The sequence below is a fragment of the Peromyscus maniculatus genome, chromosome 6 (genome assembly GCF_049852395.1).
Source record: "Peromyscus maniculatus bairdii isolate BWxNUB_F1_BW_parent chromosome 6, HU_Pman_BW_mat_3.1, whole genome shotgun sequence".
NCBI lineage: Eukaryota > Metazoa > Chordata > Mammalia > Rodentia > Cricetidae > Peromyscus > Peromyscus maniculatus.
In genome coordinates, this window is record NC_134857.1 from 102,694,825 (window position 1) to 102,766,913 (window position 72,089).

At 40.1% G+C, this 72,089-nt stretch overlaps 1 protein-coding gene across 1 annotated transcript; it reads right to left on the reverse strand.

Annotated features, from left to right (window-relative positions):
- Positions 1 to 3,275: 3,275 nt before the first annotated feature.
- On the reverse strand, positions 3,276 to 32,630 carry Myoz2 (myozenin 2). The gene is made up of 6 exons (XM_006991876.4): positions 32,453 to 32,630; positions 31,831 to 31,920; positions 23,801 to 23,970; positions 15,537 to 15,666; positions 12,963 to 13,146; positions 3,276 to 3,686 (listed from the first exon to the last, which is right to left on the reverse strand). Exons 2-6 carry the CDS (start codon positions 31,904 to 31,906, stop codon positions 3,452 to 3,454), a joined length of 795 nt encoding a protein of 264 aa, XP_006991938.1. The 5' UTR covers positions 31,907 to 31,920; positions 32,453 to 32,630; the 3' UTR covers positions 3,276 to 3,451.
- Between the last annotated feature and the right edge of the window lie 39,459 nt (positions 32,631 to 72,089).

The following is a 72,089-nucleotide window of genomic DNA, read 5'->3' on the forward strand; positions in this document are numbered from 1 at the left end:
TCTAAACATTGTCTTTTGAAAGACTAACTCTGGTGCATTGCTACAATAGATGACTTCTTCTAGCCTATTTCGCATTTCTTTCCTCATTCATTCTTCTTTCCCTCAGAGTAGAATGAAAGGGAGAACGTGCAGATCCAAAGGGAGTAAAGTACACTGGACAGAGATGAGCAGGTCTGTCCTGGGAAACCTTTGTGGGTTTTCTATTTCAAACTTAATAAGCATGCTGCTTGTTTTACCAGTTCACCTTTCAGCAGGGTCTGGAAGTTCAGCTGCTTATAGTATGTCTTTGGACACATCCTACCAGCATAATAGACCAAAATAAGATAATGGAGGTTTTAAAAAATACTTATCTAAATGAAGTAATATAAAATTATTTGAACATCCTATTTGTCTAAATACAATGAAACAATAAAGATGAAATATTATTTCCTTAACTCCAACAAAACATAATTGTTTATCTAGATATAAAATAGTTTGTGTTTTTCTCTGAAAGATGTGACAACCATGTGTTCTTAGTCTATGTTTTAGGGCTGGAGGCACCCAATTCTATCCCTTATGTGTAAGGCTCATTAAGAGATCATATTAGCTACCCAAGGATGTTTCTTTCAGAAAGGTGAGGTCATTTATAATACCTGCCACACAGGATAGTTACTAAAACACATAATTACCTTTATGAAGCAATATATACAGCCTGACATTCAGTAGTTCTTCAATAAAAATTATTTTTATCCTTTTGCTTTATCTTCTGATTTTTTTTTAATTTTCTCCATCTTTCATGTTTACAAATTTTGTGGAAAAATACCAGAGTTTTTCTGCTTTTCTAAAGAGACCATTATTTTTCTCTGGACTCTGAAAGATTTAGCTGTTTTTCAGGTCAATGAGAACCCCATTCAAAATTCCTTTTGAATTTTAAACTGCATAGCAACCAGAGTGAGATTTTGGCATATCTGATGGTGTCAGCTGAGCATGAATTCATAGACATTTCCAGGAAAGGACGAAGCATAATAGTGAATAGAGGATTATTTCTTCATTTTCTACATAATCTTAAAAAATTATCCAATATTCTCCAGTTTCAAAGACTTTATGATATTAGGGAATACTGTTTTATAACTGACACATTTAATTGCTGTACTTCCATGGGTGGACAGGGAAATGTCTATGATCATATAAATTAGAAATTTAGACATAATTAGAGTAATGTGATAAAGTTTCATTGTCATTAAAATATTGATTTAATATGGTAATAAAACACAAAATATGTAAGAGAATATGACTCAATTTTTTAGATTAAGCTGAACAATTTATGGTATGGTGAAGCCTGGTGATGTATCACAGATGCCAATGTTATTATTTCAAAATGAGTGAATATCAAAACTTATAAATAAATAAATATAAAATATAACTTCTTAAGATATATTTAAATTATTCATAATCTCTACAGTGATTATATGTATAAACACAATACTTTGACATTACTTCTAGGGAGTGCATTTTTTATCCACATTTAAATTCTTTTCTCACTGGGTATGTTGGTGCACACCTTAATCACAGCACTTGGGAGGCAGAGGCAGGTAGGTCTCTTGAGTTTGAGGCCATCTCTAAGTAGTGAAACAAATTTTTTTTCTTTTTCTCTGTATGGGCAGAAGATGATTAAATCACCAATTTGTACACTATCCACACATGGGGACTTCTATAAATATGTATAATAATTTTGATGCTTGATGTTTTCATTATTATTTCTCTATCTTCCCATCTAAATTTTATATGGTAGAATTTTCTACTGGTGAGCTGTTTTTTATTTGCTGTAAACACCACATAACTTTGCTCTATTCTTTCTTTCTTTTTTTATGAGGTATTTTACTATACTTTCTCAGCCTGGAATTACAGATGTGAGCACCCATACCCAGCAATGTTCCCAAAATTAGTGAATATTATTATTATATGTGAATTATTATTGTTACTATTTTTCAGTGGTTGGGCTTAAACTCAGCGCCTCACGCATGTGAGTCAAGTGTTCTATATCCCCATCACTCATAGACATCTTAAATGAATTAAAATGGGAAGAAATTGGTGTTGCCAAGTTCCATGTTGAACACTTTCCCATGCATATTTTAAGACATATATTTTAACTTATATTAGTTTTTTGACTACTGTATTCAGATAGCTTATGGTCGATGTGTGCTACATTGCTTTGAGAAACTTTGTACTCTTTATCTTCATTTTATTGTCTGTAATTCACTGCTACTTGATTTGGATTTGACTAGAAGTTGAATATTTGGCCAATTCAAAAGAAAGTTGCCAATTCAAATTTTATACAATTGCTCATATATTTATTGTCTGTTATTACTCTTCTAAAATTTATATGTAAATATACATCTAATCAATACATTGTGTTGGGTTGTGGGATAATCTTTTTGCACACTGTGAAGATGTGTCTCTGATAAAGCACCTTCTGATTGGTTTAATACAGAGTTGAACAGCCAATAATTAGGCAGCAGAGGATAGGCAGGACTTCCAGGAAGAGATAGGAACTCTGGGAAAAAGAGAGGCAGAATTAACCAGCCAGACACGGAGGAAGTGGGATGCACAGTACTGAGCAGAGGTAACAAGCCACATGGCAGAACATAGATTAATATAAATGAGTTAATTTAAGTTATAAGAGCTAGGTGGGAACAAGCCTAAGCTAAGGCCAAGCTTTCATAATTAATAAGAAGTCTTCGCATCATTATTTGGGAGCTGGGAGTCCAAAGACAGTCAAACAGTAGTATTGAGATTTGGGGAACTTGAACTCTAAGAACACATTTGTCATCAAAACTGCAGTAGTATATTAGGTTCTCTTCCCTGAACCACCACCTCCTAGTCTTCTTAACAATACTAGATGAATTCAAAAGCCCATTCTCACTCAAGAATGTTAATAATCTAAAACAATTTAAAAAAATACATAGGCATTTATAATTCCAACAGTTAAAGAGAAGACATATCCAGGTGTGCTATGCTGCCATGGCACCAGACAGGAAGTACCTAACCTATTTAGCAAAAACATCTGTAGATCATCTCACATAACTCTCACCCCTCAAATAAAATTCGGAATGACCCCACATATCTTACTATATGCTTTGACGCTAGAGTTGACATAAGTTTTCTAGAAAAACTCATTGAGACTAAGAAAACTTCTTTCAGCTACTTTTCCATCTGAACCTTCACAGTGTAAAGGCTAGATTATTTAAAACAGAAAGTTAAGTTTGGTAATAAAGTTATGAATGAATACAAATGACTTACATTTTTTAAATAAGAATTTAATTGTTGAATTCAAATTAAATGCCTTGAAATGAAATGCACTTAACTGCTATTAAAGGATTATCATAATGAAGAACTTAAATAGCTTAGGCAGCGTGTAGGACGACAGCAGCTTTTATTTGCAGAGATTTCTGTGGCATGCTCAGCCTCCTTGTCACAGGTCATCTGATTCTGGCATAGTGGTGTCTTCTGTAGGCTCGGTAGTTATCACTACAGGAATATTCTCCGATATCCACCCCTTTGGAGTCCTGTTAAAGGACCGTCTGCCTGAAAGAGGGTTGGCAAAGGCCATGAACCTGGGATCTGTTAGCAGTAGTAGTTCAAAATCTGGAACTTTGAATTTAACCATTTTTGATGCTTTCTCAAAACCTCCAAATGGAGTGGCAACTCTGTGGGAATCAAAGGAAAAGCAAATGATAATTAATATTCAATTTTGTTATAAAATACAAACAATCTCATAATTTTATGGACCTATTATTATGGTCTTCGACTGATATTTTTCAGTTTGGGGCCTTGGGATCAAGCGATTTCATTGAAGATCCATGCATTCATAGTAAAACAGATTAATAACAAATTATCATGGAGCCCCTTTGGAAGTACTCTTGGTTTTGGATAAATCTGTTCCCTGAATTCTTGCCTCTGCTTTTGCTGTCTGTTGTATTTGATACCTGTGGCATTCACCTTAAAATCTTTGAAATTTGCTAAAAGAGGCCCTGAATTTGAAGGAGAGCAGGGAGGGGTGTACGGGAGAGTTTGGAGGGAGGGAAGGAGGGAGAAATGCTGTAATTAAAACATAATCCCAAAATAAACAAAATTTCAAAATTCCCCCACTTAATTCTGAATCGAAATCTAACCTCTACCATTGCATACAGGATCTCACATAAATTTCTGACTTGTTTTATGTTAGACATTGTTTGCTCAGTCATTGCCAGGCACAGTTCTACACGAACAATGCAGATGATACAGCTTCAGAATGCATGGAGTGAAGGAGACGTAACATACAAACCCACACAAGCAAACATCCGACAGGGTGAGCTGTGCAGCAAATTTAAGTAGGATGATGCTGTGAAAAGCTGAGTGTTGAGTTTCTTTAGATTGAATCATCACACACATTTCTCAGGGTGGGGGTGACATTTACACTACCTTCTGAAGAGGAGGGCTTAGCCAGTAGAATTTGGCTGATGAGCAACAGCCAGTCCACTACAGAGAAGAGTCAAAGGCGAAGTTCAGGGAAAGGGCGAAGACTTATCTGTCTAGATTAGCAGAGGGAGGCAAGAGAGGCACACAGGCTGATCTGTGGGATTTTGTCTAAGGAGGAAATATGGGAGCTGAAGAGATGGCTCAGTGGTTAAGAGAGCTTTCTCTTCCTTCAGACCAGAGTTTGGTTCCAAGCACCAGTATCCTGTAGTGTGCACAACCACTTGTAACACCTGCTCCAAGAGATAGGATGCCCTCTTCTGGCTTCTGTGCACACACACACACACACACACACACACACACACACACACACACACACACCTAAATCTTTTTTTAAAAGCGCATTTCCTGTGAGTATGAAGGGAAATCACTGGAGGGGAGCAATATGACCTGGTTAAACTTTGTAATGGGGATTCTAATTGCCAGGTGAATAGATTATCAGAGGTCAAGAGCAGCAACCTGTGAGAAGTTCTGGTTTGTATTCCAGGTGCTATCGGTGAAGATGGAAGACCAAGTGTTTCAAGGTCTGTTTTGGAGGCAGATTGACAGCATTTTCTCATAAATCAGATAAAAATATAGGAGGAATGGGAACATCAAGGACAACTCACAGGTTCGGAGTTTTAGCAACTAGAAGGTGCAAGGTTGAGAGTTTTTGACTGATGTGCAGGTGGGAACGTGACTTGAGAAGACAGTCACACTGTGTTGGCCCTGTTCACTTTCATGTACACTTTGTTTTTGCCAGGTAGGAAGCTGATTTCCCTTCCTGCTTATGCTAACCATCATGTTGCCTCTACTCACCTCCTTTTTCCCCCTTTCTCTGTTTGGAATTCTCTTGTTCTAATACATTCTAAACACTCCTTAAGTTTAAACTCATAACTTCTTGAAGATTTCCTTGCCTTGAAGCCATGTTTTCACAGACTCTGCCTTCTACCTTTTCATTTTTTTTTTGGTATTGGTTTATCTGTTGTTTATTACCTTACTGAACTCCAGAAGGGTTGGAATTCTCTCTGCTGTGCATTGTAACTTATTACAATATGCTTGCATAGTGCATTCTACCAGAAGATTCTGCACAGACATCCGGACAATAGGAGTGGGCAAAACTTATGTTTTCCAGTATAATGAGGAACACTTTAGAAAGACATGGACAGGATCTAATTTTCTTTACATCTCTATCACTTTGCTCTCTTTCTTGAATATCTTAAGTACAGTCTGTTTGCCTTCTATTAAAGAAATGCTAGAGCATTATGGGCACTACCAACTTTTGAATCATCAGTTTTGAGTTGTTTAATTGTTTTAGTCTGCTGGAAGGAAAGTTCTATTCAGTGTCCTTCCCATCTTCTCAATCCATGCACGGTAGTGTCCATAAAGCTTCTCCGTCAGGAGCTGCTGTTGGCCGTTCGTTATTCTTTTAACTTCACAGGATCTCTTTTTCCACCAAGTCAGCCATTTAGATTTGCATTCAATTTGTTAGAAAAACCGTGCAAAGGGCACTCAACTTCAGGAAGTGTCGTGCAACCAACAGCATTTCAAGCTTCAGTCACGACAGCTTTAACTAATTTGGTGGTTAGTGTTAATACAGCCTCAGCAATCTGGAGTTGAAAGAGTTTAATGCCTGCATTTTGGTTCAAAATATCTTTAGTGGTATGAGGAAATTTTTATTTTGTTGATTTTTTGGAGGGGGGATTGGATTTGAGTCCAAGGTCACACACAAATGCTTCACAAATATACAGCTACTCAGACATACGCCAGACTCAGAAATAGTTTATGTTGCTTTTAACTTCCCATATGATTTGCCATAGTCTTTTAAAAATGATTATACAGAGTAGAGAAAATAATTCTAAAAAATTTTAAAACTGTGTTAGTTCAGAAACACTTGAAATTTTATAGACTGACTTGAAAATTTTGTCAAACTTCAAAAACAAAATCTTGTTCTAAAACATTCACTAGACACTGTATTCATCATGGATTTTTTTTTAACTCTGCAATATTTGTTGTTTTGTAATTATATAATAACAGTAAGTTCTTAAAATTGAGCCTGTATCAATTAAGTTGGACCCGAATTTATTAATCTTTATTCACTTATGTGACACGGATTTCTCCTTATGTGTTGGATTCAAGGGTTTCTGTTTCTTTATTTTGTTGTACTCAGGGTCAAACTCAGGGCGTTGTGCAATCTGGCAAGCACCTTACCCCTGAACTACATTCCCATCACTGGGTTCTTGTTTGCCAAGTATTTAATATATGTATATTCCTAGAAATAGCCTCAGCGTTCCACCTTGTTAGTACTCTGCTATATTTTTTCTAGAAAGACCACATGCCTCCATTACCACATTTTATCCTAAGCCATCTAAGAATACCAAACAGCAATTGTGAAAGTGCATTGTTCCTCAGCATGTGCTAGAAGAATGTGAGGAGAAACCAAAGGCATCATCATTATTGTCAAAGAAATTGTAATCCCTTTAGAACTTAGTCATCTCGTTTTCCTGTGATAAAGGCATACTATACTGAATTGTGTTGGAAAAGTCTCCCAGAATGTACAGGAATCAGACAATACAACAAATAAAGCAAGTGAGAGTTGATATTGAGGATAATCAAGCTTCCAGCAGAATAAAAGAGTGCACTGAGATCATGATCAGAGCCAGTGATTGACAGATTATGACTTTCCTGAAAAAAGGGAGAAGAGGCTATAATCCAAAAAGAGTCATTGAAGAGGGTTGTGGATGAATCAGCTTGCCTAGGGGAGGAACAGGGAGGGGTTTGTGACCCACATGTTGGGAACCAATATTCTAAGATAAATTGCTTAACATTCAGGGATTCCCAAACATTATATAAGACCAATTCATTATTCAACATAGATGTTTAATGAATGCCTATTAGGTTCCAGGTACCATTATAAATGCTAAAGTTATGGTAAAAATAGGACATAGTGGTACAACTTTTCACTGGTGTCTGTATTATAGAGAAGGAGACTCATGGAAAAAGAATGGATTAACCATATAGGAGGTAACAAGAAGTGCCATGAAGAAAAATAAAACATGGTACTTATAGCATTGTGGATTTAAGTCCAGGAGGAAGAACACCACTTAAATTCACTCATCAGGAAGTCTTGGTAAGATAACACAGAGTCCTCTGTACCAATTTATTAATTATTTTAGACTGGAGATAGAGCTGAGCAGTAGAGTCCATGCCTAGCATTTGGCAATGTCCTGGGGTCAATTTCCCACAGTAAGAACACAGAGAGGAAAAAGGGGAAGGGGAGGGGGAGAGGGGGAGAAAGAGGAGGAGGGGAGAGAGAGGGGGGAGGGGAGAGAGATAGGGAGGGAGGGAGGGAGAGAGAGATGGGGGAGAGATAGGGAAGGAAGGAGAGAGAAAGGGGGAGAGGGAGGGAGGGAGGGAGGGAGAGAGACAGAGACAGAGACAGAGACAGAGAGTTTCAAGATAGGGACAACAGAGCCACTGAATCAAGCATGGCTGTTTTACATGGTCTCTCACAGAACACTCATTACTGGGTTTATGAATGGTTACACACATTAGATAAGAGGCTGGAGTCGAACATTTCTGAAGTAAGCAGAATTTGGTCAAGTGATTTTATAGTTATTCCAGAAATAAAATGTACTTGTTTTAAAATGCATTTTCTGAATTAAATCTCAAAGGGAGAGCTCGCCACCTCTCAACCCACTGCTTAGGTTTGGCATGCAGTGTACTGTCTTCCTGGTTTTTAGCCAATGCAGGCTATTTTTTCCGAAGAAACTATGAGTAGTTTTCTTGACTTGTAAAGGACAATATTCCTTCTGTTCCGTCATCCATCTCTTAGCTCCCACTGCAGGTCCAGTGGAGGTTGCTGTTAGGAAAACAGTTTTCTTTTCTTTTCTTTGGCACCTCTGAGACAACATCCTGTTGATTTGGGCTCCATTACCCTTTCCACAGACATGAAGGAGAATCCAGCATCCAGAGTGGGAGACTGTAAGGTGTTTCAGGTCCATGGAAATACTTTCAAGCTTCATTCCAAGTTAGTGGAGCACAAATTTCCGGTGGAAAGACTCCAAGTCTTCGCTTAAAATGGAATCGTATCTCTATAATTTCCATAATACTAACTTTTCAGAAATAGATCTGAGTTAAAATGGTTTTCATATTATGTCATCTATGTAGTGAATAGCAAGCCTGCATCTCTCAGATTCACAGATTGATGCTTTCTTATTCACTCTGATGTCCATTTGTAAAATTAAACAGCACTGGATGTATAATATATTCATGATAATTGTTAATTTTTTCTGCAAGGTAAAACAATTCCATAGAAATTTAAAAAATAAATTATTCTACCAAATAGCAAATAAGTGTGCTATATTTAAAAGCACTTTCATCATAAAATATATTCTAAGGATGAGAAAATTAAGTTAAACGTTGCACCTAAGATCATACAGCAGTCTGAAACAAAGCCAGGAACTTCCTCTCTCTCAGCTTATTTCTCTTGTGCTCCATGGGCTTGAGTGTAGCATGAAGTTTGAACACATACAAAAGGCATATAAGAACAAAAAGTTGTATTCAGATCCTGGTCATTTTGAGATTGTAATTATCCTTGGGAGTCAGTTTTCTTTCAGTCATTATCACCACTGAGTGTTTTCAGCCTGTGCCTTGCCCTTTGTTAATATCCAATGATTATGCCTAAGGACATGGGGACACTAAACTGTAGTGGTTTACTTCTTGCAAGGATGTTAGGATACGTGGAACCTCTCTCTCTCTCTCTCTCTCTCTCTCTCTCTCTCTCTCTCTCTCTCTGTGTGTGTGTGTGTGTGTGTGTGTGTGTGTCTTTACCATTTGTTTTACAAAAATGAAAACATTACATCAGAATAAAGTCTCAGTGTAGTAACACATTGAATAATTTAGTAAATATAGGGAGAGAAACAATACTATTGCATTTTACTTTTGAAATGTATGCATAATAGTTGAGGAACTAAATTCTTGGTCAAATTATATTCTCAAAATCATTAGTAGTTTGAGAAAATAAAATTGTGTTGACATACAATGTGAAAAAAAACCATTTTATACCTGGAAATTATTTGAATTCTCTTTTTGAATGACTGGACTATATTCTGACAAATTAAAATGAAGGGCCTTTGTCACATTGAATTTATACAGGTTAGAGATCATTACTGGAGTTATTTTGTCTATACGAGAGCTTTAAAATAAAATTTTTATTGAAGTACAAGATACACAAAGAAGCACTCACACATCATAGGCTACAGGCCATGAGCATAGTGAAAATTGTTTGTTTTCTAGCTGTTGGCTCCTGGAGTGTTTTATGCTGACTGTGTGCTCCGTGCTCCTGCCGCGTTACTTTCTCATCCTGGTGACTGTCTGTGGCTCCTTTTGGATGTTCGCTGCGTTACGTTCTCATCCTGGTGACTGTCTGTGGCTCCTTTTGGATGTTCGTCACGTTATTTTCTCATTCTGGTGACTGTGGCTCCTTTTGGATGTTCGTCGAGTTACTTTCTCATTCTGGTGACTGTGGCTCCTTTTGGATGTTCGCCGCGTTACGTTCTCATCCTGGTGACTGTCTGTGGCTCCTTTTGGATGTTCGTCGCGTTACTTTCTCATTCTGGTGACTGTGGCTCCTTTCTCATTCTGGTGACTGTCCGTGGCTCCTTTCTCATTCTGGTGACTGTGGCTCCTTTTGGATGTTCGTCGCGTTACTTTCTCATTCTGGTGACTGTGGCTCCTTTTGGATGTTCGTCGTGTTACTTTCTCATTCTGGTGACTGTCTGTGGCTCCTTTTGGATGTTCGTCGCGTTATTTTCTCATTCTGGTGACTGTCCGTGGCTCCTTTTGGATGTTCACCGTGTTATGTTCTCATTCTGGTGACTGTGGCTCCTTTTGGATGTTCGCCGCGTTACGTTCTCATCCTGGTGACTGTCTGTGGCTCCTTTTGGATGTTCGCTGCGTTACGTTCTCATCCTGGTGACTGTCTGTGGCTCCTTTTGGATGTTCGTCACGTTATTTTCTCATTCTGGTGACTGTGGCTCCTTTTGGATGTTCGTCGAGTTACTTTCTCATTCTGGTGACTGTCTGTGGCTCCTTTTGGATGTTCGTCGCGTTATTTTCTCATTCTGGTGACTGTCCGTGGCTCCTTTTGGATGTTCACCGTGTTATGTTCTCATTCTGGTGACTGTGGCTCCTTTTGGATGTTCGCCGCGTTACGTTCTCATCCTGGTGACTGTCTGTGGCTCCTTTTGGATGTTCGTCGCGTTACTTTCTCATTCTGGTGACTGTCCATGGCTCCTTTTGGATGTTCGTGGGCATAACCATGCCATCTGTGAACACTGGCAACTCTGCTTGTTACTCTTGTCTTACTGTCTAATAGGGATCAACAACTGTCTGTGTCTGAAGATGTGTGTGTAGATTTAGCTTTGACTGTTAAGGAATACTTTGTAAATTGGTAGTTATGTTATGATTTTAGGTATTATTTCCTGACTTCCATCATTTTAGTTAGGAAACCAACTTGCTTTTAATTCTTTGTTTTTTTTGGTTGGTGTTTTTGTTTGTTTGAGACAGGGTTTCTCTGTGTAGCTTTGCGCCTTTCCTGGAACTCGCTTTGGAGACCAGGCTGGTCTCGAACTCACAGAGATCCGCCTGCCTCTGCCTCCCGAGTGCTGGGATTAAAGGTGTGTGCCATTTGAAGAGATACTTTAATCCTGGGCCTTGGACCCTCCTTCCTGCTTCACTCACACTTCTCAGCTTGCGTGGTGTTTCTTGAAGCTTCATGTCTTCTAGCAGGTTTGAAGAAGTCTTGGCCATCAGTCCTTCCCATGTTGCTTTAACTCCTCCACAGGGTCCTGTCCCCACAGATTGGCATGGCTGCTGCACATGTGTCCTCTGCTTCCCTTGCTCTGTAAATTCATTTCTCTTTCCCCTGCGTTCACCGGGAACATTGTCCCATGACATGTATACATCTAGCCATCTTGGAATTGCCATACATATTAGGAACTACTGTAGAGCATTATATGCACCCTTGCTCAGTCATAAACCCTGCTGCCCTTAGAAGCAGTCAATATTTTGAATTTTATAGTAATATAAACACCAAATAAATTTTAAACTGGAGGACATTATACTAAGCCAATCTAAAAAGACAAATATATATGATGTCACTTATAAGAAATATTTAGAGCAGGAAAAATCATAACAGAAAGTAGAATGGTGGCTGTCTGAGACTAAGAATGTGCATAAAAATCATTGTCTAACAGATGTGGGAGTTGGAGTCTTACAAGAAAATGTGTCTTGGGGACGGTGGTAATAGTTACATATATTGTGAGTGTAGTCATCATATGATTAAAAGTGAGGGATTGGAAAGATGGCTCAGCAGTTAAGAGCATGCCCTGCTCTTGCAGGTTTCTAGATTCCCAGCATTTAAATGGTGGCACACAACCATCTGTAACTCCAGTTCCAGGGGACCTTGTGCCCTTTCCTGACCTCCATGGACACCATGAACACACGTGGTCTTTTCAAAAGTGGTTAAAGTTGTCCAATTTATACTATGTGTTTTATCATAATAAAAAGTTGACAGAAACTTTACAGTCATGAAGATGATTTGAGTCTAAAGTTGTATCATCCAAAAGGACTGACTTTTGACTCTGCAGCTGCGTGACTGAGAGGAAGTAGTATTTGCCCATCTTGACACTGCTGAATGAAGCCACATGGAGTGTGCTGAAGGCTGGTCTACAGCTTGCCTTGACTCCAAAGGGGTGTGTTAATGATTTCTACCAGAAAGCCTGGAGTAGACAGCAGGACTTTTCTGTGAAAGATCCTAATCTCTTCCTGCTCGTCACATGCTCCAAACTGCTCAGTTTTGCTTACCCTCTCGGCCTTTTATGTTTTACCCGTGAACACCTCCCTGAGAAAAGTGACATCAAATATTGCGTTTAGATTCTAAATTTTCCTTTTTTCCCCCTGAGATTTTGTTCTTCAAGATAATTGACTGTCTTCATAGCTTTTAAATAACTTAAAAAAAAAAAAAAAAGATGATTGTGCCTAAAAGGCAGTTCGTCCGATGAAGGCCCTTGAAGTTCTGCCTGAGTTCAATCCCTGGGTCTTACTTGGTAGAAAACAAGAACAGACCGCTGCAGGTCTCCTCTGACCTCTGCCTGTGCACTATGGCACATGCACTGACCTCCCACCACACAAACAAAATGGAGAAATATAAATAAATAAATAATAAATAAATAAATGGAAAAATTTAAAAATTTCATTATTTTTATGAAGTTTTTCATGTAGACTCCAGTGAATTAACCAGTTAAAACTTTTAGAGTATCAGTGCAAAAAATGAGTGTCCACTCAGACTTAGACACCTGTGTTTGTATTTAGATGATTTTCTCAAGATCAAAGCTGGTTTTCTACAGAGGATTCGACTCCCCCTACGGCAGTGAGATTGTCTGGGTCTCCCACATCCACCGGGTCACGCTGGATAACTGAGTTACCTGTTAAAGCTCCTGTAATCAGGCAGTTCTGCCTTTCCTTCCGGCTTGAAAAGTTTCGGGTACAAAGCCTCCAGGAGCTCGGGGTCGCTGCCGATGGCCTGCTCCCAGGGTGACTGGTAGTACTTGGGAACGGCCGTCGTGTTAAATCTTTCAGGAGGAATTTCCTTCAGTGGTCCAGAATATCCTTTGGAAACAGCAAAAGTGAGTAAACAGAGTGCTCTTCATTTACTAAACGCCACCTAACATCTTGCTGCATTTAGTGTTTCTTGCTGAGGTAAGTTCAGGACAAACCCTTTCTATGAGTCTCCAGAAAGCAGCAAACTGAAGTGAAGATGTTTAAAAACTCTTTTAAATTTAAGGACCTTAGAAAAGAAGACACTTATTATTATTGTTATTATTATCATTGTTAAATTTATTAACACTTTTAATGATTTGCTTTTCCAAATCATGTTATTTTCCCTTGACTCTAATTTAAATTTATTTAAGCAAAACTATTATTTTTAAATGTGCTCTTTTGTTATTTTACATTAGACTCAAAAAAAATCATTTTAAAAGAAGAGTTAAGTACCCACTGTAGCCTTATTGTTATGAAGTTCTTCATACACACACAGCTAGGCTGTGATGGGACACACCTTTAATTTCAGCACTCAGGGAGAAGAGGCAGGTGGATCTCTGAGTTCGAGTCCAGCCTGGTCTACACAGTAAGTCCAGGACAGCTAGGGCTATTACACAGAGAAATCCTGTCTCAAAACAAACAAACAAACAAACAAAACCAAAATCAACGAAGAAAAGAGAAAGAGAAAAGGAAAGAAAAATATTTAAGTATTAGTAGTCAGCCCTGAAACCATATACACACAAACAACAAAAACAGACTCAACAGATTGTATTTATGTATATATGTAATGATAATATACATACATATAAATAATATATGTAATAATAATAATAATAATGAAGAGGCTATCAATTTGAGAGTGGAGAGGGATTGGAGGAAGGGGACATGGAGGGGACTGGAGTGAGGAAAGGAAAATAGAAAGTGATAATTATATTTTAATTGAAAATGTAAAATTAAATAAATAAATTAAAAAATTAACCAAGTACTCATCATATCTAAAAGACTATACTCATCACACTTAGTTCTCACCTTAACTTGTTTTCCTTATTTTAAAGATTTAAAAAAGTCAAACCAAAATAAATTAATTTTTTAACAGTGCAACAGTAAAATGAAAAGGAGCGTGTGGACAGATCATGGCGTTGAACTTGGCCACTGTGGGCTGGAAGCTTACTTTCTGCTGCAGCTTCTGTTTGGAATGACTGAAGAACTTTGTTACCATATTAACCTTACAATACTGTGCAGTTGAATTGTGCTTACTTGTTCTTCTGCAATGTTATTTTAATATGTCTATGGTTTTTCTCAACGTGACCAATCAGAATGCTTCTAAATGATCTAACTTCAGCAGTGGCTGATGCTCAACTTACTTTTCTTTAAATATGAAATGTTAGTGAGTTGTTTCACCTATATTCAAAATCATTCATTATCACTCTTTGAGGAAATCTCTTAAAATGGTTTTCCTAAATTGTTTATTCATTTTCTAGAACCCAAGAGATATTACTCATTTCACAGCTTAGTTCCATAAATTAAAAAAATTACTTTGTATATTATTCTTAAGGCAATATTTGAATTTTTAAAGACAAAATTTTGCTATAGTTTATTTTGAAAAGTTACTAGTTAATTAATATAATTTTTCCTAAAGGTATCTCTCAGCATGTAATAACATTTCTAAATGTAATATTAATGTAATAGGGTTTGTTTTTAAAACAAGCTAAAAGATCATGGTCTTTTTTCGTTTGTGGGTTTTGTTGTTATTGTTGATATTGTTTGTTTCTTTTGAGACAGAGTTTAAGTAGCCCAGACTGGCCTGAAAGTCATAAACCTCCTGCCTTAGCTTCCAGAGTGCTAGGATTAAAGGAATGAGCCACCTACACCTAATGAAATCTGTGCTTTACAGACTGCATATAAATCCTTTCAGAGAACATAAACCAATGAAAAAACTGACTCCTGAGAGCTGTCTTCTGACCTCCACATGCACTCAGCAGAAGTCACACACACACACACACACACACACACACACACACACACACACACACACTCATGCACACACGCTCTCTCTTACATACATTCATACACATATACTCCCTCTCACACACACACACACTCATGCACACATTCTCTTACACACATTCATACACATACTCTCTCTCTCTCTCTCTCTCTCACACACACACACACACACACACACACACACACACACACACTCTCAAACACACACAAACCCCAAATAAATAAAAATTTAAAAAAGGAACACCATGGACTGTCTGAAAGAATATATAACTATTATAAATATTTTTATGTGATTCTTTCAAACTTAAATTTTACTCTTGTCTTAAACTTATGAACAAAATATATTTAATGAGAAAAGTTACATCATTTAAATGCCACGTAATGAAATGTCAACGAGTAGTATTTTTAAATACATAGAAGTTTTACTGTTCCATTTGAGGGTGCTTAGGTACCTGGTGCGATGTTCTCTGGATTTGGAGGGCTTCGTGGATCTGGGGTGTTGGGAGGAGTCGAGGGGGCTTGCTGTGAACCACTTTCCAGGTTGCTTCCATCAATTTTCCCATTCTGCATAGCAATATTGTGCTGTATTGGTTTAAAAGTCAAATGAAACTATTAGGCACAGTATTGGCATATGCAAGCCTCCATCGGTATATCAAGAAATTAAATATAATGAACCATATTGTTCCTCAGGACAGCAGTAATTTACATTGTAATAAAGTTGAGCAGCTCAATGAAAACTTTTGTGTATGTCAGGCTATAATTCACTGGACAAAAATGAAAACCAAAATGCATTGAGCATTGCTATGTGTGTGACCCTGCAGTGCTCTCCTTCAGTTTATTTGGTTTCTGTTCATAACATCACTCTGAGAAATGTGTCTAATTGTAGAATCTTTACCAATCTAATAAAAGACAGCATATGGCCCAACATTTGACCTAGATATTCTTCTATAAAATAATGTTTTTCTTAATTCTTTGAGAATTCTATATAATGTATTTTGCTCTTATTCATCTCCCTTCTCAAATTCCTCCAAGATCCTCCCCCATTTACCCAAACTTCATGTCTCTCCTTCCCCATCAAGTCCAGTGTGTATTGGCCAACTACTCGTGAGTGTGGGGCCTGCCGAGGTTGTCCAGGTGTCACACTCTTAAAGAAAACTGACTTTTCCTTTCTTAGCAGCAATTAAACAGCAAGAGCTCTTCAGCTAGGGTTGGGACCTCATGCCCACTCCCCTCCTCCCTCCCCGCTCTTGGGCTGGGGTTCTGTCTGGCTTGAGCTTGCTGTCACACTGTCACATGGTCACATTGCTCTGAGTTTATAGGTGCTTCTGTCCCTGTGTCTGGCAAATGCCATCCACTACCTCTGGCTGTTACAATCTTCCCACCCTCTTGTCCACTAGATTCCTGAGCCTGAGAAGAGGGTTGTGATACCGATGTACCATTTAGGACTGAGCACTCTGAAGTCTGTTATTCTCTGCATGTTAACCAATTGGAGTCTTTATGGTAATTGCTATCTGCTTCGAGAAGACGCTTCTCTGATGAAGGCTGAATGGAGCACTGATCTGTGGCTTTCGCAATATGTTATTAGGAATCATTTTAATGCTATGTCTTTTAGCAGAATATGCTAGTAGATTTTCCCCTTGAGCCCATGACCTTTGTAGCCACAAGTTCTTGGCTCTATTGATATTGTCATACTTAAGTCCAATGAAAAAGTGCTTGATTACTCCTGTAAAATTTGTGCTCCTGTTGTACCAGTGGGCGTGTCTTGCTAGGCCAGTCATTCATATAATTTGCAAGGTTCACAACTGGCTGTGATTGGCTTGCTTTTCTCTTGTAGCATTCACAGCACCATTCAGCACCATGAAAGCAGCCAGTAGGGATGAAGCTTCTTCCAGCTGACTACCGGCTAGATTTCCCCACATTCACTGTGACTCAAGTATGTGATGTCTTCAGCAATGAGATCTCACCGTCAAGCATGAAATAGCAAAGTATTGTATATTTGCATTTCCCTGATTTCTAGCAATGTTGAATGCTTTTAAAGATACTTCTTAGCAGTTTTGATTTGTTCTTTAGCGAACTCTCTGTTCAAATCCATAGGCATTTAAAACTGGGCCATTTGATTTCTTGGCTCTGTTTTGAATTCTTTATATATTCTTGGCAAAGATTCTCTTCCACTCTGTGGGTTTCCTCCCCATTCAATTGATCAATGTCTTCCAATTGATGAATGGATGTTGAAAATATGGCACATAGAGACAATGGAATATTATTTAGTTGTAAAGAAAATGAAATCATGAAATTTACAAGTAACAAAATATTATGCTAAGTGAGGTAACTCTTAGTTTGTCCAGAAAGACAAACACGCTGTTGGTGTCCCTTATTGGTGGATCCTAGATGTGAATTTTTAGATGTGAGTGTATAACCGGGAGTAACCTCAGAAGCCAGGAAAGTAAAAAGGGGAGTTGGGGGGTACTCTAGAAAGAAGAATAGTCATACACAGGTGTTATGAAGGGGTACATGGGAAGAAGAGGGCAGGAACTTTAGCTGGGGAGAAGGAAGGGCAATAGAGAGGAAGAGGGAGAGGGGAGGAACAAATAACACCAAGAATGTTTGGAAAGCCATAGGGAATAATATTATTTTATGTTTACCTAAAATTTTATATATAACACACATTTTTACATATATTACATATAGTTTAAATGAAATTATTCCACCTGGGATGACAAAGCTTCTCCCAAAAATCGCAAGTTATTTATCAAAGCCTCCAGTGCCAGGCATGTGAAATGTCATTTCGAGTTGTCTGTCAGGATAGTCCAAGAGCACCCCAAAACAATACAGGCCATCGATGTCACCCAAGATCACCCCCCAAACAACACAGGCCATCGATGTCACCCAAGAGCACCCCCGAACAATACAGGCCATCGATGTCACCCAAGAGCACCCCCAAACAATACAGGCCATCGATGTCACTCTTGGTTGTCTCTCTGAAATTCAAGGGAAGGCACTAGCAGTGGTGAAACCACCACACACTTCGGACACAAGACTTGGAGGTGAAGAGCTGGATCTGACCTGGAAGTCTCCTCCCTGAGGACTAGCTCTGAAAGTTCCAGAAGGTGCTTTAGTCACAAACAGCGCTCTAGGTCCCTATGCTGCCATCTTCATGCGCACAAGTGTCTGCTTTGAATTTAATTGAATGCTTGTTTTTTGTTTTGTTTTTTAACCAAGTCTTATATCATGAAAGTATTCTATGAGTATTTGCTGAATTTTTAGTGACTATATCATCAAATCGAGCTGGTTTCTTTTTGTCATAGCCTTCTTAAACATTGTCTTTCTTTTCCACTTTAGTCTGCATGTGTATAACTTCCTTGGTTTTTTTTCTTTCAAAAATTATTTTGTGTTTAGTTACATGCACGTGTGTCTGTGCATGGGTAGTGTATGTGAATGCAGTTGACTCAGAGGTCATGGGTTTTGAATCTTCTGGAGCTGGAGTTACAGACAGTTTGTGAGCTACCACGTGGGCTATGGGAATTAAATGTAGGTCCTCAGCAAGAGCAGCAAGTGCTCTTGACTGCTGAATCCACTCACCTTCCTCATTCTTTATCATACAGATGTTACCTTCTGCTCACTTCCCATCATGCATTTCTCCTTTAGTCAGTTGGAACACTAATGCTTCTTATGTATAACATGACTCCAACCTTTAGACATTCTTTCTTATTTCATGTTGAATATCATTCAAACTCATGTCCAGCCACTAAGATCTTGGACTTACCTCTTACACATACCAGCACATTTCCAAGATAATCTCCCATATTCCCTGCTCTTTCCTGCTCATCAATTTATTATTGGTGCTTCGTCTGCTTGGAATGACCTCCCTCTGCTCATTGTCAAGCCAGATCCCAAGTTCTCTGTGTCTATCTCCAATCTCCCTCTTCTTTCTAATGTAGCCGACCAGAAATACCACCACATCTGTTTATCTCAACACTTCAACTACATCTGTACATTCTCTTATGACCTCTCTTACTTGTTCTGGTCAAACAGATTTTTGTTAGCACATTCATGGCACTGGGAGTTAGCCGCTAGTTTAGAGATGTTTTAAATCTAGTTAGGCAACATTCTTCTTCTTCTATAGTTACACATAAGACTGCTTTTATCCAGGTGTGCTGGCGCACACTTTTAATCTCAGCACTCACGAAGCAGATGCAGGTGGATCTCTGTGACTTTGAAACCAGTAAGCACAGTGCCAGGACTGCACAATGAAACTGTCTCAAAGACGTTTTAAAGGCTATTTTTAATAATCACTAAATAGAAAACAGTCTACATACACATACAATTCAATGTCTAATAGTTTGACTTTAACATCTACCTCAAGTGTTTTACTTAATTTACTATATTAGTATTTTACCAACTTCAATTGTAAATTAGAAGACCATTGAGATGTATGTGGTAAGGTACAAAGCATAATGGATAAAGAATCACCTTTTGTTAAGTTTCTAAAAGGTGTCTATGAAATGAATTTCACCTATGGGGACAGGTAATTCTACCCACATTCATTTTAGGGATCATGATTCCAGCCCGCTGGAAGCTTCTCCTGAGGCTTACAATGAACAGGAACATCAACTCTGGTTAGTCATTAGCAGGAAGGGCCCAAGACTTCTATTATCACAGGTTAGTGTACAAACAAAGCCCCATGACGCTCAGCTGATGACTGATTGTGACATAAGCCTTAAATTATTATGTCCATCATCTGTACTTCCTGTCAGAAAAGTTGAAAAGACAAATGAAAAATGTGATCTTTAGTTTACGAGGCTAATCCTAAAGAAAATGAAACCAGAATAGAGCCTTGTAGGCTAAAAGTATGCAAGTTAAAAACAAATATGCAATACACATTACACGATTTCTGCAGAAATAACAAGAAAAATAGGGTTTGTTATAAGCTTTACATCAAATATAAAGAAATTGTTTTTAAAGAAAAAATAATAAAGATGTATTAAGTCTCTCGATATAGCTTGGTTAGTCTTAGTTAAGAATTGTTTTTTTAATCAGAAGTTTTTATTTTGATATATTAATGAATATATTTTGGAGAAAAATGGAATGCAGCAGTCTAAAATCATGACAAACTGAACTATTTGTGAGGGATTAGAGTGTCTCAGCACACTTGCAAATGTGTACTGTTTTCTTTTAGTTTTTAAATTGTACCTTTCATTTCTGAGATTATAATATAATTACATCATTTCTCCTTCCCTTTCCTCCCTCCAAATTCATATATCCCTCATTGTTCTCTTTCAAACTCATGTTTCCTTTTTTATTAATTGTTGTTACATGTATCATCTTTGTAGACATATGTATTCTTAAACACATAAATACAACTTGCTCAGTCTATATAATGTTGCTTGTATATATGTTTTCAGGGCTGACCATTTGACATTAGGTAGCCAATTGACATGTTCTTCCCTGGCAGAATTGCCTTTTACAGTACACTTTCCTTTGGAGATTTTAGAGATTGCAAAATGTTCAATATCCATTTTCAGTGACTTATAGAAGAGGATTATAATTATCATTAATACATCTTACATTTTTATTTCATCTTGAATACTGTGTATTTCACCAATTCCTTTCTTTCTTTTCTTTTCTTTCTTTCTTTCTTTCTTTCTTTCTTTCTTTCTTTCTTTCTTTCTTTCTTTCTTTCTTTCTTTTTTTTGCCTTTTATCTAAGAAATAAATGATTTTATCAACCAGGACTCTAAAATTGGTTCATATAGAAGCAATGATTACTTGAATAACGCATCCATTTGTTGTTGTTATTGTTTATTTCACACAAAATATGTGAAACTTGAATTTGCCAGTGCCCCTTAGGAGTAGATTAAACTCAAAACTGCATTTATATTTTTATTTTAGTGGTGCACACCTATAATCCTAGTTCTCAGGGATGGAGGCAAGAAAATCAGGAGTTCAAGGCCAGCCTTGAGTGCATAGTCGGCTGAGGATCAGTCTGGGATACATGAGAGTATCTCAAAACAAAAACAACAAACAAAAAACCGAAGAAAATAAATAATGATATTTAATAGTAGAGCTGATGGCATTGGTTATTGGGGATTTGATTTGTGTTATATTTATATGAGATACTAAACATTATAATAAAATAGGAACTATATAGATAAGTAGTTATTTTTAGGGTGTCTGTAGCTCAATGGATAGGGAAAAGTAAAAGCACTCTCCAGAAAATGTAACCAATAATTAGGCTAATGGCTCATGATGCATTAAAAGGAAACTCTGGCCTGGGAACCAGGCACTAAGGGCTTGGTCTTGATGCTCCTGTCAACAACATGATTAGTTAATTTACAAGTTTCTTTGCCTTTCTTAATATTTTCTTATCTATAAAATTTAGGGACTCAAATCCTCTCTAAGATGCCATCTGACTGTATAACCTCTTTGTGACGTGATTTTTAATTCTAAAATATGCCCGAGGAGTATGAGGAAGATAGTATACATGATGCCATACTTACTCTGTCAGGGAATGATGACATCATCACTACAGTTTGGAACATTGCTAACATGACAGGAATTTTTAAAAGAATGCCTATTCCTGTCAATTAATTTATACCTTTGGCAAGTATTTATGGCATGCTTATTGTGTTTTAGACACTATGTTGGAAATTCAAAGGTTAATAAATGCATCCTTTGTGTAGAGATGATAAAAGCATGCAACATTAAAAGATAGAGTAATTACTGCCTTTACAACCATTATTAGTATTTACTGCTCTGAGTTATTTATTCTCATTAAATTGCTTTAGTATGGCTGTTTAGGATTCTATTAATCATTTAGTGCCCAATTTTCTTGGAATAGTAAAAAATTCTCAAGTCATATCTTCATACATTTATTATAACTGAAAACAGATATGTAAGATTTTTGTCAACAACTTAGGATAGCCATGATGAGATAATATGTTGTGTTCATAAGGACAGTTTTAATCCCATATACCAGTGGTTCTCAATCTGTAGGTCGCAGCCCTTTTGGGGGTCAAACAAACCTTTCACACGGGTCCCTTAAGGTCATTGGAAAACACCGATATTTACACTACAATTCATAACAGTAGCAAAATTGCAGCTGTGAAGTAGCAATGAAAGTAATTAATGGTTGGGGGTCACCACAACATGTGGAACTGTGCTAAAGGGTCAGAGGACTAGCAAGGCTGAGAAGCACTGCTGTACACCTTCTTCAGAGTGGTAGTTACACTGTTAGTGTTTGCAGCGTAAGTGGGAGTCAGGAAAACAGACATTCATTTACTGAGATGTCTGAACTTGCAGGTGATTTTGCAAGGCTTTCCTTAATCCACCTAGTTCACATTACTTCATAAATGGTCTGCTTTGTTGTTATTCCGTGATGAATGCAGTTACACAATAAACCATCAGATAAGTGCAAATTATTTTCAGCTCATACTGTATTAGCCACAGATACTTTCTGAGAAGAGGGTATAGTGTGTAATAATAGGCTAAAATAACATATATTTACCCATGATTTCAATCAAAAAACTATTCTTCACAAAATGTAAATACTATAGTTTTTTATATGTCTATATGATTTTATATGTCTAACTGAATTCACAATTAAAACTAGAATTAAGCTATGGTCATTGATTGATTGATTGTAGCTCTGGGGATTGAACTTGGGGCCTTGAACAAGTCTGGCAAGGATTCAACCTTTGCATTAAATCCTCAGCTCTCAAAATCTTAATTTAAGCCTGGCATGGTGGCATAGGCCTTTAATTACAGTCCTTGGGTAGAAGAGGTAGGCAGACCTTTGTGACTTCAAGTTCAGCTTGTTCTACACAGAAAATTTCAGGCCAGCCAGGGCTGCATAGTGAGACTCTATTTTAATTTTTCTTTTATCCAACTATTAGTAAGTGTAATAAGGAAATAAGTAATAAAAATAAATAAAGTCATACCTTAACTGGTTATTTGTCTCTTATGAACTAACTTCTCTACAATTTCTCTCAAAGACTGTTTAAACGAATATGATTCTAACACATGTAAAATCTAATTTTTGTACATTTGAGATAAGGTCTCACTATGTAGGCTTGGCTGGCTTGGAACTCACTATATAGCCCAGGCTGGCCTCGGACTTGTGAGTGATCCTTCTACTCTGCCTTCAGAATGCTGGGATTACAGGTGTGCAACACCACACCCAGCTGTAAAATAGAATTAAAATGTTAAGGCTTTGGCCCAAAGCATTAGGTCCTTGCTGGCTTTGTCATGACCATGTAGAATAACTACTTTGAGACAAGACGGATGGAATTTGCTGTTCTCAGCATTTGCAGGGCCAGGATGTACTCAGCGAAAACAACACTCATCCTTGCTTTGTGCTCCTCTGTGTGCTTTGGGAGTGTTTCCACCACAAACATTTAACTGTTTGTAGGTGATAAGACTTGGAAACAGCTGGTACCACTTCTCTCCACTCACTCTCTATCCTCCTAGCAGAACAGGCCAATTCCTCAGTGCCAAATCTACAGCTCACAATGTCCCTAGTGAACAAAAAAGCATTCTCATATCATACATAATGCTTGCTTTATTTAACCACCTAAGCTATTCATCATCCTGAATAAAAGGGTCTCATAGAATCAACTGAAAGAAGATATGTAGAGCAACTAGTTTGGAAGCCTGGTTACACATAGCCCCTTAGGCATGCTGTTAATTCATCTAGATACTCACGGTCCAGTTGTACCTACATTTATCTGTGCTTTCGATTCATACTGGAAATTTTCAAAGGTATATTTGTCAGATCTTCTTTGACGCATCTTAAAGAGTCTGGCACCACGATTACTGAAATGGGACAGTTCTTCTATCATGATGTCTCTGGGGATACTGACTTTTTTGCCCAGGTTCATGCCATCTACATCTGTAAAACGATATTTACATTCATGAAAATCCAAAAGGAAGCATTTCAAAACACTTTGCCAAGTTCTATAATTTGTTTCCTGCCCTACATTATAGTAAGTGATTGAGATGTGTTTCAGTAGCCTGGCCTTGGGGTACATCCTGGACTCACCACTTTGGCACTGCGGGATCACAGATGTTGCTTATTTTGTCTAAACCTCCATGTCCTCATCTCTAATGTTCAGCTAATCATAATAAGAATAATAATTATTGAACAGCATTGGTATTAAATGTAATTAAATTATATTTAATTAGTTAAAATATTTAATATAAACTAGCATGTTATCAGGCACAAAGAAAGAGTGGATAAAAGTTAGCTGTCATACTCTTAGTACAATTTAGGCTTTCCATTTAGTGACTTTCCAAACAGAACTGCTTTGTATTTATATTAATAAGCTTTGCTTTTCTCCCCACATTCCCATTCATCAGCTTGAGTTCTGCCAATCACGGAAGTGCACGCATGCTCCCTCCAACCCCACCGTCTAGTCTGTACCTGGCACCAGGCAACCTGCATAAAGGGAGGGGGCAGGTAAGAAAAACGGAGTGGACATCTTTCCCAACCAGCTCAAATGCCACGTCTGTGGATCTCTGCACTAAAACCTATGTATAATTACTAATGCTTCTGTTGTATCCAAAGCACTGGATCACAATTCTTTTATGGTTTGAATTTTCTTTCGGTTTTAATTTTTTATGTACCTTATATTGTAAATATAGCAGAAATTTTGTAATGAGTGTTATTTTTAGCTGAGAGTGTGGGTGCATGCCTGTAATCCCAGAGGCCAGAAGTGGATGGAGGACAATTGTGAGTTCATGATCAGCTTGAGTTACATAGCGAGTTCAATGTCAGACTGGGTTACACACTGATGGTCTGTCTCAAAACAAACAAATGAACAAAAATCAAGACAGAAGATTGTTATTTTCTATCCCTAATACTAAAGAGCTTTCTCACAAGTCAAGAGAGATGAAATTATTCTACTTTCTTCTCTTGCTTTGATTTTATTTTGAGACAGATTTGCAGCCCAGGCTAGCCTCCAACTCACGACACTCCTATGCCAGCCTTCTCAAGCTCTGAGCTTGTAGGTGTATTTAACCATGTCCAGCACCTCCAAGTGCTTTTAGAATTAGGAATATATTTCTGTATAATGCACAGAGCCTCTTTGCCACTGAGAGGTTTTGTTATGTACACAGGGAGAGAAACTGGAGTATTAGGCAAGTAACTATTTATTTTGACTAACAAGACAGAAGCTGCTGCTGATGTGACAAATTAACTAGGATAATTAAGCTTTGAGGAGTGTGTACTGGAACATAGCAATCCTCAGTAGGATGACTGGCAAAATGAGACAAAGCCAAGGGAGCTGATGCAGGAATTGTGTCCTGGGTTTGTGTAGAAGTCTCTGGACGAGGTCTCAGAGGCCATCTCTGATCTTTTCAGATATGTAAACCACTAAATTCCCTTTATTGTTTACCTAGCTGCTTTCTGTTATAGTCAATTAAACATGTGCTAATTCGTATAGCTGTTTTCTCCACACATTCTTGCTAATATAAGAACAAAGTTTGTGTTAAACCGAAAATCATAGCCAAGGATGAGAGAAGCTGACCTAGAAGACCCATGGTGAGGTCCTTGATAAGTAAGGCATAGGGGAGGTATTAGGAAAAAGAAAGTTTTTGCCCCTAGCTTGTAGGCTCATTGGGTTCACAGGAAGTAGTTACTCCTTTTTAGCAACTCACTACAAGCTGACACAAGGAATAAATGTGCACGCACAGCTACCAGAACTTACCGGCCCTCACTGGCAGAGCATACAAAGAAATTATCAGCAGACACAATCCAGTGTTGCCTTTAAATTTATACCACGAGAACACAGACACAATCAACAAAAGAGAACATACTTTACCAACTCCCAAGTTGTTCATTACTTTCCGATCTGTATTGTCTCAATCCTAATTTTCCCCTTCCCACTCCACAGTGGCTTTGAGTGACTGACATCTGCTGGGTGTTTAAGTTCAGAAGCATTGCCCACAAGACAAAGTGTGTGCTGGAACTCACACTAGTTCACAGACCGGACTAATACATCTTCAGAAACTCTACAAGCCAGCAGTCACACAGTGGACACATTAGTGTTCAAATGAAGTTATTAGTGAGGTGTGGTGATACAGGCCTGGAATCCCAGCACTCTGGGAGTGGAGGCCAAGGATCAGGGATTCAAGGTCAACTTAAGTTCAAGACCAGTTTGAACCACCTAAAACCTTGTGCATGCACACATGCTTGTGTGCTTGAACACACACACACACACACACACACACACACACACACACACAAGGTATATAGGGTTATGGATGTAGCTCAGTGGCAGAGCACTTCCCTAACCTATGTGAGGCCCTGTTCCATTCCCAGCAATGAATAAAAAGAACTTCTGGCTGTGCATAGTGGCAGATCCCTGTTATCCTATATTAAGCAGACAGAGGCAGGAGGATCTAAAATAGAAGGCCAGCCTAAGTTGCAACAGTGAGACCATGGGTGTGTGTGGGGGGGAGTTCCATAAGTGTAATACTTGGACATATCACAGTAAAACAGCAATAACTATTCAAAAGGTATCACTTTATAAGTTGCTGGATACTTTTGCTATTATCTATATGGTCTTGAGGTTATTTGTATGTATTGTGCTACATAAGGAAAATCTGAATACTATAGTGCCTGTTATACCATTGCTTTGTAAGTTCCTGTGTGTCATTGTACTGTCGCACACTTCTTCCCACACTCCATCTGGTGCCTCTATGATGGAAGCCTAAAGTTGGTCATAGTGAGAGTATTTCCGAAAGAAAACGTGGGAAGCGACCAACCAAAGCATCACATCCTTCAGAGTCAGGAATACACTAGACAACATCCTTTGTATAAACAAACAGCAAAAGACAAGCTGAAGTCTCAAGGTTCCTTCCCCTCCCTTTTAAAGTTGCTTCTGATGTCACAGAAGCAAAGGTTTCAGAATCATCGATGAGCTGAGGATCTGAGTTCAGATGTCCCGACCCTTTAGTGTACCCCAGCACAAGGTTTTCAAGGTGTTTTTGATCTCAGTGCCCGAGAAACGATACATACGCATCCTTACCCTCATGACTTAGAAGCTTGTCTTTGAGGCATTAGATCATCCATTGAAAATAAAATCGCTAGGCATACTTTCCTACCACAGTCATTTATAGTGATATAGAACCATAGTCAGATCCAAGAACCTAACCCACTTACAAACAACTGTAGTAAGACTGAAGATCTTTTAAAAGTTCTTCCTCATGACTGTCAGGCAAACGCAATCTTAAGAGAATGTATAAACCATGGGAGGAATGTAGCGGATGCTTATTTTACTTAGGGGGTCTTACTAATACACAAAGACTCTTTTCTGCACTTGCAAAGGACTCCATCTACAAGTAATAGTTCATAAACTCTATCTTCTTATATACTGTAAGCCATATATCAGCCTGTGATCTTGAATAATGCTTGAAAATTTTCCAATTAATAAAATTTTACTGATAATTTTTTCCTAAATGAAGATGAATTTGAAAACTATATAAGACTCTTTGTGTTCCTATTTCAGAATCTCTGTATCATTTTGAGGGTATATTGTTGTTGTTTTGTTGTTGTTTGGGTTTGTTGTTTGTTTGCTTTTGAGACAGGATCACACTATATAGATCCGGCTAGCCTAGAACTTATTAGGTAGACCAGGCTGCCCTTGAACTCACAGATTCACCTGCCTCCTCCTCCTCAGTTTAATACTGCTTATAAATCTTTCCATTAATGTCTGATTAGCCGTGAATACCTGTAAATATTTAGGCAATTATATTACCAGTGTTCTGAGTTCACAACAAATCATTCAGTGCTTCCTGTAGACTGCAGGAGAAGACAGAGCCTGTCACAGAGAAAGGCATTGTTGAAATCCAGGGCTGTGACCAGCGTGAAATAGGATTCAGCTTTCTGAAGGACCTTGGTAAGGTCAGGTGCTCTATTTTTTCTTAAGATTATGATAGTGTTAATGTGAAAAGATAAAGAAATATCACAAACTCCTACACTGAATTGTTCCCCCCACCTCAATTTTGAACTACATTAGGCCTTTCTGGTGTTATCATTTTGATATTGAAATTTTGATTGACAGGGAAATTAAAAATCGATCCTCACATAATCCTTCATCTGAAATTCTAGACCTTGTGCTCTATAATTTTTCAAAGTCCTTGCAATTTCTGTCAATACTATTATTCCTTCTGTTACTGATAGAGAAACAGACACGGCCATTCCTGCCTTCGGGCAGATCAATGGATGGAAACATGGAATTTCTGAATTAGATGCACATGTGAAGTCATATCCACCCAGCTCTCCGTTCAGAATTGGGGCTTTCTGATTTCAGACCACAAAGCTCAACTCTTTCCCTGAAATTGCACAAAGTAATCAGCCTGCTTCTCTTCAGTGTGCCTGGGAAAGCTGTTCACCAGTTACAAAGAGAAAGCCAATCATCCCCAAAGCACAAGACAACAAAGCCCTCCCTCAGTGCAGGAGGAAAAGCTGTGGGGGGCCGGGGGCGTGTCAAGCAAGCCACCACAGCTGACACACTGTGGTCCCCTTTCCTGTTATGAGGCTCTTATTCTGAGCTGCTAGTAACACCTGTGTTTGCAGTTTAAGGGACACCACACTCTCAGTCCATCTTGTGGTTGTTTTAACTCCAGTTCCTTTCCCAACCTTACTCTAGAGTGCTTGTCCTTAATCCATTCTGATGGTCCCATCTCTTCCGTTGTCACTTACTCCTATCCCTCTTGGTTTAGTGTTCAGATTTGAAATGAGTTATGTGCTGTGGATATCGCCCTGTATGCTGTGGATGTGTTGCTCGAGCACAGGAAAACCTGCAGCTACAGTTATGGAGTGAGCAAGGATTACAGTTCATGCAGGAGACCTGTACAGATTCACCGGCAATTAACTGCACAGGGCTTGTGGGTAGGGAGGGAACTGTTATGGACCGTCTTGTCTTGTCCTCACAGCTAATCCATGTGTAGATGCAGACAAAAGATCTCTACAGTCTAAAAAGCACTGTAGCACTTTTTAGATGCTTGCCGCCATGGCGGACATGCTGTGTGAAGCACTGAGGTTGTTGTTACAACAGTAACACAAGACCACTTCCCCACTCCTTCCCTGTAGACGGTAGTGCTTTACCTTGGTGAGGCTGATCTGGGTAGAACACCTGGGTAATAGGAAATACTTTTTTTCTTTAACATTTGTTTCTCTCTCTCTCTCTCTCTGTCTCTCTCTGTCTCTCTCTGTCTCTCTCTGTCTCTGTCTCTCTCTCTCTCTCTCTCTCTCTCTCTCTCTCTCTCTCTCTCTCTCTCTCTCTCCTTCTGTGAGTTTGTTCTTGCCTTCCACCATGTGGATTCCCAAGATTGAATTGGGATTCCAAGCTTGACACCAAGACCCCTGCCTGCTGAGTGTCTGGCAGGCCCTTGATACTTTTATCAGCTCTTTGTTGGACATGTGATGTCTTCACTCCTGGTACATTGTGTGACACCAAACTACAATGGGTCCACAAGGAGCAACAGCATGGGTGTAGTAAGTGGAAACCAGAGATTTAAAAAAACTCACTCGATCCAGTTAACTCTGTAGTCTATATGGGGAGAAGTTTTTAATTCTTTCAGGCAGTTTGTCCTTTTAATAGTAAGAGTGACCTAATATGAAACTTTCCCTCTTCCATTTCCCTGCTCATCTCAAAAGGTCCCCAGCTGTGGTCTCAGCCCTACAAGAACTGCAGCTGGCTGAACCTCATTCATTATTATTGTTTTTTGGAGTATGATAATAATAATAATACATGGGTTATACTACTTAATGTTGTTCTTATGTACAAGTAGACTACTAAGTTTTAAAATGATGATCGGAACTCTAGCATATATCATCTTAAACTACCCAGATGTTTTACAGCTGCAATATGTCTTAAAATATAAAGACTCATCCCCACCATAAATGTTTCTCTGGAGTCCATATCTCATTTCTACGTCCTTAGAGAAGGTGACATTCCCCAGCTGCAGTGTCCTCCACTCCTGGCAGCTTACAAACAGTTAAATTCCATGTGAGACTCCAGCAGAAAGAAAAGAAAGAAATCAAGTATTTGTTCTGCTTCATAATATATAGGTGTTTTATCTTGGATGAGTCTGACTATCGAGCTCATCTAGAATATTGACCATCATAAAGTCAGAGCCTAGGGCTCCTCCCACCTGGGCTGGAGCTCATCCAGTGTTGGAGGGAAGGCCTTCACATGGCCAAGACTTCCTGGCGGGGAGGTGGTAGTGTTCCCCACTGATATATAAGTGTATTTTCTAAAAATAAAGATTTCAATGGTTATATTTGTAAAAATTATAAAAATATAATTTTATTCTCATAGATGTAGGTAAGCAAATTATATGTCAGAGTAGAATCTGACATATAATTTATAATGAGAGTATATTAAATGGATTTACTTATGATTACAATGTAATTAGATGGTGTCAGTTGTGTTCAAGGCAGTATGGCCTAAGACAATTATGATGATGATGTAATGGAAAGTAATTTATCCAAAGTCTAGTTTTACAGCAAACAATTTAGTCTCAAACTTAAATTATCATCTGATTTTTGCCATATTGACTAGCAAAACCACACATACAATTTCAAGTAAATTACCCAAAGTAGGATACCCAAAGATACATGCAAATTTAAAAGAAGCATGGGGTTCAAAACTTTGGATTGATACAGTCTGGTAGCGAGGCCAGAATTATTCTCATTTTATTCTAAATGAATTTGGTATGAAAGTAAAGCCTGAGAAGCAAGCAGAAGCCGGCACAATGATGTGATAGCAAGGAGATTAAAGGCGAGCCGTGCCCTTTCAACATGACTGTGGTATGTGGCCGGCATGTAAAACACTTTGATTGGTAGTTCGGCTTGCTTTACCGAAAGGATGATGTGAAATACTACACTCATCCTGGTTTCCAGATGCCTCACCAGATTTCATGCTTCTAGATGTGAATATTTTCATGGTGCAATGCTCCATTTGTTGTCAGCTGAATGAAAATAAAGGGGCACCCTGCAAATTCCACAAATGTGTCTGCAATGGCTCAGATCAGCCCTAAAAAGGACCTGTATATTAAACTCAAAATTTAACAGTATGCTAATTTTTATTCATGAACAAAATGAATTTGCTTTTTAACAAGTCAATTTTTATTGGAATAAATATCTTAACATCTATCATATATTAAAAATTAAGTTGCTTTGACATTAGAAGGACCCCAGTTTTTCAGAAAGCATAAGTAAAAGTAGATTTCACATGCAATATATGTTAGTACATCAGTTATTAAATGTGAATACTGGTGTCAGGTTTAAACAATAAATACAAACTCCTATGCTACCGGTTGTTTTGCTTTGTTTTGAAATTTTTAAAAGGCTGATGGAACATATTTTGAATTTTTTGATGCACTACAAAACAAATCAAGATAGAACAAAAAATACAGGGTTGTATGAAAGTTATCTATAAACAAAACTCAGAAGCATCATGCTCACTGATACTGTGAGCGGCAAGCCGAGAGAATGCACATCAGCTGTCAGCCTGCCTCATTCCTCCTGCAGCAGTTGCTGATCTGAAAATAGCTTTCAAATGAGAAAGGATGACTGCAGAAGGATTCATTACCATAGGCTTTTCTATAGTACCCCGAGAGCTTCACGTCTGTTATGGTGGATAGGAAGTATTTAAGGAAGTAAACTATATGACATTAACATCAGAAAGGATCTACATTCATGCCATGCTTTGTTACGACCATGAAGGGTGTTTAGTGATACCGTTTCCATGGATCTCCTTCGTGATGGCCGATGCTTGCTGTTTCTTTTGCTTCACCATGGCACTATGTGATAGCATGGTATTTTTATTCCCTGTTGAAAAGAAAGGGACACTATTGAGGCAATGTGAGGAATTCCTTATGATCACCCTTTCTGCAAGAGAACATCTTTCTTATTAAGAATTTATTATTGCTTTTTACTGAAAGACCAACAGATCCTGCTTGTCTGTCTACAGTGCACATTTTTCAGTAGCAGCCCAGGTCCCTGTGAACGGAGGACGACACAGTGTCAGACCCAGTCTTTCAGTCCATTGACCACTATGCATTGAGAAACAATTAAAGTGCCAGCTTCCTCGCTCTTCCCTCTCTTTCCTACAGTTTTTTTTTTTTTTCATCTGCCAATGCTTCTCTCCTGGCTGCCATCCCACCAGCATCAGAGGACATCACTTCCAGCAAACTCTAAGAGTGAGGAAGAGGCCAGACCCAGCCAGACCTCTTTGGTGGTAACATTTCAAGCCGGTATCAACAGCCTCCCTTTAAAGCAAAGAATGGTAATTTATGAGTCATAACTCTGAACCTCTGGGGACAACTGACTAAGAAGACATTTTAGGAAACAATAGACTCACCTTGCTGTTAGACTGCACTTTTCAGCAGGGGTGAATCCCAATTGTGGAGGAAAACGCTGAAGGTGGAATATGATGGCACTTGGGCCTGATGGGTTTTATCCTTGAACCTGGAACGGCATGGTCCCTAGCTCTGACTTAAACAGGGGACTGAGCCTCTCTGAAGAGACTGGCATCCAGCTGACATCAACTGACTATATATAGCACCAAATACTTTAGCTACTCATATCTTCCTGGCAAAAGGGAGGGACAGGGAGAGATTAGGTTCTCTCCATTGTGTTTCTGGGACTCTGAGATAGCTGAATGAAATACTCATTCATTGGACATGAACAACATTTTTATTGAACATCGTCTGTTCGAAGAGACCACAGTCAAAATGGATTTTAAAACATTTTAAAGATGTAGTTCTTATTCTATACCTTAATTGAGGTGACAAGAGATATATATTAATTAGAGCAAAATGATGGACTATTCAAAATCAAAATGAACTGTAGGAGCCCTGGACAGATGACTCTGTGGTTAAGAACACATGCGGTTCTTACAGAGGACCGGGGTTCAAATCCCAATCACTCACATGGTAGCTCACAGCTGCCTGAACTCCAGTTTCAGAGGATCTGACACATTTTTTGACCTCTATGGGTACCTGTATGGACATACACACACACACACACACACACACACACACACACACACACACACAGAGACAGAGAGACAGACAGAGAGACAGAGAGACAGACAGAGAGACAAAGAGACAGAGAAGGAGGAGGGAGGGGAGTGAGGAATGAGAAGGGGAGAGAGAAAAATAAAATAAACTTCTTTTTAAAATGAACATTATGGACAATATCTATGGGGCCTCATCAAGAACAAAAGCTGTGAGGAGTTGGTCATCAGAGCCAACCCATAATCAAAGGTGAGGATTGTTACAGCTTTAACAACCAGCAATATCTGCATGGTAACATGAAGAGAGTTTAAAATTGGCTACTGTGGGTTGAGCCATGAAGCTGAAGGCTTTTTAACTGGGTCACACTTTGGAAGACAATCCATAGAGGTTATCCCTGCAAAGTTGCCCAGCCTCTTCCAGACCTGGAGGGATTTCTGTCTCTAGGAACAATAATTAGAAAGGTCCTCAGAGTCAGTCATCTTGGCTCCTTGCTGGTCTTTGATCACAAAATCCTGTTCCCTTCTCCTGTGTGGTATTTTTCTTTCACTCTTTCCCATTTCCGGGAACACACTTCCCTATTCTCCTGGCTCACTTCTTTACAGGTTCAGGCCTCAGTTTGAGTCTTAAGTCCTCATGATACCTTGCCCCAACCATCCTGTCCATATTATACTGTATCACTCTCTAATTCCTTACTCGGCTTTCTTAGTGTCTTGAAATTAGTCAAGAGTAACATCACATGGGAGTGAGTGGTAGAATCACCCCCTCCCCTCCCCCTTCCCCCATTGAAACAAACAACCAACAATGAGGTGACTTTTGTTAGTCCCCCAGGGAAACCTATTCCAGAGTGAGGAGCCTAGGGTGGGTCTAACTGACCTTGACTCCCTTCTTTTTGCTCCATTATCCCTAAAATGCAGACCTCTGAGGTCTAGGTGGTTGTTCCAGCCAGCAGGCTTCTATCTTGGCCGGCAGAAAAGAAACAAAAGAACATTCCCTCTTCTTTAGAAGATGTCTGAGTATTGTTCACCTCTCTACTGTTTACATCCGTGGGGCAAAGGTTAGTCATACAGCCGCACACAAAATAAAAGAGTAATTGACTTTTCCAAAAAAAAAAAAAGGAAGCAATGGTTTCAGGGTAACAGTTTTCAGGATCTCCCCCAAGGACATGACAGGATGGCTTTTTATCTGCCCATCACCATCTTATCATTGACTTACCTACTATATCTTTTTATTACTAAACTATGAACTCCAAAAGAATTCTGGCCTTGCTGCATCTTTAGCACTCAGAACTGCACCTGCGAACTGGGGATGGACTCAACTGGTAAAGGGCTCTTGCATATTATTATGGTCCTGCCTTAATAATCTTCTTCCCAGGAGCCCAGAAGAGCAGCTACGGACCGCATGAATGATTTTCAGGAAAAGAATCTAAGTACACCAAGCTCTTAGTGGGTCTTCTTTATTCCTCTGGGATAAAATTCTATCTACACAGCCTCATTTCTGTTCTCATGCCTAGCTCCTTTCTTGCCAGACTTCTCTCTGTATTATCTGCTGTCCCCTCTAAGTTCTAGCTTAATTCTCCCATCTTAGTTCTGCCCCAACTTGGTCTTTCTCATCTTGTTCTTCCCCATCTGGCTCTTCCTCATCTTCCATCTCATTCTTCTAGTTCTCCATCTAGTTCTCCAGTCAAAATCCTCTTCAGTCAAAATCCTCTCTAAGTCTCTGAGGTTTACAGTTATATACCCATGCAATAGCAGTACTCTAGCTAAAAGCAAGGTTACCAGGCTCGAATTCTTACTGGGTCATAAAGGCAGACAAGTTTTCCTCAGGCAGTGACCATCAGGCTTCCTTTTACAAAGAAATCTTCATTTCTTTGTAAATTACAATAGATTCATTCAAATCTATGTAATGAATTAGGGGCCTGGGGATTAGTTGTGAAATGCATCAAAAGTATGGCATGAATTTAGAGTTCTCTTGTGTTGAACACTTGGGAAGAAGTGAAATTGTGGTAAGTGGCCAGTCATTTGAATACAAGATGGTAGCTGTTTTTGGTAGCCCTTCCGCTGTGAGATTGAAAGAGGCTTGGTGTGTAGCCCGGTGACACAGTGCTTACTTACAAAGCATGTGACAGGTACGGGATTCAATCCCCTGCACCACATCAATTAATTAAGGTAAAAGAGCATATGTCCAACTGAGATGAGATGGGGCACCAAAAGGAATTGGAATAGACTGTGAACCTAGCCACAGCACTAAATTTTAACACTGCAGATTGGCCTTTCTCTCTCGCAGTCGCTTCTACTCAAACATTTGCCCAGAAACAATGAACTCAGTGCCAATAAGAGATCATTCGAGCCGGGCGGTGGTGGCGCTCGCCTTTAATCCCAGCCCTCGGGAGGCAGAGCCAGATGGATCTTTGTGAGATCAAGGCCAGCCTGGGCTACAGAGTAAGTTCCAGGAAAGGCGCAAAGCTACACAGAGAAACTCTGTCTCGAAAAACCAAAAGAGAGAGAGAGAGAGAGAGAGAGAGAGAGAGAGAGAGAGAGAGAGAGAGAGAGAGAGAGAGAGAGATATCATTCGGCTAAAGCCAACAAATTGGCCTGCATCTCAAGATCGTTCAATTAGCTGGTGGAATGGGGTGCACGATTGCAACCTCAGCACCTACAAAGTGGGCGATGAGGAGTTCAAGCCGTCAGCTACATAGCAGGCAGCCTAGGCCCATAGAGACACTGTTTCAAAACATGAGTATCAGAACCAAAACAACAATCTTTCAGTTTACCTTCATTTCTGACTCTAGCATTAGCTGTTAAATCTTTTAAACTAATTTTCTTATCTGTAAAATGAAGATTACAGTATCTGTTATATATCGTCACGAATAATTTGTATAAAAATTTAGAAATTCCTTAAAGGTAGTGAAAGCTTAAAAAAAGTTTCACTATTTTTGTTCCTATAATATGAAAGATCTTAAAATAATCAGTTGAATTATTTAGTAAAAATAAAGATAGAATAAGAAAGTTCCAGTTTCCCATTTACTCATCCTCGTTTCCAGTTTTACACTGGATATAGTTATAAGGTTGAAATCAATATTTTTGAAAATCTAAAAAGTATTTTAGGTTATTAATAGCTTAAATGTTTCTGTTGAGTTTTCAAACATACTTCAAACTAGTTTGTTTGATTAGTGATGGTTTAACTGGTGTCTTGGTTTCTGAGTTACTTTTGTTTGGAAAGACAGAAGTAAATCCATGGGAAAACACAAAGCAAATCCCTGGCCTTGTGGTTTGTAAGGCAGTATATGCTGTGCACTCATTTCAGGACACAGTGGAAGCCTCACTTAGTGGCATTTGGGTGCTGAGGTGAAGCATGGCCAGGTGTCCCATCCTTAAAGGCTTTGATTCCAAACAAAGTCAAGGTTAATATATTTCTACTTTATCTACAGGTAGATCTGGCACTAGACCAAATTGTGCCCCACCCCATGTCACGCTGGGACTGCTCTTTGGTCCGTAGCCCCCACCATCCCATTCCTACGGCCCAGGACTTACCCTGCTTCTGCCCCACCCACAACACACTGAAAACTGGAAAAGGATACCCTCATCTCAAGACACCTTTTTTGTCCTACTAAGTACTCTCTTCCTGGGAGTCTTCCAAGGAATGCTCAGACAAGGTAGTGCTTTCTTTTCCCCTCAAGGTTTAAACTCTTTTCCAATTAATGCTAAGGACAAAAAAGAAGGTTGTTTTTCTTAATGAGCAGAATGGTGGCATCCTAGTGGCTAAACTCTGTCTTGGGAAGAAGAGAGTGGAGCCTCTCCCTCTCTTATATATGTGATATAGCTACAACACCTATGTAGTTTAACTGTTTCCATTGTTGGGCTACAGCTACGTTTCCAATCTTACCATTTGCTAAAAGTGAAGAAAAGATTAAATAAGGTGACTCTTCTCACCACATTACTACCCAACAAAAATCCACACCTTGAGATCCATGAAAGGCAAACTTATTCAACTGTGGGTAAACATGGGCATCTCAGTCAACTGGTAAACAAGGTCTGTCATGACCACCTTTAACTGAGAGCTTATTCTGAAATTCTGTGTTTCTCCTTGTCCTGTTTCCAGTCTATATTAGGCGGCTGTGGGAAATGATAGATTCAGGCAGGATTTGAAGGATGCAGGATGTGGTAACCGACTGGTAGATGGGCAAATATCACATTACTGTTACTGAGGCTTGGGTTCAGATTGACACACACACAAACCCAAACAGGGCAGTAGCCTCAGCTGCACTTAGAGATGACTCAGCTAGCAAGTTGTCAAGCTACCTGTATGTGATAAACAATGAAGCAAGCCTTAAAATAAGCCAGGAAAGAACGGGAAGGAAGCAGAATCCAAAGACTAGTTTCTCAAGGACAAAGCTAAAGGAATAGGTCTAGGAACTTGGAAATAAACTTCATAGTTGTGTGAACAACTCATGCATGGAGAGGCTATTCATGAAAAATGGATTTTTGGTTTGTCCAAAGTGTCCCATTCTTTTCTTGAGGCCTCACTGGCCTGCTGAGTTGACCATGATTCCCATTTTCCTATTCAGGAAAAGGCAGAATAACTGACCTCTCCCCCAACCATAACGAAGGCTAAATAGTAGAGATCCCTATCTCCCTAATCTGTTCTGAACATCTCCATAAATAAAGAAAGAGAACAGGGAATGCTCTCAGAATAATTATAGCAACGTGTTCCTTACAGGTTCCCTTTGGAATCCCCAAATCCCAGGACTAGGTTTGTCTTGGTTGAGGTGATTTTATTTATAACCTGTGCAACTGTTTTCCTATTCATGTTTTTCTGGTTTGCCAGCTCCTGGAGATCTTGATATCCATTCTCGGTGTGCTTTCCTTTCCTTCAGCTGCACAAATATTGAAGTTATTATAAAGGGGAGTGTAAGCAAACGAAAGCAAGAGTGCTTCGTTTCTGAGCTCCTTCCTTCCCCTGGCCTGGGCACCACAGTGTGGCAAACACACCACCTTCCGCTGAGAACAGGCGACAAGTCCCACCCCACCGAAGTGACCCAGTGAGGGATCACACACACTTCGTCTGTCTTCCTTTTCAAGTTGTTTTTGTTTTGTTTTCTTTCTCATACATTTCTTTAAATGCTCAAATTAAACCCCAGAGTAAGTCGGGAAGAGAACAAAGGAGCAGTGAGCAGAATCCAATGGCTGACCCTTCAAGGACAAGAACTGAAGTAATTGGGCTAAGAAGTTGGAAATAAAGTTCTGTAGACAAGAACACTAAGAAACAAGTTGCCAAAACAAACCTGCAAGTCATTTTTCCTTTCTTACTAAAGCCCAACACTTACAGAGCTTTATCACACATTCTTCCATAGTTCTAGCCAGGCCGTATTCTATATAGATCCAAACCGCTGAAGCCCTTTTTTAAAATACAGTTTTCTCACCTATACAAGGAAAAGCAATCCATCTCTTACATATAGATCTCAACTGACCTAATGAAGTATAACTTTATTCAAGGAGTCAGACATTTGTGACATATACCTGGAACCTTGGCCCCCAGGAGGCTCCGGCTGGAGGCTCATGAATTCAAGGCCAGTCTGGGTTGTGTAAGTAAGGCTGTCTTTAAAAAAACCTAAACTATGAAGCTTGGGAGATCGGACAAACTCTTGCTATGAAAATGTGAGGCCCTACTTTTGAATCTCCAGAACCACATAAAGGTAGCCATGGTAGCATGTATCTTTAATCCCAGCTCTCCTACACCAAGATGGGAAGCAGAAACAGAGGAACCCCCAGAAGCTTGCAGGCCAACCAGCCTCCTGCACACGCAGCAGAGGAGCAGCAGCAGGACACTTCCTCGAGGTGGAAGGCAGTGATCTCTGACCTCTACACACATACTATAGTGCTGGGGGATGTCTTTCTGTATGTTGTGAATATATGTTGTTCCCATTGGTTAATAAATAAGTTGCTTTGGCCTATGGCAAGGCAGCTTAGAGGCAGGCGGGAAATCCAAGAAGAGGGAAGAGAAAGGCAGAGTCGAGGGAGATGCCAGCCGCTACCACTGAAGGAAAGATGCCAGCAGACCAGTAATGCCATGGCCACATGGCAAAACATAGATTAATAGAAATGGGTTAATTTAAGATGAAAGAACTAGCTAGCAAGAAACCTGCCATAGGCCAAACAATTGTTAATTAATTTAAGCCTCTGTGTGTTTACTTGGGACCAAACGGCTGCAGGAGGCATGTGAGAGAGATTCATCCCGACTATAGGGCCGGCAGGACCAGAGAAACTTCCAGCTACACCATCACACACATGCCCCACCCCCTACAAACTTATTTCTATTCTTGTAATCTCACAGTCAGGTGGCACATGTCTGTAGCATGGCTGTAAAATGGGGTTGTAAGCGTCTTAGCCGTTTTATTAGCATCAAAAAGTTAGCATCCAGGGGGAGAAGGGAGGTGAAGGGGCTGGGAGGAGGGGAGGGAGAAAAAACTGTGGTCAGGATGTAATGTATGAGAGAAGAATTTTTTTTTAAAAAGTTAGCTTCCACCTGTGAAAAGATATGTCATCTTAAACAATGGCTGAACGTTTTTGCAGATGAGGCATGGAGAGATTCATTCCTGTGTTAAAGTCTGCACATAGAGAAAAATAGTACAATGTTTCTTTAACTGAGCAAAAATAACTACAACTTGAGTTGTGGTATTAATACTTGTGGGACTGCAAGAAAATGAAGCATCCAAAATGAATAGTGGAAAGCTGGCGTATTTGATAAACATATGTGGGTGCCATTTATCACGATTGAAAGTTAATATTAGTTTGAGGGGGCTGCTCATTAGATCAGAATGAGCTGGATATAAAGTATCAGCAAATGCAAACAATGCTGCAGTTGGCTCAGATACAGGAGGGTTTGAATTTTATATATATATAAATTTTATATATTTATATATATATATATATATATATATATATATATAAACTTCAGGATGGTGCACAAGGAATACACATCCGGCAGGAACACGCCATGCTTTGCAGCTTCAGGTAGACATTGGATCGTGAGAGGAACAAACAAAGCTCTGCGTGTGCTCGGTTGCTAAGCTTAGGTGTACCAAATTCACCTTGCTTGATTTTTCCATATGGTGGGTTTATCAGGACACAACTCAAGGGGTATCTGTTTTTAAAAGAACCATAGCCGGGCGGTGGTGGCGCACGCCTTTAATCCCAGCACTCGGGAGGCAGAGCCAGGCGGATCTCTGTGAGTTCGAGGCCAGCCTGGGCTACCAAGTGAGTTCCAGGAAAGGCGCAAAGCTACACAGAGAAACCCTGTCTTGAAAAAACCAAAAAAAAAAAAAAAAAAAAAAGAACCATTTATGGCTTGAAGGAAAGAGCATTTCATTTCTAGAAGAAAAAAAAAAAAAAGCAAGTTGCACATGTGTGTGATTATCTGGGCATGTTTTGGATGTAGAAACGTGGACACATTTGGAGCTAAAATAGAAGTGATATGAAAAACAAAATGTCTGGTAGTCTGAAATTTTGGGCAGTTCACATCTGAGGCTTGAACCATGGGGGAGAACAGATGCCGTAATATCTTATTCCCAAGTACATTATTATATGTATATAAAAAGTGTACAAAACTGTACCTTCAGCTTGGGAATCATGAGAGGAAAACCCCTGGCTAGGAAACAAGAGTGGGGAGGCCTGGAGAAGATTTAGCATAAGGGGGTTTACATTGTTTTCCTTTTATTGAAAGTAGATATTTTTTTCTTCCATAATATGTCATGATCATGGTTTCCTGTCCCTCTACTTCTTTGGGTTCCTCCCCTCCCGTCCAGATCCAATCTCCAAAAGAGGGGTTGTGTTTGCTTTTAATCATTAAAAAAATATACCCCTTCAAGGATGACTCAAATGTTTGTGTAATGAGGAAGCCTGGGCCAGGACAGAAGGAGTGACCGCGATAGAGGCACAGCTCATTCCACAGCATGTTTCCAGAGGCTGAGATGAACCAGTGCGACCAGATGGGTGCCTGCTGCCAGACTGAGAGAGATGGTCCTAAAAGATCAGTGAGGGCTGAGCTGTGAGCACTCTTGAGTGATAAGGAATTGTCTTTTACTTCGTAGGCGATAAAAGCCATCGAAGACTATAGGACAGGGATGTTTTATCTTGTAACCATGGCAGCATATGGAGACTAAATCAAGCAGAGGCAGCGAGGCCAACCAGAGTTTACTGCAGTAGCTCTGAAGAATACTTTAAGGGAATAGCTGAGGAAATGGGTTGGGGGGGGTTAGGGATAAATCATTTGATTCCAAAATATTTTCTCTGCTATTTTGTAGTACTAGCTGCTACGGACTCAATGAGAAGGTAGATGTGTCCACCCCCCACCCCCACCCAAATAAAGAGAACGAATTGTTCTTAAGACTTACTGATTATAACATCAGTGGAAAATTATTTCACCTCTAAGAAGCTCTTGTTTCTCATCTTTAGGCCATAGAGTTGTGAGGATTAAATGATAGAGTTTGGTCAGGCATTGAAAGTAACCTGGAGCACGATGAGTTAGGACAAAGGGAAATGTTGTTCTGTGCAGTTTTCTTTTAATGGCAAAAGCTTTGTTTCTTAGTTGCCACAGAGAATGCAACCTTGCTCTATGTATTTTGGTTCTTGCGTCAAAAGGCTAAACAAGCTAGAGCTTTCCATAGCAAATGTACCTGATATCCCAGTCAGGTCCTGGAAACTGAATTGACAGTTCATCAGAAACACATGTGAAGATGAAGAGTAACCTGTCATGGTGTCTCAAGACCATGATTCCACTGCATTCATCTCTACCCTGAGGCAGTCTTGCTTCCGGCCAGACTCCATCCATTGGATTTGGTTCTCCAGACTTGGTGGGAATGAAGACACTTTCCCCATTGACTGCCTTTAATATTTGCTTCCTATTTCCTTCAGATCAAGAGCCAAAGTCAACCACTGAAAGGAAATGGAAGCCTGGCCTACAGCATCCTTGTCTGCTTTCTCACTTAGTGATGAGTCATACTGTTAGGGCCTTTTCTTAAGAATTCCAACAACAACAGACAGGCTTTCAAAGACCTCCTTAGATACAAGTGTTATGTGGATGAGTGGATTTAAGGACACAGTTGAGTGAGTTTCTTATGCCCCACCCTGGCCTGAAACTGGAGCATGTCAACCTCTTCTTGTAGTAAAGATGTTACCTAACTCACTGGCCCCTCAGATTCTTATTCTTCTTAGAACTTATATTTTGTCTATTCTGTAGCACTTGCTATTCTAGATACATTTAATGTTTTTTGTGTTTTAAATATATACAGCACTCCTATGAGGTAGGCCCTTTTTTTTGTTTTTTTAAGACAAGGTTTCTCTGTGTTGCTTTGGTGCCTGTCCTGGATCTCACTCTGTAAACCAGACTGGCCTTGAACTCAGAGATCTGCCTGGGTCTGCCTCCCAAGTGCTGGGATTAAGGGCATACACCACCACTGCCCGACCGAGGTAGGTCCCATTATTATATTCCACATTATGGATCAAGAAATGGAGAAATAGATAACATGATTTTCTCCCCAAAAACAGTAGTATGACTTTAAAAAAAAATCCGTGAGTTCCGGAGTCTGTTGGTTACTTTGAAAGAATGAGTAGCCTGGCATGGAGGTGCTCACCCGTGATTCCCAGAGATGCGGGAGGCTGAGGCAAAAGGACCACTACATATTCAAGGCTAGTCTGAACTATATAATGAGGCATGGACTACAGAGCAAGATGCCAAGGGGCTTGGGAAATGGCTCAGTGGGTGAGAGAGCTTGTTGTGCAAGCATGGAGACTTCAGCTTAACACCCTAGGTTAGCCCTGAAAACATACCTACAAGTAATACTATACACACTGAGCAGGCTGCATTTATGTATTTAGTAATGTGTGTGTGTGTGTGTGTGTGTGTGTGTGTGTGTGTGCATGTAATGACAATTAATGGAAAAAGAGGTCATGGATTTGGAAGAGATCAAGGAGGGGTATATGGAAGGATTTAGAGGGAGGAAAGGGGGGGGAGACATGATGTACTATGGTAGTTTAAATGTAATTGGCCCCCACAATCTCATAGGGAGTGGCATTATTAGGAGGTGTGGCTTTGTTGGACTGGGCGTGGCCTTGTTGGAGGAAGTGTGTCACTGAGGGGGTGGGCTTTGAGGTTTCCTATGCTCGGGATACCACTCAGTGTTAGTCTACTTCCTGTTGCCTGTAAGATGTAGGACTCTTAGCTACCAGCACCACATCTGCCTGCATGCTGCCATGCTCCCCATCCTGATGATAATGGACTGAACCTCTGAAATTGTAAGTGAGTCATCCCAATTAAATGTTTTCTTTGTAAGAATTGCCCTGTCATGGTGCCTCTTTACAGAAATAAAAACTCTAAGACATGTACTTGCACTATAATCTCAAAAAAAAAAAGAAGAAGAAGAAGAAATAATAAAAAAAATACTAGAAACCATGTGAAAAAAGTAGGCATGGCCAGGCATGCCTGTACACAACCCTAGGACAGGGAGGAGGGGATTGGGTGGGGAGACAGGTACATCCTAGGAGCTCACTGGCCTGCCAGGCAGCCAGCCCAGCTTCTTGTCTCAAGAGAATAAGGCAGACAGTGATGGAGCAGGGACACTTTACATCCTTCTCTGGGCTCCTCAGGCACACACACACACACACACACACACACACACACACACACGCACGCGCACACACACATGTACACACACATGCACACACACACGCTCACGCACACACACATACACGCATGAATATACACATACTTGCACACGCCACAAACTGTAATAAAATGTACTACAATGATTAGACCTACAGGAATATTTAAAATAGTTTTTAGAATAATGAAAATAAATAATAATAAATGCTTAATTTCCATATTTTTAATAAAGCATGCACAATCGCCATCTGGAGAGGGGAGTAAAACAGAGTGTGGAGCCTCAAGCTGGCCTCAAGCTCCACAGGGCAGCTGAAGCTGGCTCTGATTCCTAATCCTTCTGCCTCCACTCTGTAATGCTTGGCACTCACCGTCACGCTTGGCTCAAGGGTTACACTTTAAAAACTCCTTTGATACCTTCCAATGGATATTGATGACAACCTGTGAGCAAAACACGGGAAAAATGATGTCATTTTCTTTCCCCCAACTCTTTCTCTTCTCCCTCCTCTCTCCTTCCTCCCTCTCTCCATCCATCCCTTCCTTCCTTTCTTCTGTTTTTTTTTTTTTCCTGTGAGACCATCCCACAGGCTGGCCTGGAGACCACTGTGTAGCACAGGCTGCCCTGGAGACCACTGTGTAGCACTGGAGACCACTGTGTAGCACAGGCTGGCCTGGAGACCACTGTGTAGCACAGGCTGGCCTGGAGACCACTGTGTAGCACAGGCTGGCCTCAACCTTATAGTGCACATTTTGCCTCAGCCTCCCAAATCCTTGGATGACAGACACGAGCCATCACTCCTGCTTTGCCCCATTTCAACCGAGCAAAAGGGCGTCAACAAAACGAAATCACTTACTCAAGGGTGTGTTGTGAGGCTGGGGCAGAGAGCTCTGTCCAGTATTTGTTCACTAAGCATCTTCCCACTTTCCCAGGCATTAACACCTCTGCGGGTTTGCAGGAGAGAGGCAAGGCCAATCTAAGACATCGTCTTAAATGAATTTTGCTGACCCACAGAGAAGGGTCTTTTATGGTGAGCATCTTTTATTATGATATTCAATACCATGCCTGAATCCCTACTGAAGAGTTGTTATATTATTTTATTTTATTTTTTATGGAAACTAAAAGATCCAGTGTTTCCACCTCAGTTTTAGAAACTGCACTCTTTAAAAAGGGAAGTGGCAATTACAGTACACTAGCCTTTTCATGGCCCATTATGTGTTGGAGACAGGGTCTCATTATGTGGTCCAGGCTGGCTTCACACTCTTCCAGTGCCAGCCTCCTGAGTGATAGGATCTGAGCTTCCATATCCAGCCCTGCTTGTTGGCTAAAAAGAGAAAAACTTCCTGAAACTTTAAATGTGTTTCTAAGAATACAAAATTGTGTTTGATTTCATTTGAACGAGTTTCCTACCATAAAAGTAGAACTACATATAAAAGTGGGAAAACATGCCTTCTAGTGTATATCATATGTATAATTAATATAGGCCTTAGTCTTAATAAATTGCTGAGACTTTGCATAGTAATAAGACCAGTTAGATTATTTTAAGACCATAGTTATGATTATATTCTTCATGAAAATGTTATGATTGATATTCATATTCAACTTAGGTATGAAGAAATGTACTAAGGAGGAGAAACATAATGCACTCTACAATCAGACAGTAACATATTTACTGGATATTTAATTTAAAATAAGAAAGTATATTTAAACAAAACATCAAGAGTAATAACAATTTGATATATGGATTAAATGAAGAATAGCAAAGACTAAATCTAAATCAGCCTGTGTTCATGGATGTGGTTTAAGGGGTAATTGAGGTTATATTGAGGATGTCGGCATGGTCAAATCAGATAGTTTTCCTGGCCAAGTCACCTACTTTCTCAAGTCAGGATTTAGGAAAAGTGAACACAGAGGGACAAGGCTCAGGAGAACGGTCTTTCATATCAGCGACCTTGGTTCTGTTTCTGTTCTGTGGTACACAAAGTGCCACACACTCACAATATTCCATTGTTCATACTCAGCCTTCTTTAATTCATATTTTCTCCGCAGCTTTCTGCCTTGCTAAATGCTCAGATTTCAGCTATGATTTGCCATAAGGACCTGCAGTTTGAGGTCTGCTTTACTATCTTTCTCTTTGTTTCATTCTACTTCTCACCATTGATTTGGTCTGGTGAATTCTACAACCTGTCTACTTAACACTGTTTCAGAATAACTGAAAATTTTAAGTACTATTTTCCATGTCTGAAATTATATACAAGTAAAGTATTTGGAATAAAAGTCCCACCTTCTCCAAAGAGGACCAAAGTGCAGGTATATTTTCAATTTTACATGAGATGGATGATCTTAAGTCTATAAGGGTCATCTTCCTAAGGAAATCTTTGCTAAACAAAAGTTGAAAAATAAATGAATAAACTTTTTCTAAGTTATTGTAGTCCCTGGGTCAAACTTATCCCCAATAATAAAAACCAGCTAATTATAGATTAGACTGTAATTTTTTTTTATTCATCTGATTTTTGTTGTTGCTGTTTTGGCACTGGGTCTCACTCTGTAGTCCAGACCAGCTTAAAATCACGACAGTCCTCTAATCTAGCCTCCCAAGTGCTGACATTATAGGCATGGGCCACCATGTCCTGCTTACTTACATAATCATTTGTTGAATTAATTACTTACTTATTTTTAACATAGTCTCCTGTAACTCAAGTTCCCTGTTTTGAGTTTTTGGTTGGGTGTTGGGGAATATTACTTTAAGGTGTGTTATTTTTGTTTATGTTGCATTTGTTTAACTCTGTGAAACTGTGTTACTGTGCCTGTCTAAAACACCTGATGGTCTAATAAAGAACTGAACAGCCAATAGCAAGACAGGAGAAAGGATATGTGGGGCTGGCAGGTAGAGAGAATATATAGAAAGAGAAATCTGGGAAAAGAAGAAGGAACAAGAAAAGGAGCCACTCAGCCACACAGCAATCCACGGAGTAAGAAATAATGTAAGGCATACAGAAATAGAGAAAGATAAAAGCCCAGAGGCAAAAGATATATGGGATAAAGTTCAGAAAAGCTGGCTAGAAACAAGCCAAGCTAAGGCCAGGCATTTATAATTAAGAATAAACCTCTGTGTGTGATTTATTTGGAAACTGGGTGATGGGCCCCTTAAAAGAGCCAAAATAAACAACAGTTGGGTTTGTCCAAAAGACTTGAAAAATATGTTATTGTTGGTGCCCTTGACTGCCTCCCAGAGGTTGAAGGTAGGTTTGTCTTGCTGAAGACACTGTGTACTTTGGACTTAGGAGCTGGGGACTCAAGATGTTCTGACCAGAAAGCATCCTCACTGGGAACTAGCTTTCATACCTGAAGCAACTAAGAGTCTTACACTGCTATGTTGCCTGTGAGTGAAGCAATGACCAGCATAACGTGATATTCCTAAGGCTTTAATAGTGGCACGCATACCTTGGAAGTAACCAAACCTCTCTAATTGTACTTAAGACCTACTCAACAAAAGGGAACTCATGCCTGGTACTGGAAATCTAGCTAGCTACCTGGGGCTAGTGAAGTCATGGATCTTGGGGGAGAGCCTACGATTGACACTTTATTAAGCCCGCTTAATTCCTGATGACATTCTAAATATTTTTCCTTATACCAACATGTAAGGCATAGGTCTCAACACTTTTAAGGTTCTCTAAAGGAACAAATATTTACATGTGGATTTATTAGATTGGCTCACAGGCTGTGGTCTGGGCAGTCCAACAATGGCTGTCTTCCAATGGAAAGGCCAAGGATCTAATAGTTGTTCAGTCCATGAGACCGGATGTCTCTGCAGTCCCGATCTTGTGCTGGAGTCCTAGCTTTCAGTCTTAGCTGCCAGCTTTCAGTCTGCATTGGAATCCCAAAGAAGTAGGTTCAAATACCAGTGAAGGAATGCCTCAGCAGCAAGATAGATGAACTTGTCAGCAAGTGTTAAAGGCAAGCAGGCAAAAAGCAAAAGCTTCCTTCTTCCATGTCCTTTTATGTCAGCTGCAAGAAGAGGGTGTGGCCAGATTTAGAGTGGGTCTTCCCACTGCAAATGACCCAATCAAGAAAATCTTTCACCGCTGGGGTGGTGGCGCACGCCTTTAATCCCAGCACTGGGGAGGCAGAGGCAGGCGGATCTCTGTGAGTTCGAGGCCAGCCTGGGCTACCAAGGGAGTCCCAGAAAAGGCGCAAAGCTACACAGAGAAACCCTGTCTTGAAAAATAAAATAAAAAAAAAGAAGAAGAAGAAAATCTTTCACAGGTGTGTCCAGCTACATGGGTTTTAGTACATTCCAGATGCTGTCAATTTACAGCCTGCCATCATACCAATTATCAAAGAAATATCTCCTTGCTACAGTTGGAGACCATTACAGAAAACCACAAGAGATCAAATGCAGAGAATGAGTAACCCCAGGCCTCAAGTGATACATCTGCGAGACTATTCCTGCTACTCAGGTTCAGGGATCATAGTGGAAGAGAGGGCAGAAAGATTGTAATAGCCAGAGGAAAGGAATGCCTGTGGGATTTCATCTCCTAGAAATGTCTGAGAAAGCCATACATGCGGGATTCCCATCAACATGGCTACCCAAACAAGACCTGAAACAAGGATGACATGTATGGACATGCCAACATAGAATGTGGACATCTCATGGGGCCTCACTCCTAGGTGAAGACCTACAGGTGACTAAGGAATGTAGATGGTGGAAAACATAATCTTCCCCAGGGAAGGATCATCAGGTTGGATATCCAATACCAAGTGGTCAGTCCTAAAATCATCTACATACAAATAACGTTATATAGACTGAGTGGGTTGTATTTCTATATTTAGAATTATATATAGTCATAACAACAATTAAAATAGAGACCAATTTTCATCTTAAAAAAATAGAGGCCATAAATTTGAAAGAGAGCAAGGAGTGGGAGGGTTCATGGGAAAGATTGGAGGGGAAAAAAGAGAAGGGAGGAAACAATGCAATTATAATTTTAAAAATTAAAATGAAAATAATGGTATAGAAAAGGGAGGGCGTTGCTTTGACACACCTGAACATGTGATTGCAGGGCTTCGGAGGTGGTTTATAGGAAGAATGTGAAAGGCTTTGGACATGGAAGCCATAGAAGCTAAGAACACTGTAAGCAGGGCTTAATGGACCCTCAGGTGGGAATATGGGAGCACAGAATCCTGGTGAAACCAGGTAGTAAAAATCATGCTCATGGGTTTTCAGGGGCAACAAGGAAGGACTCCATTGGTCTTGAGGCCTTCGGTGGTATATTTTAATAAAAAATGGATATATTAAAAGACGATGGATTAGGGTTGATTTGGTAAAGGCATTTGCTGTCAGGCTCACAGTGGCAATTCTATTTCCAGGTCCCATGTGAGACAACGGACTCCTGTAAGTTGTTCTCTGAGCTCCACATGTGTGCTGTGACAAACATTCAGATACACACACACACACACACACACACACACACACACACACACACACACCAAAAATGAGTAATTAAAATTTTAAAGTAAAATATTAGAGACATCACACTGTAAAAATACAAATTCATTTGAAAGGAGATACTGAATTGAGAATTCTGCTGAAAGGGTGACCTGCTTGAAGTCAATCCCCTAGAAAGTGTTTCCCAGGGGTCATCTGGTAAAGCACAGAGAGGCCATTATATTTGTGGCAGACGGGAGCCAGAGGGCATCTCAAGATGGACAGAAGAATTCAGCACTATTGCCCTTATAGTTTTGCAAGCTTGCAAAATATAACAGTGATTAGGTCATGGTGGTTTGCATCAAGGTTCTAGAAAGACACTGAGGTCACCAAGGTGTGGCTGAGTCAGTTCTTCTCCAGGAAGCTCTCTTTCTAAGGGCGTGGCAAGAAGCAGGAAGCTTTCTAAGGGCATGCCATGAAGCAGGAAGCTCTCTAAGGGCGTGGCAAGAAGCAGGAAGCTCTCTAAGGGAATGGCATGAAGCAGTAAAGAAGTTCAAGTTACGATGGAGTCCCCAGGATATCTGAGATGCCAGAAATACAAGGTGTCTACTGAGGAGAGCTGCAGTCATGGAATAGCGCTGGTCTAAGAGAGAGCCTGTGTTTGCCACAGTTGGCAGAATGGAAGGTGCAGGGTCCCCTCTGCCCATTGGAGTCCAGTTTAGTCCTCCAAGAGCCCCAGATGCCAGACAAGGTACTCTGGGATTTGGCATTTGCTCTGCTGGATTTTGTTCTTACTTTGGAAGGATCTTTCCTGGTGGTAACCCCATTCCTCTCTTTTGGAATGAGAATGATTATTTTGTGCATTGTGTGTTGGGGTAGATAACTCTTTTTTTTTTTTTACTATTATTTATTTTAATTATACTTAAACAGTTAAGAAATTGTCTTTAGTCTCAAAGGAGACTTTGAACTTGGGACTTTTGTGCAGAGTTGGCACTATTAAAGTCTATGGGCACTTTTAAAGATGGACTATATATATTTTGCCTAAGATGAAAAAAATCAGACTTTCAGGACCAGATTTAGAATGTTATTTAAAGTGATATGTTTGGATGTCAAGCAAATGGGGGCGGGGTGGGGGGAGTCATTGTGATGGTTCATTTCATTGTCACCTCAACTGTATTTAGAGTCACCTAGGAGTCACACCTCTGAGTGTGACTACAGAGTGTTACAGATGAGTTTGTCTGATGAGCAAAGACCCACCCTGAATGTGGTGGCATCATCTCATGGGCTACAGCTTTTGACTGAATAGAAACAAACAAAAAAAAAAAGAGACAAGAAAGGCTAAATTAAAAACTCTACATTTTAGCTGAGTCTGGTGGTATACACTTACAATTTCAGCTACTCAGAAGGTTGAAGCAAGAGGATCAAGATCTCAGGTTCAAAGCCAGTCTGAGTAATTTAGTGAAACTCTTTTTGGAAAAAAAAAATGGTGGTATATTTCAGTGGTAAAGCATTTGTCTAGCATGTTTGATGGCCGGGGTTCAAACCCCAGCAATGTCAGAAAAAAATTAAATAGCCTTTAGAGGCTTCCCTTCCATTCACCCCCCCTCCTCTCAAAAGAGACCTTCCTGAAGCCTTCATTCTCTTTTAATATTTTTATTAATTCTTAGTGGATTTCATGCAATTCTGATCATGTTCACCCTTGTCTTAGTCAGGGTTCTATTGCTGTGAAGAGACATCGTAACCTCAGGAACTCAAATGAAGGAAAACATTTAATTGGAGCTGGCTTACAGTTTCAGAGGTTTAGTGCATTATTGTCATGACAGGAAGCATGGTAGCATGCAGGCAGACATGGTGCTGGAGAGGTTGCTGAGAGTTCTACATCTGGATTGGCAGGGAGCAGGAAGCACTGGACCTGCTTAAACTTCTGAAACCTCAACTCCCCCATATCCCATTCCCATACACTTCCTCCAACAAGGACACTCCTACTCCCTACAGGCCTATAGGGACATTTTCTTTTAAACCACCACACCCCCTCCTCCAACTCCTACCAGATTTATCCTCAACTCTCTCTCCAGCCCACTTAGAGCTTTATTCTTTGTGTTACTTTAAACACACACACACACACACACACACACACACACACACACACACACACGTAGTTCAATTGCTGTTGGTCAACTACTCTTGGAGTGTGCCAGTCCGACAAGGGCCACACCATTAAAGAGTGAGAGAGAGACCCAGGACAGACAAAATAATCACCAACCATCAAAGAATTGCTAGTGGTAGTATCATCCTTGGTTTGGAGTTATTGTATACAGCTGTAGTAGCAAAAACAATGTGGTTTTGGAACTAGCTCATGTCAAGTTGACATAAAAATTAGCTGCGACAGGGACTTCTTTTATGGTCCTGTCTCTTTGGTGTTCTCTATACCTCTTGCACCTTAATAGGCATCTCTGTAGGTCTGAGAAATTTTCTTCTATAATTCTGCTGTAGCTGTTTTGTGTGTCTTTGACTTGGATTTCTTTTACTTCGTCTACACCTGTAATTTGTAGGTTTGGTCCCTTCACAGTGTTCCATACTTCCTGGATGTTTTGTTCCTGTGTTTTTGTTTTTTTGTTTTTGACTGAGTAATCCATTTCCTCTACCTTGTCTTTGAGACCTAATAGTCTCTCTCCTAATAGATATGACTTTATAAATAAACACATAAATATTAGTAAGATTTCCCTCTATCCTTTGTTTGAACTCTTGTGTTTTTCATTTCAGGTTTTACTTGGTTTTTGCTTCGTTCAGAGATTCTATCTCTTTCTTAATTTTTATTCTTGTATCTTAAATTATTTTTATTATTTAATTCAACTGTGATTTTATGGTCTTCACACATTTTGTTCATATCTTCTTTGAGTTCTTTGAACATATTTTTAACTGCTGTTGTGAAATCATTATTTTGTACATTAGCTAAGTTATTTTCCCAGGGATTATTACAGTGGGGTGCTAATTTCAGGGAGAGATGTTGTCTTGGTTTCTCATGTTGTTTCTGTTTTTGCAGTGGGAGCTAGGGAGCTGGAGTTACGTCACTGGCAGTGGGTGTTGGTGTGGATATGTGGTCTTGCCTTTGTTGAGTGAGTCTGTGGATCTTTGTTTGTTGTTACCTCGCTCTGTCAGGTTGTAGACTGGCCGAATGCTGTTCATTGTTCAGTCTTGGATTTACTCTGTGTGGATGTACAAATAAGGTGTCGGAAGTGGCCTCAGCTCAGCCAGGCATAGGTGTAAATTTTGAGCCTAGCAGTAAACCTTCTGTTGGCTTAGAAAAATTTTGCTGCCATTCTTGAGAAGTTTACAGAAGGATCACTGGGTTCTACAAGTGGTATTTGGATAGCAGTGGCTTAGGTCACAGTAGCAGTAGCCAGTGTTCCTTGGAGGTGGGGCACGAGATGCCACACCATTCTTGATGGAGTCAGGTGGAAGATGCTATGGTCCCTGGTACTTGACTGTGGATCTCTGCATCTGCTTTCATCAGTTACTGGATGAAGGCTCTATGATGACATAGAGTATTCACTGATCTGATTACTGGGGTAGGCTAGTTCAGGCACCCTCTCCACTATTGCTAGTAACCTAAGCTGGGGTCATCCTTGTGGATTCCTGGGAACTTCCCTAGCACCCTGTTTCTCTCTAATCTCATGATGTCTCCGTCTATCATGGTATCTCTTTCATTGATCTTCCACTCTGTCTCTACTCCAGCTCAACCATCCTGTTCCCTGATGTTCTCATCCCCCATCCCCTACCCTCTATTGCCCTGCCTCATCCCCAGTTTACTCAAGGAGATCTCATCTATTTCCCCTTCCCACGGTGACCCTCTTAGGGTCTTCCTTGTTAGCTAGCTTCTCTGGAGCTGTGGGTTATAGTCTGGTTATCCTTTGCTTTACATCTAGTATCCACTTATGAGTACAAACCATGTTTGTCCTGAGTCTGGGTTACCTCACTCAGTATGATATTTTCTAGTTCCGTCCATATGTCTGCAAATTTTATCATGTCGTTGTTTTTAACTGCTGAGTAGTACTCCATTGTGTATATGTACCGCAACTCTTAAAAATGAAAGCATTTTAGTGGGACTGGCTTACAGCTTCAGAAGTTTAGTCCATTATCAACATGTGGGGAGGGGCATGGCAGCATGCTTGGTGCTGAGGCAGTAGCTGAAAGCTATATCCTGATCAGAGAGAGAGAGAGAGAGAGAGAGAGAGAGAGAGAGAGAGAGAGAGAGAGAGAGAGAGAGCGCCTGGATCTGACATGGGGCTTTGAAACCTCAAAGCCCACCCCCAGTGACACACTTCTTTCAACAAGCCTCCCTGCCATCCAAATTCTTCTAATCCTTTCAAATCGTGTCACTCCCTGGTGACTAAGATTTCGAATATATGACCCTATGGGGGCCATTTTTATTCAAACCATCACAGTGATGAACACCTCTAACCCCAGCACTTGGGTGGCAAATGCAGGTGGATCTCTGTGAATTTAGAGGCTGCCCTAAGAGCTCCAGGCCAGTGGGGGCTACATATGTGAGGCCCCCACCTGAATGAATAAAAATTAAATAGCATTACCACACTTTCTCAGCAAGATCTAGAACCATAATTTTGAAACCAGTTTATATGAAAAAAGTCTTAACTCAATCAGCTCAAAATCTGTGCTTCTAAAGGAAATAATTTATTAGTAGAATTGCTATGACAAGCAATTACATTTTTGCTTTATGAATCTTTCTCTTTTTTTTTCCTTTTGTATTCATTTGTTACTGTTAACTGCTGGTAATTGGAGAGGGAAAAAATGTCCTGTGTTCTCACGCTTTCTTACTAGGTCATTTTATAGTTGGAAGGAAGTTGAATACCTGGACTTTAAATGTCTGTCTCAAGATTATAACAGTAAACCATTTACCTAGCCAAAATAATAGAGTAAGGAAGTTACTGATTTTAAATGTTATATATATTGAGAACTTAATCTGCCTTTCTCTATGCTCCTGCACCAAAACTGTATTTTTGTTAAAGAGTATGGTCTTATTCTTGAATGTGACCACTGTGGTTGTTTGGTAGTTTATTTCTGTGACTGGCATAAAAATCAGTTTTATTTTGAGATGTTAGGTATAAAAGTAAAGATTAAATGACCGTTTCAAATTTCTATGGACAGACTTTGCCCTTAAAGTTAATTGTCTTGAAGAACAAGGACTTTGACCTTCAGACAGACTTGAGTCACCCAGTAGGTATGAAGAATACAGACAGTGTGACCCACTGCCTTCTTGTTTGGAAACAGTTTACACCCACTAGGTTTCAACCTAGCATGATGTAATATTTCAGGGGAGGCACAGTTAATCCTGCCCCTAGAATTTGTCACTGTTGTCTGCATATGAATATGTCTAGAATTCATATCCCATTAGGTGAGTGTTTACTTTGTACTGTTTTAGAGTTTTGAAATTCATTTTATACATGTGTTGATCATCCTTAATTATCAAGTTTATTTTTCTGTTTCCCATTTCTGTCTAAATATTATTTCCTGGATAGCAGTTCTCTTTGTCACATTTTTTTCCCCAAGAGTTGACTGCCTAATAAGCCTTGTTGGCTTGTGTTCTGATACCTTTATGAGACAAGCCAAAGATTATCCCAGTGAGACAGGAACAAGAGACCTCTGAGTCAGTGTTTCCTAGTAGAGCAGATGTTATAGACTGTTGCATCTTTTTGTTTCCTGCTGTGGATATCGCTCTGTATAAATAAAATGCTGATTGGCCAGTAGCCAGGCAGGAAGTATAGGTGGGACAAGCAGAGAAGAGAATTCTGGGAACAGGAAGGCTGAGTCAGGAGACGCTGCCAGCCGCTGCCATGAGTACTAACATGTAAGATACTGGTAAGCCATGAGCCAAGTGGCAAGGTATAGATTTATAGAAATGGGTTAATTTAAGATAGAAGAACAGTTAGCAAAAAGCCTGCCATGGCCATACAGTTTGTAAGCAATATAAGTCTCTGTGTTTACTTGGTTGGGTCTGAGTGGCTGCAGGACTGGTGTGTGAGAGAGATTTGTCCTGACTGTGGGCCAGGCAGGACTGGAGAAAACTTCAGCTACAGTTTCCTTTCACAGATCTTTCCCCAGCTCCCATGGATTGACAGTATTGCTGATTATATAACATTTAAGTCTTTAATGCATTTTTATGTTCTTCTGATGATATCCTACCTTCCATCCATAGTCACAGTACAGCTCATTCCAGTACTGTGCTCTAGATTGCCCTGTGTGTCCAAGTCACATGACATCCTGAAAGCTATTATACCATCTAGTTACTATTCTTGGAATGTACTTCCCCCTTCTCCTAAGCAGCATGGCTTACCTTTCCAAAATTGCTAAGAAATTTATTTCTGAGGTGTTCTTATCTGCCTATACGACTTACTGAGTTCATTGTCTTCAGATAATAAAGAATAGAAATTAGAGGCAAGCATGGCTGAACTTCTAATCATCACTTTCCACTGGTGATCAGATAGAATAGCCACATACTCCCCAGCAATCACAACAATCATAACCAATGTGACTTCATGTTTATTGTAAGACATGATTGCCCATGTTCTTATGTACAGTCAAGGCCCCCTTTTGGGAACTAGGACTCATTTGCTCATTTCTGTTCAAAACCAAGCCCTTACTTCCTACAATGATCACTTTGCTCCTCTATTTCTGTCATTTCTCTTTCTACTGAAGTTTTCTCATCAGCATAGAAACATGCTGTTCTATATCTTACACCAAAAGCAAACACAAAAGGCTAAGATATGCTCAGTAGTAAGTGCTCACCTAGCATGTTTCAGCCCACGTAGGTTCAATCCTCAGCACCACTAAAATAGTTATTTAATTTCTCTTAGGCCTTTATTCCCAATTATGCCTCTTAAACCATTGTCCAACTCTGTACTCCAGATGTTTCTACATTGCTGCTTCAGTCTTTAGCGGCTGCCCCGATACAAACTGGTTCCTGTCATGTCACTTAACAATATGGTGCTTAACTCAAAATCTTGACCATCACCCATGACTCTGTTTTCTTTTTTACATTCCATACTGAAACACTCAGTGGAAAGCCTGTCATCAAAATGGGACCGATTCTTTGGCTCTCTTCTTTTAAAATTTATATTTATTTACTTTGGTAGTGGGGGTTAAGACAGGGTCTTGTGTAGTCTAGACTGATGTGGAATTTACCATGCAGCCAAGGCTGGCCTCGAACTCTTGATTCCCTACCTCCAGAGTATGGAGATTATAAGCATGTACTTCCCCATTCTCCACCACTCCCCCATGTCTCATCAGATATCTAGCAGAGGCTTCCTCACTACTTACTGAAGGAAATACAAAGAAGGAATGCATGGATGTTCTGAGGCCTTCATTTTTCTCTCCCTCTCTGACATCACAAGCCACCCATTGTGGGTGCTGAGAACCAAACACTGGTCCTCTGCAAGAGCAATTGCACTCTTGACTATTGAGTCACTCTCCTGCGGGCTGGCTTTCTCATTTAGCCCAAGACCACCTGCCTATGGATGGCGCCTCCCACAGTGGGCTGGGCTTCCCTACATCAATTACCAATGCAGACAACCCAGCCCCAGACATGCCCACAGGCTATTCTGATCTAGGCAATTCCTCAACTGAGGCTTTCCCTGCCAGTGAACCAAGGCTGTGTCAGGTTGGCAAATAAGGACAACTAGGACACATTCTATGAAGTAATTCAACTTTCTATTTTCTTGGCTAGACACCATCTTATTAATAGAGATTATGTTTACTCCATCTCTCCCTCTTGTTCATGAGCTTCATCCAATCACTGAATCCCACCGGCACATGCAGTTCCTCTGACAGTACAATGTACATTCAAAGGAGATTCTTTCCGTGTTAACTTTGAGCTCTTGCAGATGTGACACAAAGCCCATAATAAATAAGTGAACTTTCCATGTTCATAGTTGAAACAAAAGAAAATAAGCAAAAAAAAAAAAAAAAAAAAATCTCTGCTGGATCTAATTAGTTCTAGGTGACTAAAACTTCTGTGAACCTGTGAATTCTGGAATGTGCTGGCAACACAGAGTTATCTTAGTGTAATCTTTCAGAATCTTGAAAATTGTTTTTTTTGAAATAGGAGACAAACGCTTTAATGTGTCCCCAAAAATCTTGTGTGGGTTATTATTGTTCTTGTAAAGAAAAAGTAATAAACGTAAAATATCTGATAAGAATTGTTGCTGAGTATACAATAATTTGTATGTTGTGAGTAGAAGTACGGTCAGATCTAATCCATTAGCAATGACCTGACTACAGTAGCAAAGAGACCTTTGTGGCTCCTTAAGCAACGTGATCGGCTTCAGCTTTGTCCTGGGTAATAATGAGGACATGGGACTGTTACCTTGGCTATTAGTTCTGACCTGACTTCATGGAGTTCTGAAGTTTACCTCTACTGGGTCTCCAGTTAACATTCATCTGTAGATGTATCCAACCGTCTTATTAAATAAGAAATACAGAACCAATGTAAAAGAGAAAGCCACTAGGTCAGAGCTCAGAGCTAAAATCTCACCCTTCCTCCTGCCGTGGTCCCAGCTTCCCGAAAGAGAGCTATTTCCCTGTGTGTAAGTCGTTTCATAGTCATTCTGCCTTCTCATTGGTTGTAAACCCAAATGCGTGACTGCCTCGTCACTGTCTGTATGTACAGCCCCCCCCCTAGGTCTTAAAGGCATATGTCTCCAATGCTGGCTGTATCCCTGAACACACAGAGATCTATGGGATTAAAGGCATGCGCCACCACCGCCACATCTGTCTATGGCTCTAATAGCTTTGACCCCCGGGCAACTTTATTTATTAACATACAATCAAAATCACATTTCAGTACAATTAGAATACCACCACATTCATCCTCCTATATAACATCTGTGTGTGTGTGTCTTATGATGAGTGACAGCCAAGAAGACATCCTGTCTAAATATTAGATTTAATGTCTAACTATTGAAATATTTCCAAATGGAAAAATATCTAAATAATAAAATTTTCTCTTTGGTGCTGCAAGCCATAGAAAAATGTAATGGAATTCAGCTACTATCACAAAAGCTACTACTTGGAAAGGACTTTTCCAAAGGTCAAGCCATGGCTTAATAAGTCTTGGTGATATTTTAGCTTTTGTATATATATTAGCCGATTCCTGCAATGATTTTCTTGTATGCTATGTGTGCTTCCAACTACTAGTTGGAAAGCTAGTTCCAAAACTAGTTTGAAATACCTATCAAACATCCAAGGCCAAACGATCTCCTGAATTAAGGTAAATTAAACTCAGACCCTCCTTTCTTATACAGTCTTAGTGGTATTTATACTAACATTATAGACTCCTAACATTTACCTAACCACCTCTAGGGTTGTAGTTTGAGTACACAAATTCCCTTTTTCTGATACATTAACTGATTTTAGCTCTTAGTGGACCTCCTCCTTTACCACTCCCCTTTTGGATTGTAAAAGAAAGCCTGATGGTCACTGCCTGAGGAAAACTCTTGTTTGCCTTTATGACCCTGTAAGAATTTTAGCCTGGTGACCTTGCTTTAGCTAGAGTACTGCTATTGCATGGGCACATAACTGTAAACCTCAGAGACTGAGAGAGGATTTTGACTGGAGAACTAGATGGAGAGCTAGAAGAATGCAATAGAAGATGAGGAAGAACCAGGTGGGTAAGAATGAGATGAGAAAGACCAAGTTGGGGCAGAACTAAGATGGGAGAATTAAGATAGAACTTAGAAGGGACAATAGATAAATGTAGAGAGAAATCAAGCAAGAAAGGAGGTAGGCATGAGGACAGAACTGTAGCGGTGTAGATAGAATTTTATCCCAGAGGAGTAAAGTAGACAGACAAAGGAGCTCGGTGTACTCAGATTCTTTTTCCCGAAAATAATTTATGCCGTTCTTAGCTTCTCTTCTGGGCCCCTGGGAAGAAGATTATTAACACTGGACCATAATAATTTTTGAGACTTTGTTAATCATGCATTAACAAAGGATAGCTTAGAACTCATTATATAGCCAGCTGGCCTTCAAATCATGAATCTCTTTTTATATAAGATTAACCTACTATTATTTAAATATATATAATGAAAGTCCTTAACGTCTCTATGTACAATAGATTCTTTCTGCTTATTTTTCACAAATTTGCCATTAGACACCCCACATAAGCTACAGTCATAAAATACACCATTTGTTAAACACATTCACCATTTTCTATCAAAATAGAAATTGTATGTTACTCAATAACATGGCATAGTGGAAAGAAATTGTTTTCCAAGTATTTTGTGATGTTAAACAGGTCATGTAGTTTCTATGGGATTGGGGTTCCTTGTGCTCTGAGAGCTTCTGGATCTGTCATGGAAACAATGCACAAACAGGTATAAGTATTTCTACTTCTATTTTGTTGTTGTTGTTTAATTTCAACAGTCTACAGATGACAGCTAAAATTAAATTTATTTAGCTTATTTATCTTTTGTTACACCAAAGGCACACCCAGCTGTGGGGTCAGTGAGCAAATGTTCAAACATGTGTAAACAATCAGCTTTCCTACTGTGAAATCAACTTGGCAGAATCATAAGCAGGGCAAGGCAAAGAAAATAGGCTAAGCCCTGCTTGGAATTTAAGAGGTCCCAAGTGAAGAGTCTTCCTTTACTGTGCCTTCTTAAACCCTCTTTCTTCTACAGAACACTTTATTGCCTAAAGGGAAAAGGGCAGGAGGGATAATGCAGCTGACTCATTGCTGTATGTGTCTCGGGATAATGAATTAAGCACTATGACTTTGTATTAGGCTGACTGTCCATCAAGATGAACCCACTAACAGATTGAACAAACTGTGCAAGGTGTCTAAAATGCATTAGTGTTTGAAAAATTATTTACGTCCACCAGCTTCCCAGCTGCTGCAATGAAGGAGAGAGAGAGAGAGAGAGAGAGAGAGAGAGAGAGAGAGAGAGAGAGAGAGAGAGAAGCTTTGGAGATGTGAGCAGAATCCCAGAATGCACTTTCATGCTTCTTTCTGAGACAAATCCATGCTGGCATCAGGCATCAGTTGCCCTGAAACTTGTCATTCTCCTGCTCCCAGCTCTCAAGTACTGAGATTGTAGGTGCAGTCCCCTGCATGCTGCCTCAGAACACCATGACTGAAGGTATATCCTGACCCCTATGAACCTGATTATTAATTTGTGCATCTTTTATGAAGATGGATAAGAAAGCCAAGGGTTTGCCTAGCATGAGAAGCTTAGAGACATACACTCTACAAAGTCAGAATATAAAAGGACTGGACTTGTAGCACAAGAGAGAGCCAGAAATAAACTTGCTTGTACTATGTACACTGCCCCTCCCTAGGGCTATTACCTGCATTTAACCTGGCCAATAAAGCCAGGTGTGGTTCACACTTGTAATCCCAGCCACTCAGGAGGTCAGGTGATCGTACACTCAAGGCTTGTTTGGAATCCATAACAACCTAGAGCCAGACTGGGTGATTTAGTAAGACTCCACATCAAGCAAAATAAAAGGAGAGGTGAGCTTGCTGGTGGCGCTCCTCTCCAGCATGCAAATGCCCTGGATTTGGCAATAAGCAAGGTTTATAAAACATTGCTTTAGAAGTTCTAACTCTAAACCAGTTTCTGTATGTGTTTGAAGACGGAATTCCCACATTCTCTTGTAGCTTGAAGACTCCAAAGCCAATAGGTTGTTTTCAATTGCTCCTAGACCAACACTGAAAAGGCACTTAAAAGAAAGTAGTGGAAACTCCTTGGATAGGAGCCCACTTTTCCTCAGGTCTTATGTGTGAGGAAAGGCTCAAGGAAGTTGAGTAGTTCATTAAAATCATACATGTACCTTAAAATTCTGCCTTCTTTTTGCAGCAGATAGGGGCCATCACAGAAAGCTACAGCTAGTGAAAATGCAGAGAACAAACTGACCCCAACTGAGAAATCTACACACAATCCCTCCCTCTACCTGAGTCTCAGGGGACATCACAGAAGAGGGGCGGAAAGACTGTAAGAGCCAGGGGACCGCAATGCCTGCTCAGAGACCATGTGTTCTGTGTAGGACAGGGGAGCCGCAGCCACGAAATCGTAACAATATGGTAACCTAAACCATACCTGAAAAATGATGACACCAACTGACATGCCAACGTGGACAAAGGAAATCTCCCTAGTCCTCTAGATGAAGACCTATGGGCAACCAATGATGGCTGAGGAGGGGTTGGGAGGAAGAGAGAGAGAGAGAGAGAGAGAGAGAGAGAGAGAGAGAGAGAGAGAGAGAGAGAATCAGACTTCTTCGAGATAAGACCCCTAATTTGTCATCCAGTACCAAGTAGTCATCCCTAAAAACATATACTTAAGAGCAGCACTAATAGACTGAGAAGGTTGTACTTACATTTCTATACATCCATGTGTGTGTGATAATAATAATTAAAGCAAAACAAACAGAAAACAATACAGGTAATACATGGAAGTAGAAGGTTTCAGAGGTAGAAACAAAGGAGCAATCAGAGGGGGAAGCATCATATGGTAATAGAGGACTGAAGATGATTGAAGTATCTTATATGCATATATGAAAAGTCATAATAAAACCTGTTATTTTGTACAATTATTAAATGCTAATAAAATTAAGACACATAAGAAAATTAGACATATAATGAAAGAATATATTAGAGCGAGAGCCAGGAGACAAGGAGAATCTGCTGACATTTTGGAACAAGCATGTGTGCATGCATATGAAGGCACACCCAACAAAGATGCACCCACATACATATGAACATGCAACAGATGCGACACCAAGAATTCAGCTTCTGAGCTGAATTGTATATAGCTACAACTCCTCAGAATGTTAATATACTGTCCTTGAAAACATTGTCCAAAATTGAGTCAGTGAATAAAGGAGAAGGAAGGAATTTATGATTAGTTCAGAGGCCTGGAGGTTAGTATGAGAACTCCTAAACATATATATAATTCGTGGGGTGGAGAGAATACAATGGAGACAGGTTTTTTGTTGTTGTTGTTGTTGTTTAGTAAAAGATGCCAATCTACAAAATTAGGAAAGCTAAAGATATCAAAATGGCATTGTCTTATTTATGGTTTCTATTTCTGTGAAGAGACACCATGACTACAGCAGCTCTTATGAAGGAGACACATTTAATTAAGTGGCTTTACAGTCAGAAATGGGACATGGTGACATGCAGGCAGACGTGATGCTGGAGGAGGAGCTGAAAATTCTACATCTTTCATCTGCAAGCAACAGGAAGTGAACTGACTCACCGGGTGTAACTTGAGCATAGGAGACCTCAGAGCCCACCTCCAGAGTGACACACTTCCTCCAACAAGGCCACACCTACTCCAACAAGGCCACACTGCCTGTTAGTGCCACTCTCTTTGGGGACCATTTTCTTTCAAATCACCACATTCCACTCCCTAGCCCCCAAAGTCTTATAGCCATATCATAATGCAAAAATGCATTCAGTCCAACTTCAAAAGTCCCCATAGTATGTAATGGTCTCAAACTTATTTAAAAGTCTAAAATTCAAATCTCTTAACTGTAATCCTCGGTAAAATTAAAATAAAAAGAATATCACATACTTCCAACATGTAATGGCATAGGGTATACATTACCATCCCAAAAGCCAGGGTAGGGACCATAATGAGGAAATACTGCACCAAAGCAAGACTGAAAACCAGCTGTCAAACTCCAAACTCTGCATCTCCATGTCTGATGTCAAAACACTTTTCAGATCTCCAACTCCTTTCAGCTTTGTTGACTGCAACACACTTCTTTCTCTTGGGCTTGTTCTGTTCCCTGTGAGCAGCTTTCCTGGAGAGGCAACCCATGGCTCTGGCATCTCTAACCTTTTGGGGGTCTCCAAGGCAATCCAGGCTTCAACTTCACAGCTTCACACAATGGCCTCTCTAGACCTCCATTCAGGGACACCCCTGACACATGTCTGGCCTTGGTAGCTTTCCTTGGTTATGAGGCAAATTCCATAGCCCCTTTCTTCTCTCCTTAAATCCAGAACCACTTGGCCCAAGTGTGAGAGCCAAAGGTACATATAAGTTTTAATTATTCTGCCTAAGAGATCCGTGAAACAAAAATGTCTCTGATCTGCAAGCCTCTTACCAATGGACAGATAGTTCCTGAAATGCTGGAGGCTATTGTGTATGGGAGATAACAAGCCACATGTTTTCACTCCCTTAAACAAGTTTGTTTGACCCATCTGCACTGGATGTGTTTAATCACATGTGGGCAAGAGGTTCATAAGGAGGAAATATATCGGGATGTAGGATTGCCCCTGATTGGATATAGGCCAGAGGTATGTCAGGATAGATGCTTGCTTCTGATTGGACCTGATAGGAAATACTTAAGTCACTGCAAACAGTGATTCAGGCCATTTTTCTGGGCAACCAGAGATGGACTTGGCCAGAGAGTCCATAAGCCTGGGCAGTATTTAATTAAAGCTTGCTTCAAAATTGACTTTAAACTGTAGTAGTAGTCTTATTCTCAATCAGTGGGATTAACATTTTCCGGAGGCCTCACTCAGTGAGACCTCAGACCACTTACTCAAATTCTAAAGCTAGACCTTCACTCTGGAACTCCAGGTCTGAGGGACCACTTCAGGAGGCATGTGCTTTGAGATGTTCCAAGGCTCCAAGGCTGCCTTCAGTTCCCGTACTATCAGAGTGAACTTCATCCTGAGAAACGCAGCAAGCATCTATGGAGGCCTCCTGGTGAGTCAGTCTGGTTCTGTTTTTTGAGCCCCCTAGCTGGGATGTGGAGAGGGTTCAACGGGACTCTGATAGTCTCCCATCCAGGGCATATAGCAAGATGTCACCTGCCCACCTGGTTCTGGTTCTGGCTGGAGAGTTTTGTCTGTCTGTGTGTCAAGTGTGTCTGTAAGCTTTGCTGCAATATTTTAGCTGTCTCTTTGCACCAACCACCAGTCACCACTGCTGTGATGGCTGCTTTTATGGCCAGGGTCCAGAATTAATCCTGAGCTATCTGGTCACTTGATTCAGATAAGCAGGAGTTCGGATGTCTTTTGGGTGTGGATAACATTAAAGTTGTTTTATGCTGCCCTACTGTGTTGAAAAGCTGGCTCTAGAGTTGGGTTTTGGCTCTCCCTTCTCTAGACCCGAGTATATTGAGAAATTCTCTCTATGTCCTGTGTCAGTCTGAACCACCCGACACTGTGACAAGGAGAAGAAAGTGAAACAGAACAACCGAAAAAACTAGATTTGGTTTATGTGAACATTCTTTACCTCAGGAATTATGTTTATTCTATTGGATATGGTTAAAAAATCTGTAAAATCTATGAAACAGTTAATTTAAAATTTATAACACAGAGTTGATAGTTAAAAATCTATGTATAGCCGGGTGGTGGTGGTGCATGCCTTTAATCCCAGCACTCGGGAGGCAGAGCCAAGCAGATCTCTGTGAGTTTGAGGCCAGCCTGGGCTACAGCGCATGATCTAGAAAAGGTGCAAAGCTACACAGAGAAACCCTGTCTCGGAAAAAAAAATCTATGTATAGTTAATCTTAAAGGAAATGTACCATTATTCTACTTTGTAATATATGCAACATGTGGATTGCCACCATCTTTAGGAAGCCACATGGCTGGCAGCCATCTTTGCTAGAGTTGAAGAAGGGCAGATGTCATGTGACTTCACCACCATCTTCATTAAAGATAACCATGTAGAGTGGGATTACCAACAGGACTCCAAGATGTTTTGGATTAGAATGGATTTTTTTTTTTTGATAATTCCTGTCCTGTCCTGAAAACAGGTTTATGAAAGATAGAATTTTGAAACAATGCTTGTTTGATAAGGTAAAGCTGCAGCTCCATGCTTTCATATGAAAGAATGTACCTTGAGCTGGCAACCAAACTTTGTAATTTAAGAGTCCCTCAGGTGGTATTGGTTTTAAGGTGTAATGGGGAGCAGCTGAGGCTTGCCAGTGTGTGGCAGGGCTAGAGATCCTAATGAGAGCCCTTTTGCAGTGGTGGACTTCAACAGTTTTGGAAATGCTGGTGCTGTATGATAGTCACCAGAAGCATCAGCCACAATGAAATGGAGCAGGCTGGGACCTAGAAGGCAGGCTATGTATATACTGCCAAGTGTGGGGCCAAAGAGGTGACCCAAGTCCTTCAGAGAATGCCAAAAGGATTGTGAATGAACCCAGATATTGAGCATTGAATTGTTTGCACTGTTGGAGCTTGGTTTTGCTTTATGCAGTTTGTGGTTGTGTCCTGTATCTTTCCTCTTGAGGTAAAAAAAAAAAGTACTTTATTTTTTATATTGTAGGAACACACAGAGGAGAGATTTTAAACTCTAAGAGGAAATTTTGAAGTTTTACAGAATTTAAATTAAAAACAGAATTTTTTAATATTAAAATATTAAATTAATAATATTAATAATTAAATTGACATTAAATTAAAATATCTAAATTTATAAGGCTATAGGACATTCTAAGTTTATCAACTGTTTTATATTATTAATATTTGAATTTAAAAATAAATAAATAAAAAGGTTAAGATTTAGGACCATAGCTATGAGCACCAAATACTAAACACCAGAAACTGGGATATTTCTATCTCATGATGCAGGAAGACAATTACCTAAGTGTCTGGCAAAAGCCTTGGAATAGCTTCTCAGCCTAGTCTTGACCCTTTGGGGGTTGAAAGACCTTTTTACAGGACAAGTAGCCTAGGTCCGCTTGCATGTCAGATGTTTGCATTGTAGTTCATAACAGTGACAAAATTGCAGTTGTGAAATATCAACAGGAATAATTTTATGGTTGGGGGGGGTCACTATAACATGGGGAACTGTGTTGAAGGGTCACAACATTAAGAAGGTTGAGAACCACTGGCTTAGAGAATGTATCTCCTTACCTAAGGTCTATTCATGCTTGAGAATGTATGTCTAGCCTCTTTGTCTTTGCTAACTTTGTTAATCTTAGGCTATTTTGATAAACTGAGTCATATAACAAACTGTTATGTTCTATAATGGTGCACTATAAAAGGACCAGGAAACTTCCCAGTCTCTCATTGGACTGTTTATAAGTTAAGTTTTATTTTCATACTAAAAGGAGCTTCAACTGAGAAATTGTTGGTTTTTTTTTTTAAGGCTCAATCTTAACAGAGATAAAGCTATAAAATCCTAAGGTCAGGCATGAGACAAGAGCCCCCAATTCCCTCAAGGGTTTGAAGAAAGTTTTTGCCTGCTAACAGGGGAGTCATTCTCCTTATCTCTGGCAAAAAAGAACTTGTGGCCCTTCCATTAACATGCTCTGTTACCTATTAATTTTCCAGGGGCAATGCTATCCTCTAGGGTCCCTCAGTCCGCACACACAAGCCCTACCCCAGCAAGTCCTAATCTTTAAAAAGCTTATAATTGGAAACTGTTAAAGATAATTAAGATATGGAAAGTAAAATCCACCTTATACATTACCAAATTCTTTAATATGTTTAGAACAATACTTGTAGTCATGCTAAGTATGAATGTGATTAATTACAGGAAAAAAGCTTTATTTAGCTTCGTATGTGTTTTCAAGGTTAAGCCTAGGTTTGTTTAGTTCATATATCCTTAATAGATAATAGTCCTCAAACTTGTCAGAAATCTAATGAATATGGCATTTAAAGTGTTTAATGGAAAAAGCTTACTATAGCAGAGACCCCCAGCTCCTAGCAGTGACCCCAAGGACTCCAAAGAAGATGACAGGGCACCATGACTAATCCACCTGCATTGTGGTAATGCTAACCACTAGCCAAGACTGCCCCAATGTCGCACCTGCTGCCAGGACCCAGGCCAAACTGTGGACAAGCAGGACACTGGAGAGTTGATTGCCCCACTTTGCCTAGACAAAGTAAAGCCAGTCCCGCCATGTTCCTCCTCCACAGGAAAGCCTCTGACCTTTTTGGCCTGGCAACCAAAGATTGATGCTACCCTGGTACCTCTGCCCTCAATGTCATGGAGACCACAGGAGCCTGGGATGACAGTCTAGGTAATGGACTAGTCTCTGTCATTTTATTTGATACATAGGTCATTTGTATTATACTTCCTGCTATAATTTACCCTTCTCCGATCTCTGATGGTATTGACAACTAGGCTAACTTTGTCAGCTTAACAGCATCAGGCAACCAGGTTCTTCCCCAACACTGCATCCACCTTGTTAGCTCATTTCATATGTAAAAATTAAGCCTTGTTTTTCTAGAGCTACTAGGTATCCTGTTGAGAAAAAGCAGACAGGTTTGCCTTGCAAACAGGCTTCATATTAAAAGATAAACAGGTTTCAGATATAAGTTTCCACTAAAGGAACATGATTTGAAGTGATTGTTTTCAGTAATGAATACTTGTGTCTCTGGAAAATAATTTGCTGGAAAGAAAAATGGTTAAACTCTATGTAAGTTTTGAGGTTCCAAGAAAATGTTTTAAGATATATAAAGGTCTGAGGACGTGAAAGCTTAAGTTCTGAGGGTCTCAGAAAATGATTTAAGATGTAAATGCAAGTTGTAAAGGTATAAATAAGTGATTTAAAGTACATGAAAATGGGAAATGTTTCAGACTTCTTTCTCTTTCTATACTATTGTTACACTAAGATTTCAGAATTTCAGAGTTTTAGCATTGATCAATGGAGTTCTGATAAGCTGGTAGAACACTGACCACTTATTGTTTAGTCACAAGCTCAAGATTTTAAATTTCCTTTGGTTGTCTTCTAATATACACTTGAAAGTGCTTCTTATTAGTCCAAAGACATCTCTGTCCAATCTATATCTAGCTATCTGAACAGAGGAAAAAATGTTCATGCTTTTTAACCCAAATCTGTAACTTTGGCTAGGACTCAAAGGTGTGACTCTATTCCAACTGTTTTATAGGCATCTATTATCTGATATTTCTACAATGTAGATTTAAGTACATATTGGTTATACTAATAATATATCTAAAACTTTTATGTCTTTTGTAAACTAAAAACTTATGTAAGCTTCAAAGAATCAAGGTAGTCACAAAACTTGGATCCATCTCTCACAGGTCAAAAGGACTGCAGATGAGCACAGCCTACATTTCCCCTCCTGAGGATGCTATCTTTCTCTCTCTTGGAACATCTCCCTTCCCCCAACCACTAGGACTATGGGCCTGAACATTCCAAATGAAATATTTTCCTTTAAGTTCTCTTAACTTCTGTTTCTAGTCTATCGCTGTCTCTGCTGATTTTCACTTGTCTGACAGACAACATCCAAACATCATCTGCTGACTACAACCTGCTCCAAATGACTGCGAACCTTGGGCTTGCGGAAGGCTGATGTGGACCAGTCCAGCCAATGTGAATGCTCTGTCTCTTCATCTGGGTCGGTGAACCAGATGCTTCTGATGATGCCCCCTTGCCTGAATTCCCTCCTTGCCTTTGACTGGTGTTCCAGCCCTCTTGGGCCCTGACAACAATGTCCTAGTCTCAGCAGGAAGTAGTTACAGAAGAGAGTGTGTCACTCCTTGTCCCCTAAATGGCTGGAATGTTAGATCAAAAGGAAACTCCCTGTCTTAGGGGACAAAATAGCCACCTACAGTGCCTATTGACATACCAGGAAAGGTACTTGTTAAATCAAAATAGGCCTAGATCTATCAACAGGTAGAGTCATTAGCTGAAATAGTCCTATGATAGGAAAATGAAAGAGGTATTGTGGAGCTTTAAGAGAAAATTCTTTTTTCTATACAAACCTCTCTGGAATTATTAGAAATAATCTGGCTGTACTCAAAAAAATCATTGCAAAAAGGGGGATCTGAGATGAAGTAAATAACTGGTCCCTGTTCTCATTTCCAGGTTCCTCCTAGATAGTAACTCTAATGTCAGTTATTACAGGGCCTTTGGCCCTTCTGCTCCTGCTAATTATTGTTGGCTCTTGCATCATCGATGCCTTAATTAGATGATAATTACTGTCTGGGTACCATTAAGCTGATTGTTATTAGATCCCAATATAAACAGTATGGTACCCATCACAGAGTCAAGGATTTGACTCAGGATACAACTCAAGGGGAGAATGTGAGAGCCAAAGTTACATTTTAAGTTATAATTATTATGCCTAAAAGATCCATGAAACAAAAATGTCTCTGATCTGCAAGCCTCTTACCCAAGGACAGATAGTTTCTGAAATGCTGGAAGCTATTGTTTATGGGCGATAACAAGCCACATGTTTTCTCTCCCCTAAACAAGTTCATTTGACTCATCTGCACTAGATGTACTTGATGCATGTGGGTGGAAAGTTCACAGGCAGGAAATACATCAGTATGTACACTTGCCCCTGATTGGATATAGATTTGCCCCTGATATAGGTGTAGGCCGGAGATACATCAGGATGTATGCTTGTCCCTGATTGGACCTGATGGGGAATACTTGAGCCACTGAAAAACATGACTTGGGACCATTTTTCTAGAAAACCAGAGATGAACATCGCCAGAAAGTCCATCAACCTGGACAGCATTTAAATGAGGCTTGCTTCAAATTTGACTTTAAATTGCGGTAGTGGTCTTTATCTCCATCGGTGGGATTAACAAAAGCTGCCAAGTTCTGCTACTTACTAGGGTTAGAATGAGGGCCCCTTGTTCATTTACATCTTCACCAGTTTTCTGTTTTCGATGGTTACCTTCACTACCTAAGCTTGGCTATTCTGAACTTGCTCTGTAGACCAGGCTGACCTTGAATTCAGAGATCCACTAGCCTCTGCCTCTGGAGTGCTAGCATTAAAGGTGTGCACCACTACATCCAGCTCTAAGCTTTTCTTTTCACAAGTTGGAAATTTAGCAGGGTAGGATCTTGTCCTGAGGTCACCAGTCCCTTTATTCCATTTCCTAATCTGTGTATCTCCTTGAACACAGTACTTAGCTCCATTCTACTTCCTGGTGTTTCTTTTCTCCTCAAATTTTACATTTTGGTTGCTCCTTTTCATTACAAATCTTCATTAGAGTTTCCACTAATAACCACACTACAGAGTCTATACTATGTTATTTTGAGATTTCCTCTACCAGTGAAATTAATCCAAAACTCTTCATTTTAGCCTCAGGCAGACTCTTCAGACAAGGGCAAAAGCCAGCCACATTCTTCACCAAAATATCACAAGAATGATCTCCAGGTCACATATTAATATTCTTCTCCTCTGAAACGCCTCGAGCCAGTCCCCCACAGTCCAAACCATTCTCAGCACCATTGTCTTCCATGCTTCTACTCATATGGCCCATTCAGCAGTGCTTAAGCGCTCCACTATTTTCCTAACCCAAAGTACCAAAGTCCAAATTCCTCCAAACAAAAACATGGTCAGGCCTAACACAGCTGTACCCCAGTCAAGAGACACCATGACCATGGAAACTCTTATAAAGGGAAAACATTTAATTGGGTGGCTTACAGTTCAGAGGTTCAGTATCATCATGGTGGGACATGGTGGCATGTGATCAGACATGGTGCTGGAGCAGGAGCTGAGAATTCTACATCTTTGATTCACAAGCAACTGGAAATAAACTGTCTCACTGGGTATAACTTGAGCATGGGAGACCCCAAAGTCCACCTGACAGTGACACACTTCCTCCAGCGAGGCCACACCCACTCTAATAAGGCCACACCTCCCATTAGTGCCCCTCCCTTTGGGGGCCATTTTCTTTCAAACCACCGCAGTCATGGAATAATTTGCCAATATATATCTTAGTGAAACTCAAGAACTCATGGATGGGAATTCAGCTCAGATGGTAGAGTGCTTTCCGGGTGCATAGGAGGTGTTGGGTTCAATCCCTATAGGGATACATTTCTGTGAAAACATCTCTTGCAGCCAAGCTAATACTATGCCTTTAGATAGTCTGAGATGTTGTACTAAGCCTGCTGTCATCCTGTGTGCACAGCCTGTTTAACCTGCAAAACAATGTAACCAATCTTCTTATTCCTTGAATTTTCCATGCAATCAGCTTTCACAAACTAAGCTAATGTATAGCTTTATCTTAAATCACATATTCTTCTGTACGCTGACCCAGAATAATGAATATATGTATGTGTGTTTTTGTGGTAATCATTTGCTTAAAGCAGCCCACAAGTTGGAAGCAACCTTAAAACTCAAAGTCACACAGAACAGCCCCAGGCTGGTGGGTGTGTGGATGGGTGGGTGCCACTAGGAAGAACAGGTATGTGGTGGAGAAATGGGAAAGAAGGAGAAGCAAAGTGGTACCTGCACTGTGGATAGAAGTGGAACTGAACTGGGGTGAGGAACAGGCTGATATGGGTGGTGGCCTACACGGCCATCTGAGGCCATGTGATGTCCTGGCCTGTGCTGCCACTGAGGGCCAGGTCTGGGTCCATGGCCCAACTACAGCTGGTGTCTGTGTTGATGTCCATGGCACATCTTACCACTGAAAGTCATGTGGATGGCCAGAGTCTGGGCCACCATCTGAGGTCACATTGGTGTCTGAGGGTCATGCTGGCACCAGGGCCATACCAATCTGAGCAGCCTACACAGGCACCTAGGGCCATGGTGACATCAGGGCCTGAGCTGCAGCAGAAGGCAATCTTTGGGTCTGTGGTCCTATCACAGCTGGGTTCTGTGTTGATGCCTGTGGCCCATGTTACCACCAAGAGCCATGGGAGAGCTGGCCCTGGTGGCTTGGGCACTGGAGAGCTGGCCCTGCCCCTCGCCAGCCACCGCAGCAGGAGAGCTGCCCCCCCACTCCTGGGAGAAAGGTTCCCAGAGGCATGGGTGCAGGAGAGCTGGCCCTGACATTCATTGGCAGGAGGGCCAACCGCCCCTGGAAACTGAACCTGCACGGGAAGGCCTGGCCCCACCCCTCACCATGTGCATAGAAGAGCTGGCCCTGACCCACACCTGAGTGGGACAGCCCTGGCAGAGGCCTGGGCTGACCAACTCAGGGACTAC

What these genes read in the sequence shown, in the direction of transcription:
- Myoz2 (XM_006991876.4), bottom strand. Translation starts at nt 31,906, where the DNA reads ATGCTATCACATAGTGCCATGGTGAAGCAAAAGAAACAGCAAGCATCG. An exon ending in GAAGGAGATCCATGGAAACG is followed by an intron (nt 23,971 to 31,830) that starts GTATCACTAAAC and finishes ATCGTTTTACAG; the next exon opens with ATGTAGATGGCATGAACCTG. An exon ending in TCCAGAGAACATCGCACCAG is followed by an intron (nt 13,147 to 15,536) that starts GTACCTAAGCAC and finishes CTGTTTCCAAAG; the next exon opens with GATATTCTGGACCACTGAAG.